The following is a 72,089-nucleotide window of genomic DNA, read 5'->3' as shown; positions in this document are numbered from 1 at the left end:
CTGTAAAGCATGAGATATAACTGATTTTAACTGAAACTGTATTTAAATGCAAAGAGAAAAAATGTGGTAAACACGTTGAACATTGCAGGGAGAACACTTTAATTAATTAGATGGGTACAGTCTGATACACTAACATTCAGGTGACTGCTTAAGACACAAAGCCACCAACTTAACTATAGAGTTCATCAGAGATCCCACAGTATATAAGAGGGTTATTATAAGGCAGAGGCAACCTGTCTGTGGGAGAAATACCTTAACCATTATGGCAATCCTGCCACTAAGATATGTGGAGAATGTAGAATTCTTTTCTATATGGATAAATCTCAGGCACTAAGAAAGCTGGTACTGATAATGGCTCATTAGGAGGACTCAAAAACTATGCATAATTGTAAAAAGGCAGAAGAAAGCCATTTGTGAAACAGAGTAAGGCCTTCTGAAATATTTAAAAAGGGAGCAGTACCCATGGTGCCTTAAGGTATGTAATCATTATGCTCCACAAGTTGAGACAACAAAAAGAAAAGTAACTTCATCAGATCTTTTCTACAGATAAAAACTACAAGAAGAAATGCTTTAGAAGAATTTTGGAGTTTGAGGAAGGTGTACAAACTGAGTAAGGTACACAGTGCAGGGAATCTAAAAGGAAGGATGAAAGAATGAAGGCAAGAGAAAAGGGGCAACAAGGTGTACTTTGAGATCAAGGAGATTTCAACTTGAGACAGCAATGCAAATGTATGACTTAGAGAGGAGGTAAGCTACAAAGTATGCATTGTGTGTGTAATCAAGGTTTTTTGCAAAGAAGTCTCCAGATTTGTAAAGACATTATGGAATATAAAAGGTAAATAACTAGGTAAACCCCATCAGTAATGGCCATGGCATAATCCATTATAAAGGGGTTGACATAGTGAATCATGCCCGGGTGGATTTTGAAGATATTTTTAACTGTTGTGTTGTAGCAGAGAATCCTTTGACCAGAACTGTTTTTTAATGAAAGATTCCATGAAGCTTGGCAACTACTGAGGTTCAGTCAGATTAACTGTGGGGATGACTAACTCCAAGAAATTATCAGATTTGGAGTGTAGTTTGATTAACTGGTCCCCAGATGCTGTATAATTTCAAATGTTTTGTTTATTGTAGTTTGATAACCAGGTAAGTTGGTTGGTCAGCAGATCCTTTTCAGCAATGACCCAAGCTTTATGGCAGGTATTTATACAGAAACATGGAGTATACATAGGGAAAAAAAATGGATGCATATAGAAAAACATGCAAATGCATGCTTGCATTCACCATAAGAGTAGATGCTCATATAACAGGACCATTGCTTCAGGAGAGTGTTTCCTCTTTTATCCTCTTGCCCTATAAATATCTTGGGTTAAGTAGCCTTTGTCTACAGTCAATCTTGAATCAGATTCATAGTTTATATATGTGGTCTGTTATATTATAGAAAGTTCTACTAAAGGATATGGCATGTTTCTTTCTCACTAATCTAAGCCAGTTAGCTAGAGTTATAGCATTTTGGTAAAATTGTCACTATATTATCTTTATGTATTTTTACATTGTTTGACTTAAGTTTTCAAGGCTTCTTAAGCCTTCTCTAGTACAATCTGTTGCTACAGTAGCTCTGATAGCCACTTTTTGGATGAAAAAGTAGTGGGTTTGGGACATTTTCTTGTATAGTCTTTCTAACTGTTGTACTATATTACTGTACCTACACAGCCCTCGGGACACCTGACTGCTGAAGAAGATTAGATCAGCTATAGACATGTCCCTTAGGCTAGTGTCCATTCATGTCATGAAGTTCATCAGCAGAAATTATGTTATTTTAACATTTAGTCTTACAATGAAAATACATTCAGAGCTTCACCTTCTGAAACACTGGAGAAGTACAGATGTGCTTACTTATCATAATGACAATGATACAGAAGGGAGTGAAAAACAGGCTATCAACTTCATCTGAACAGCACGTAAATGAATGAAGCACTGCTGAAATAAATAATTGCAATATAACTGGTAGCCTACTGGGTATATCTTTCTTAGACAATATCAATTCTGAACAACAAAGCTACTGAAAAGAAACATAATCAGTTCAATTAAATACTCTGCCATAACTAGATTTTTGTTACACTTATCTGAGATGCTACCATACAAATCTTGTCCATGAACTCAAAAACAGACATGCAGTTCACAAGGCAGCTGCCTAGGAGAGAAACTAGTGAAATGTTACATGATTTCATGATATAGATGGCCACAGTAAACAGAAAGTGAAAAAAAATACTCTTTTATGATAAAAATCACTTTAGAACTGAGTGTGCCTCCAGGGGTTTCTGCAGTTACCTCCTACTGATGCCTCTAGGTGTCAAATATTGCTTGTTCATATTTGTGTTAATAATTCCAAAACCATGCTACATATAAGGTATCAGAATATTTTATCTTGAAGCATACATGATGGCAAACACAGTTGTATTGATATTTGATCTCTGTCAGTAAGTATTTGTTAGATCTGTAAGGTGATACCTTCATTTTATTAAAGGCTCAAGCCATGCCCACTGGGAGTTAATGGTACACACTCAAAATAGCTGTACTGGAGGGAATGAGTTAAAGCATGTGTAAGTAACACTGACGTAGGTCTAGAAATAGTGACATGCATCTCCATGCCTGACAGTGTGATTTGTAACAGTAGGGACAGTCTAGAAGATTTGGGGAAAAAGAGGACTGACAACAATCATAAACAAAATAAATTATGATCTGCCAGTTATTTTTCAGCATGCATAGTGATTATCATGGTCTTGGAGACATTTACGAATGTGTACAGTTCATGATGGTGAGTAAGAAAAATACTAGACTGTATAATAGCTTATTACTTAAAAAAAGATAAATTATGTGCCAAGACTGGGGACAGATTATCTTAGTTATTGTGGTGACAATAAACAATTATATGAAAGAAAAAGAAAATGTCAGAAGTAAGATTGTTTATCCATTCCGGAGATCTTTTAACACTGAATATACACAATATAGAGAAACTAATTCTGGGCATATGCCAGACAATTGCAAAGCACAATCACACACACACACACACACACACACACACACACACACACACACACACACACACACACACATACACACACACACACACACACACACACACACACACACACACACACACACACACACACACACATAAACACACACACACACACACACACACACACACACACACACACACACACACACACACACACACACACACACATATACACAAATACACACACACACACACACACACACACATACATACACACACATACCCACACATACATAAACACACACACACACACACACATAAACACACACACACACACACACACACACACACACACACACACACACACACACACACACACACACACACACACACACACACACACACACACACACACACACACACACACACACACACACACACACACACACACACACACACACACACACACACACACATATACATAAACACACAGTCATACATGAAACACAGACCTACAGGCACTTTGGAGAATTGCTGTTTCATCCATGGTATGTTTATGGTATATGGGAGTGAAAAGAACATCCAGTGAAAACTCATATGAACATGGAAAACCCATATCAATATGCAAACGCCACACAGCAGACACCTCCACCAAGAACTGAAGAACAAAGCACTGAGACATCAGCGTCTGCACCTCTGTGATTAATTTGGAGAAATGTTTGCATTTCTTGAGGATTTACCCCTGCACAAATACAGACAGGTTTCTGTCAGTATGAAAAGTGTAGCACAGAGAGTAAATCTTCATTATGTTACATGAAGTAAGGCCATTGCCTTTCAAACTGCAGTTATACCCCAACATATTTATTTTATTTGACATTTGTTTATCAGGGATGTCTGACTGGGCCAGTGGCCCTTTTTCAGTGGAGGCCTGAAGAGAACAGCTCCATTACAAAAGCACATTAAAAACAATACATGAAAGTGATAACAATCAAGAATACATAGCTTTGATAAATATAGGCAATAGATATTTTATATATAAGCAATAAAAACTGAAACAGTAATATAAAGTGGGAAAAAAAGAAAGCTAACAAATAAACTAGCATGAAATAGCTTGTTCCATTATAGAGAAATAAATAATTTAGAAATAAATAAGAGAATGAAAGCATGCTGTATTTGGTATATTTAGAGCAATGTTCAGAAATTTTAGAAAGTGAGCCAGCACATTCAGTTTTCTTCATAACAAGTATGCTGAAGGCATAATGTAGATTTCCAGTAGAGACAAAAATGAAAATGCAAGTGTGCAAAAATTAAAAAAAAATGTTTGGGATAGACAAAGGTAAAGGCGGCAACAGAAGCAAAAAATTGAAAAGATAAATCAAAGTCTTTTGCCACAGGTATGGAAGACAGATGAATGGACAGATAATAGTATGTTCCTGTGAACACCTAACCCGGTACCCCTTTTGTTTTTTCCTCTCACATTTCAAGAACTAAGAAGGATAACTGGTACATTATACATACAGATTTTTGGATACATTCTGAAGTCATTTATTTACGTCTGTGAATTTTCAAACTATTCTTGTTAATTTGTGATTTATTTAAATAAATACTAAAGCATGCTTTCAAAATGCAGTTTTAAAATGTTGACATACATGCCTTGTTTTGCTTTGTCTTGGTTTTATAATTACTTGAAGTGTGCTGCAGTACTACAAAATTATATTGCCAAGCACCTGTGAAAAAATTAGAAACAGAATTCTTACCATGAAAATCAGATATGCAGAGCAACGTAAACATGTACTCATAGCGGAACTGAATACCCAAAGGGTTTAAAGATGTAAGCATACATTTAATTATCTTTTCAAAATAACACCACAATGAACAATGAGGATCCTCTTAGGGTTCTCATTCCAGAGACCTAGAAAATCTTTACCCCAGCTAATAGATACAGCCATTCTCATTTATAAGAGGTGGCCTCATGTCAATGCCTTGTTTTCCTCCATTGTGCTTTTAACAGCTCTGTTTTACACTAAACATGATATTGTACAGCCATGAAGTACTATCAGCTCTAGTTTTTTGGTTCATTTTATTTTGATCCCATCTGCCTGACTCCTAATAGTTTTGCAAGTAAAAAGCAAGACGAGAAACGCTAGAATACGCAGATGTGAAATACATGTAATGTAAAACCCTGCTTTAAACAATTATTGTGTCAAGACATGTCAATTTATAAGCAGTATCAAAGTGTCTAGAGGAAAACTGCATGAAAAGATTCAAGTCACATTTTAGATAGGCTTTCAAAATTTAAAATTGCCTGATCAGGAACTTTTATTAAGATGAATATTTTAAAAAATGTCAGTTACCTTAACACCAGGAAACAAAAATTACAAGCTCATTTTGTGACAGAAAAAAACGTTGATTTTCACTTTCATGGCTGTCACATGCTTTTCTTGATATGCATTATAAGAAATTATGTTACATCTGTTCCATTTGATTTATATTTATAATATTCCTTATAATATGACATTTTTCATCTTCTGTATTCACATTGTCATATGTTCTTTTCTAAATCAGAAGACTGTATATAGCTTCTGAATAGAAGCAGTTTTTCTGGACATAAATTTGTGGTACATAAATAGGCCAAAGCCAGTATGTAGATTTCATATCCAAAGCTTGAGATTCTGTATATAGAATCAGGCCAAGGATACCTCATCCATATCATAAAACTTCCAGAAACAGAAATAGGGCTATATTTTGGATCTATTTAAACAAATACAAAGAAGTGAATAAAATTAATTTAGAAATGTATTAAGCCTAATGAAGGATTATGGGTGACATTCTTAGTCCAGGAGTTCACTGCTATGTAGTCGTTATTCACAAGAAGCACTGCTTATATGCAAATAAGTTAAACACAGAGTATTCATGCTGAGCAAAGAAAAGCAAGGGTGTTTTGAAAAACACACTGACTTAGGGCGAAAGCATAAAGTACCTAAAGTAAAATGGTAGGTACATACACAGAACTAAAACAAAGCGTCAAGTAGTGTTGCTGGAGTCCACAATTGAAATACACTTGTAAACAATAAGAAATACAGCAACCCGCAAAGCAAAAGTTAAATAAACATGTTTATTTAGCTTCTGCTGTGTGAGTTGCTGTATTTCCTCTTTTGGTAGGTACATACTAAGTACAATGTGATGGCTGTAGCCTTTGTATTGCTATGTATTTAGATATTGTAAATGGACGCGGATATGTGCAGTCACACTTGAAGCACATAAGGCAAGTGGTGGTCTGTGCAGCTTTTATTATTAATATTTAAAAAAAAATAAAGGGGTTTAATATGTATTTGTGTATGATTATCCTTATTTGGACACTATGATGGTTCGTTAAAGATAGGAAAGGGGGATAGAGGAAAGACTGATAAAAGGGGAGAAAGAACAAAGAGGAACCAGAAGGAAAACAACAAGAGGTTTATGCTGGTGGTGGTGGGAGAGGAGGGATATTATGTTTTTGTAGGTGGATAGGCTTCCCACTTTTTCAATTTTTTTTATATAATAGGGTAATCTGGGTGGGAAATAGGTAACCGACACATCTCTCACTCTCGCTTGCAGTAATGTACTGAATACACACTAATGCTTCAGTCATTATTTCTTTATATACAGTAATAAAATGAGTTAAAGATAGAAATACTGCACTTATATACTGATGTATCCAACAGACTAGTGCATCAGTTACTGTGCTGCATAAAGTATTTCCCCATATATTAATGAAATCAGTTAACACACACAATACTATTTATTGCTTTATACAGGCTTACCAGGAGTTCAACCAGTCTGACTGTTCAACTATTCTGCTCTCTCCTGTTATAGGAAGTTTCTTCCTCAGCTATAAAGAGAAGACAATGTTTCCCCTTAACATTGCTTATTTTAAAGACATTCCATTAACTGCACTATTTCTTTAGTATGTGTCTTTTGAAATATGTATTACCATCTGAATTCCCATACCTTGCTAAACTTCCCTTTACTGTAAGTTTAAACACACACATACTTATGGTAGAAAGTTTACATTTATATATATATATATATATATATATATATATATATATATATATATATAAATAACTCCCACACTACTAACTCCACACCTAAATCATCATTTCTTTGCCTACTTTAACTTAATTCAGAGATCTTGCTCAAAACACCTTTTCATAAATCTTTTGCATGCATGCCTCTGGCCTACCTTACTCATGTTCTCAAACTTTCATTGTTTGTTTTTCTTATCCATTGTACCCATAATATTGTTTTCCTCTGTAATATTGTTAATTTGTCTCTATTCGTATGTATTTGTATGTCTGTTTCGGGCTTTTCCCCTCGGGTCTCCAATGAAAAAGGGTAATTCTTACCCAGCTGGATCAACCCGGTTAACAAATGCAAATAAATAAATAAATAAATAATATATATATATATATATATGCAACTTCGCTCTGGATCTAAGTAGCTACAAAATTAACCACAACGCCCACTTTAGCCCTTTCGTTCCACTTTATTCAATAGGAACTTCATCAGAAAAGCTTTACATCTAAACTCACAGTGTATAAATACCTTCAACTTAATAGACCATCCAACAGCATAACTAATTAAATTAACAAACTTAAATACAATAATTATTTGTTAAAAATGTCATTGATTCAGTCTCCTACAGTTAAAAAACTAATAGCATTGTACAAAAACTAATATTTACCATACACCAGAACTGATCTTATTACAGATTTTAAGCTATATGTCAGAAAGTTAAATTTAAAATACACTTTTAATCAAGTTAAAGACTGCAGTGTTGTAAGCTCATTAAGAAAGCAAAGTACATTCAATCCTGGCTTAAATTTAACTCTTAACACCTTTGCTAAGTCATGTGAATCAGATTTTGATAGCTTAAGTCGAAAAAGAGCTACAGTTAAGTTATATCATTTAAATAAGTCTCAGGTTGAAGATATTAAAAAGCTGAGGTCTTATAAACATCTTAGATATATGAAAGCAGATAAAGGATGCGGAATGGTGGTCATGGAGGAGATGATGTATCAGTCTGAAATGTTGAAATTATTATCTGATATTGTTTTTTATGAAAAAGTCAATAAAACAACAGTAATTAAAAGTTTAAGATGATTGATTATGAGGTATTTTATCTTTTCAATCAAAAATACATTGATTATGCTTTGTTTGAATTTCTAATGGTGGATGAGCCCAAGATGGGAAAAATATTTGGTACTCCAAAAATATATAAAAATAGGGTCTTGTCCAGCATTTAGACCTACTGTGTCTAGCTCTAGACATAAAACCACGACCATTACTTACTACAAATTTTGAATCCTGTCGTTCAACAAAATAAATGTATTGTTAGAGACTCATCGTATTTTCTTGATCAATTAAGATTATATCAGATTAAAGGAAATGAAAAGTTATTATGAACTGCTGACATTGTTTCTCTATACACCAGCATTGATGTTGATGATGGTATTAAATTCATAACATCTTATCTTACATAAGTTAGTAAAGTAAATAATATTACTAACAATTTATGTCATACCCTTATGAAATTAGTGTTAGAAGATAATAATTTCATGTTTGGAACTGATATTTACAGGCAAAAAGTAGCAGTGGCCATGGGTGCTCACGTAGCACCGTCATCGCTGTGTTATGCTGGTGGGAACGTGTTCATTTAGTTACTTATCCTTTATTCAAGTATGTTTGTTGGTATAGAAGGTTTATTAATTATCTGCTTTTCATTTGGGGGAGAGCAGAGTGAATTTGATGTGTTCTTACATGATATTAATTCAAGCTTATCATGGTTGAAATTAATCAAAGGAGGAGTAGAAGATACAGTTAAATTTTTAGATCTTTCAATCCAGATGGATCTCGTTAATTGGTGTTTTTATAGTTGTATATTTAGGAAGGATACCTTAAGAAATAATTACTTACACTTTCATAGTGTTCATCCTAAACACATGAAACTTAATTGATTTTAGCTAGCTGTGTAATTAGTAATGATGACTGCTATGATCATGAAGTTTAGTTTATTACTAATTTATTTTTAGACAGGTTATCCATTAAATAATTTGAGATGTATTGTAGATGAAGTTTAAAGACATTGTAGTGATAAATTTCCCCCTATTTTGAAAAATAGAATTGAGTTTAACAAAGCTAAGAAAAATGTTGATAACGCTGGTGAGAAGGTGTTTGTTTTACCTATAGCTATTTCTAGTGACAGTCTAGCAATTAAAAATATTGTGAGAACAAATTAGAAGATTATTATAGGCAACATTGACTTGGCCAGTGTTTTGGGTGATATTTAAAACACTAATTGTGTTTCATCCTCATAGTAATGCTAGATTATGTTTAAGAAGAGTAGACACTTCTGCCTGTGGATCTTTGTAAACAATGTAGGCATATGAGTAACACTAATATGGTGCATTTTCCCCATTTAAATCAGATTATTGAGATCAAAGGGCACTACAAATGTTTTTGCAAAAACATTATATATGTAAGTATTTGTAGTACCTGCCATTATTTTTATATTGGCAAAAGTATGAGGTGTCTCAAAATTAGGGTTAGGGAACATTTAAAAGGTATTAAGGATAGAAATACTTTAAATGCTTTGAGTAAACATAGTCTAGTATGTGAAGGTTATAGAAAGTGCCATTTCTCAGTTTTGGAACATATTAACGAGTTTCCATTGGCTGTAATAAGCTATTAGAATCTTGTGAGCTAAAATGGCAAATTTTATTAAGGGCTGACTGAAAACCAGGATTAAATTAACATATGAATATTAAAAGTTTGTTAAAATATAGGATTTTATGAAAACAATACAATGTAGTTATTGACTTAGGTATATAAAGTTCTGGTGTATGGTAAATATTCATTCTATTGTCATAGACTGCAAAGAAGATAGGATTGTTGAGACCCTGCTGTATAAAATGCATCTGTGGATAATGAAGAAAGGTGAGAAAATTCATTCTAATATGAATCACAAATAGACGAGAGAGTACTTTAGGATACATTGAGTTTCATCTTTCCTCATTCGCATCACATTATGACTTTATTTGCTTATGCTTATTCACAGCCATCGTGTGTTAGCATAAGTGTCCTCTACGAACTGTGACTTATCTGTGCTCATTCGTGAACAGTGCGGATATCCTTAGTGCGCCCACATATTGACTATGAATACCGACCACCTACATTATAAATGCTTACACTAAAATGACACTGCATGTAAATATTTGTTCTGGAAACCTAATTCAAATATATTACTCCTGCATTTACAGATTTAGGGGATGCCATGCACATCTGGTCTATGTTCCTCCTTCACATTTTTGCTTCTCTCCAGGTTTGTGTGTGAAAATTAACTATTCCCATTTAGGTTCCACTTGTATTTTTCTATGGTCTTGCTCTGGTCATTTGACTTAGTCCTCCAAAGGTATCCAGTTGTTCTAGTTGTTTACCTCTCAGCAGCTTATCTCTTATCATAACAACAGTCATCATTTAGAACCTGAAAAACTTGTACATTTGTATTCAGTGGTTAGACCTCCTTACTACAAGTATCTGCAAATAGTCATCACCTAAACATTTAATCTACTAGCTTTTGTTTTACCTGAACATTCTAAAGAAAATAAGTTGGCAAAAAAATAAAAAATAAAAAAATCAAAGCACTCCTTCTACAGAATGATCAAAATCATATTTCTTTTGATATGTTTAACTAAAGCACTGAGGTCATGCCAAATTCTTTTCATCCATTTTGTACATAAAATCTATTGGTATAATTTCTGTATGGCTCCATTATCATCAGTCAACAATTCAAAAATAACTTCCCTGATTTATGTGAAATACTGTGCTTTCATTTCTATCTGTCTATCTATCTATCTATCTATCTATCTATCTATCTATCTATCTATCTACCAGTCAATTATAACATAGAGGGAAAGCTGGCTACCTAGACAGACAGACAGAAATTATATCACTCTGATTTAACACACTGATCACTTTGCAATGTACAGTCTTCACTATATGTTTCCTCTTCTCTTGGCAGTTGCTTTCCTGTTCACCAAAATAATTTTCATGATTTACTGTCAACATAAACAATGATAAATATGATAATTAAAAATTAAACTCTGGTACTTATCGCTGCAAAGAATAAATAAAGTATTTGTTAAAAAGAAGAGTACATGGTGTGGCATATGTGACTTATGCCTTGCTATGCTCATTCTGGTCTATAACCCTTTTAAGCTATCACCAAAGACATAAGGACAAGGGTTAATACAATATATTAATATATGAACTGTTTTGCTAGGCAGTCAACCAACATGTTTTGGGAAGAAACCATAGTGTCCAGAGAAAAGTTATACAGGAGTATGCAGACTCCATACACACAGAGACCAGAAGAAAGGATTGAACCATAGACTGCAGTACTATAAGGAAAAAGGCTTTCTACTGTGTTAGCATGATGATAGCCTCTTCTTAGTCCAGTCTTGTAAGACTGGTGAATGTGACATCCTCATTTCTCACTCATTGTTTACCTGACTTTCTGAGCTTCATACTTATTTTTATACCCTTTGTTTTTGTATTCATCTTTTTTGCTGATGATAATAAAGTTGCCTTGCATCACTGTTAGAAAAAAACTGCAACGTATTTACTTTGGTTTACTTGCTTTTTGCAGGCATATCCTTTTTTGATTAATCCGCCTTTAGTGTTGCATTATTTACAACATTTTGATGATTCTGTTGCTCAGATTACTTATCCCTGTTTGCTATTTACTTGTTTTTTATTTTGTGCATATTTCCTGTAGGTAAATATTATAGTGACTATACCGCTAAGGTTATGCATAAAATTAAGATTTAACAATTTTTAGAAAATCTTAAATGTACTACTAAGTATGTGTTGAATATCTGTTTTATGTAGCATTTACATGTTATGCTGCAGTTGTTATTTTAATGTGGTCTCAAATTTTCCATTCATTATTGGTATAATGTTTATAATATGGCCAGCTTACATATGTTTCAGAAGAGGTTGGATACATATTAAAATGTCCCTGAGATTTATTTTATATTTATGAATCTAAAAGGCATTTTTGTGACAGACATAGTTCAGTACTAGGCTAACTGCCCTTGTGGGCCATTTTTAAGCCTAGCCAATTACCCCAAGTGAGAATCAAACCCTGCACCTTGTGTCTGTAAGGTAAACATCTTAGCCATTATGCCAACCTCATACTGAATATTTAAGAGACATCAGAATGACTAGGTCAGAAAATAATTAAGAACATTTTTCATTGAAATATGACAAAAATTCTAATTTATTACTGACCACAATATTATTGCAAGTTCATAGGTAGGTACTAGGCTATTGGCCCTAGGGCCTATATAAGCCTAGCCAAAAATGTACCCTGGCTTTCGCCACCCAAAAAAATTATTTTCCTGTGCCCCTGTCGAGCAGAGCCACAGAAGTGATCCCTGGGGTGAATTTCCTATTTCCCATCCAATCATCAAGATTTTTACAAGTTAAACCAGCAGAAAATCAGTTGATAAAACAATGAATTATTGTATAAGGGTGCTTTATGTATTTTAAAGTATAGAACATTAACTCTTGAAGGACTCAATATGGAGATGAATTGGAGATATTTGATTATGATTACTTATTTATTTTTATTTATTTATTTTACATTTGTTGACCGGGCTAGTCTAGCTGGAGACATGTCCATTTCAGTAGAGGCCCGGGGAGAAAAGCTCCAAGAATAATACAGATTTTCTTTACAAAGTTAAAAACAGGAGTTATACAGATAATAGAGATAGCAATATAACAAAAAAAGGTTTTTTTTTTTTGTTTTTTTTTATTCAATAGTACAAATTGGTGTTACAATGGTCATTTTGTAAGGTACAGAGTAGAATTAACATGGACATTTTGTAAGAGACTGAGGTATGATGTAGATATATACTTGTAAGATATATGCAATAATGTAGTTTATTGATACATAAAAGGGAGCTAGTAAGGGATGAGGTGGGATAAGTGAATATGAGAAGATTTAGTCAGGGTTAGTACAGGTACATAGCCAGTGATTGTTAAGGTAGAGTTTCAAATTCCTTTTGAAAAGTGAGAGAGAAGTTTGAGATGTGATTTCAGAGGGAAGTTTATTCCAATGTTTTCCTACAGAGTTAGAGAACAAAGACTCACCTGCTGTGTTGTTGGGTTTAGTAGTATTGATCAGTAGTTTGTTAGAGGAGCGTAGAGGTGTGAGGTTTTTATAAGGTGTAATGAGGCTAGAGAGTACTGGGATATTGTTAGGTAGATATAGAGTCTTATGGGCTATTATAAGCTGGTGATATTGAAGCTGATTAAGAAATTCAAGCCAGTTTAATTGTTTAAGATTTAAACAGTGATGGGTTCTGTAAGGAGAGCCTGTAGCAAATCTAGCAATATTATTATAGGAAGTAGTTAGTTTCCTTATGTTGTTCTTTGAGAGATTAGTATAAATGGGAGAGGCGTAAAGCAGGGTGGATATTAGGTGGGTTCTGGCTATAGCAGTCATAGCTGCTCGGCATTTATTTTTCCGAGGTACAGGCAAACATAGGAGGATTGTGGCTGACAAAGTTCACAGATGACTGCAAACTGGGCGCCATAATTGATACTCCAGCAGACACAAACATCCTTCAGAGAGGCCTCATAGAAATGGATAATTGGTGCCAGAGCCATGGCCTTAAGCTGAATGCCAAAAAATGTGTAGTCATGCCCTTTGGGAAAAACAAGGTACCGACAAATTACCACATAGGTGGTAATCCATTAAACGGAAGAGGTAATCAGGGACCTAGGGACCCAGGTTGACAGTAACCTCTCATTTGACACTCACATTGCCAAAGTGGTTAGGAAGACCTTCTATATTGCCCACCTTATCATGAAGGGTTTCACATCTAGATCAAGAGAGGTCATTGTGCCCCTGTACTCTTCTCTTATCAGGCCAATGATTGAGTACAATGCCCCATTTGGGATGTATCTCACCCGACACCTGCAGCAGTTGGAAAGACCTCAAAAGTTCCTCACCAAGAGGATAAAGGGTCTTAAACATATGTCATATGCTGCCCGACTGAAAAAACTCCAGCTCTATTCAGTCGCATACCGCCTACTCAGAGGTGATCTGTGCCTGACGTACAATGCCATGTCCAATCCGGAATTAATGGACATGCTACACCTCAGAAAATCCAAATCCATCAGAGCCACGAGAACAAGGGACTTAAACCTCAACACAGAAATAAATAGGACGTGCTGGAGGGACAGATTCATAACCCAGAGGCTGCCTACACTCTGGAACAGAATCCCAGTCCATGTTAGGCAGAGCCCCTCACTGACTCTGTTCAAGAGAAATCTCGACGAGTGGATGGGAGATCGTAGGTTTACCCCGGGGGTCATCTCTGTGTCACTACTAGACAGAGGCACAGTAAACTAAACCCTAAAAGGGCTTAGTATTCTCATCCTAAGGGGTGGTGAAAGCCACACACACTCTGGCTAGGCTTATAAATGCCCTAGGGCAGATAGCCTAGTACGAACCTATGAACCTATGAACCTACTGTGTTAGCATGATGATAGTCTCTTCTTAGTCCAGTCTTGTAAGACTGGTGAATGTGACATCCTTATTTCTCACTCATTGTTTACCTGACTTTCTGAGCTTCATACTTATTTTTATACCCTTTGTTTTTGTATTCATCTTTTTGCTGATGATAATAAAGTTGCCTTGCATCACTGTTAGAAAAAGACTGCAACGTATTTACTTTGGTTTACTTGCTTTTTGCAGGCATATCCTTTTTTGATTAATCCGCCTTTAGTGTTGCATTATTTACAACATTTTGATGATTCTGTTGCTCAGATTACTTATCCCTGTTTGCTATTTACTTGTTTTTTTATTTTGTGCATATTTCCTGTAGGTAAATATTATAGTGACTATACCGCTAAGGATATACATAAAATTAAGATTTAACAATTTTTAGAAAATCTTAAATGTACTACTAAGTATGTGTTGAATATCTGTTTTATGTAGCATTTACATGTTATGCTGCAGTTGTTATTTTAATGTGGTCTCAAATTTTCCATTCATTATTGGTATAATGTTTATAATGTGGCCAGCTTACATATGTTTCAGAAGAGGTTGGATACATATTAAAATGTCCCTGAGATTTATTTTATATTTATGAATCTAAAAGGCATTTTTGTGACAGACATAGTTCAGTACTAGGCGAACTGCCCTTGTGGGCCATTTTTAAGCCTAGCCAATTACCCCAAGTGAGAATCAAACCCTGCACCTTGTGTCTGTAAGGTAAACACCTTAGCCATTATGCCAACCTCATACTGAACATTTAAGAGACATCAGAATGACTAGGTCAGAAAATAATTAAGAACATTTTTCATTGAAATATGACAAAAATTCTAATTTATTCTTCTTCTTCTTCTTTCGGCTTTTTCCCGGTTAGGGGTCGCCACAGCGGATCACCTTGTCCGCACATTAACTGGCAGTGGAGTTTTACAGTGTCGAGTTGCCAGCCCGGCGCCCAACCTTCCACAGAAGGCGCACTCACACGCACACCTAGGGCCAATTTAGAGTGTCCAATCCACCTGCAGCATGTCTTTGGGATGTGGGAGGAAACCGGAGCACCCAGAGGAAACCCACGCGACCACAGGGAGGACATGCAGACTCCACACAGAAGGCACCCCAGCCGAGGATCGAACCGGAGTACCTCTTGCTGTGAGGCGACAATGCTAACCACTGCACCACCAAAAATTCTAATTTATTACTGACCACAATATTATTGCAAGTTCATAGGTTCATAGGTAGGTACTAGGCTACTGGCCCTAGGGCCTATATAAGCCTAGCCAAAAATGTACCCTGGCTTTCGCCACCCAAGAAAATTATTTTCCTGTGCCCCTGTCGAGCAGAGCCACAGAAGTGATCCCTGGGGTGAATTTCCTATTTCCCATCCAATCATCAAGATTTTTACAAGTTAAACCAGCAGAAAAATCAATTGATGAAACAATGAATTATTGTATAAGGGTGCTTTATGTATTTTAAAGTATAGAACATTAACTCTCGAAGGACTCAATATGGAGATGAATTGGAGATATTTGATTATGATTGCTTATTTATTTTTATTTATTTATTTTACATTTGTTGACCGGGCTAGTCTAGCTGGAGACATGTCCATTTTCAGTAGAGGCCCGAGGAGAAAAGCTCCAAGAATAATACAGATTTTCTTTACAAAGTTAAAAACAGGAGTTATACAGATAATAGAGATAGCAATATAACAAAAAAGTTTTTTATTCAATAGTACAAATTGGTATTACCATGGTCATTTTGTAAGGTACAGAGTAGTATTAACATGGTCATTTTGTAAGAGACTGAGGTATGATGTAGATATATACTTGTAAGATATATGCAATAATGTAGTTTATTGATACATAAAAGGGAGCTAGTAAGGGATGAGGTGGGATAAGTGAATATGAGAAGATTTAGTCAGGGTTAGTACAGGTACATAGCCAGTGATTGTTAAGGTAGAGTTTCAGGGTTAGTACAGGTACATAGCCAGTGATTGTTAAGGTAGAGTTTCAAATTCCTTTTGAAAAGTGAGAGAGAAGTTTGAGATGTGATTTCAGAGGGAAGTTTATTCCAGAGTTTTCCTACAGAGTTAGAGAACAAAGACTCACCTGCTGTGTTGTTGGGTTTAGTAGTATTGATCAGTAGTTTGTTAGAGGAGCATAGAGATGTGAGGTTTTTATAAGGTGTAATGAGGCTAGAGAGTACTGGGATATTGTTAGGTAGATATAGAATCTTATGGGCTATTATAAGCTGGTGATATTGAAGCTGATTAAGAAATTCAAGCCAGTTTAATTGTTTAAGATTTAGACAGTGATGGGTTCTGTAAGGAGAGCCTGTAGCAAATCTAGCAATATTATTATAGGAAGTAGTTAGTTTCCTGATGTTGTCCTTTGAGAGATTAGTATAAAAGGCGTAAAGCAGGGTGGATATTAGGTGGGTTCTGGCTATAGCAGTCTTAGCTGCTGGCGTAAGATAAGGTTTAATTCTGTAGAGGGATCCCAGTTTTTTGTTGACTGACTTTATTGTAGTGTTTATGTGAGTATCAAAGTTTAGATTGTTGTCTATTGTTATTCCTAGAAGTTTAGTGGTAGGGTCAGGAGAGATAAGAGCACCACTGCTAGAAGTGAGACTGAAAGGTAAAGATGTGGACTTTTGGGTTGGTGAGAAGAGTAGCAGTTTAGTTTTTTGGGGATTCAGAAGGAGGCAGCGTTGAGAAAACCATAGTTCAACAGTGTTGAATGCTTTTTGGGTAAGAGACTGTAGTTCAATTTGAGAAGAGGCTGAGCAGATTATGGTAGAATCATCTGCATATTGAATGCAGGTGGAGTAAGGATGGCTGTTTGCAGGTCATTAATGAAGATGGAAAATAAGAGTGGGCCTAATATAGATCCTTGAGGGACACCGAGAGAGATAGGAAGGTGATCGGATAGTTTATTTTTCCAGAGTACAGCCTGGTGACGATTATCAAGGTAAGATGCAAACCAGTTCAAGGCAAGAGGATCGAGTGAGAGAGTATTCAGTGTATGGAGTAGTAGTTTGTGGTTAACCATGTCAAAAGCTTTGGATAGGTCAATGAAGACTGCAGATGAAAGACAATTATTGTTACGATTATTGTTGATGCTGTTTGTGAATGGTAGCAGTGCAGTGGTGGTACTATGGAAAGGTCTGAAGCCATGTTGACAGTTAGCGAGTAGGTTGTGCTGGAGAAGGTGGTTGAGTAGTTGTTTATGGATGCATTTTTCCATAATTTTTGCGATAGGGGAAAGTAAAGCTATGGGGCGAAAGTTAGAAAAGTCATTGGTGCTCCCACCTTTGTGTAGTGGGATGATGTGTGAAATTTTCCATATTAAAGGGACAGTTCCTTCACTTATTGCTCTATTTATCAGAATAGAAATAGGGTAGGCAATGGCTTTAGCTCCTTTTTGCAAGAATTCTGCTGGGAGTTTGTCAGCTGAGGGGGTGGTAGGTTTTAACTTATGTAGAAGAGAGGAAATGTAGGAGGCAGATACTGGTTGGAGGTGAAATAGAGGAGGTGGATTTGTAGAGGAAGTGGACAGATTAGATGTGTCAGGAGATAGGTGGCTAGGTAGAGTTTGGATGGTATCAGTGAAGAAAGAGTTAAAGGCATTTGCTGTTTGTGTGGGATTCTCAGGGTTAGAACCTAGTGGGTTAGGTGTTATTAGTTGGCCTGGGTAAAGAAGATTATTAATAGAAGTCCAACATTTTTTGGGTTCTTTGAGAGAGGTTTGTTGTAGCTGAAGATGATAATTCTTTTTGTCTAGAAGTATGGCTTTTTTGAATTGTTTCTATGTTCTCTAAAGGTTTGGCGGTCTGTTGCATTCTTAGTTGTATGCCATTTTGCCCAGGATTTGTTTCTAAGTTGGATTTTTTGTTTAGTATTGTTAGTGAGCCAAGGGGCTGGTTTAGCTTTAATTCTAATAGAGCGAATTGGAGCATGGTGATCCAGGGTGGCTAAGAATGTGAAGTTAAAATATTCCACTGCTTCATTTAGAGGGAGATATTTTAATGGTATCCAATTACATTGTTTTAGTTCTGTTTGGAAAGGTTCTGGGTTAAATTCCTTTTTAGAGCGTATTGTTCTGAGAGTGTTAGGGAATATTATGTTGGTTTTATGTCTGATAATATATGTAAGTGAGTGGTCACTTATATCATCTGGAAGGGTTCCTGTTGTGTAGGAATGCTGAGGATTATTAGTAAGTATCCAATCCAAGGTACTTTCTTTGTTACTGATTCTATTAGTTCTGGTAGGGGAGTTTATAAGTTGTGAGAAGCCATACAGGTTAATGTGGGTAGAGGGATTAGTATTAGTACAGGAATTCCAATCTATATTAAAGTCACTGAGGACCATGGTTTCTTGCGGGAGATTAATAGAAAGCCAGTTGAGAATATGCTCTAGTATATTGCTGTTATTTCCTGGGGGAAGATAAACACAGATAATATTTATGGTTTTACTTGTGTTTACCTGAAGTTTACAGATTATTATTTCTGCAGAAGAGTCTATAGGTAAGTTAGGATGTAAGGTGCTGACTTGTAGCTCTGTTTTATAGAGGATTGCCACACCCCCTCCCTTTTGGAAGTACGGTCAAGTCTGAAGATATTGTAGCCAGGTGGGGTAATTTCATTATCTTTAATGGTGGGTTTTAGCCATGTTTCTGATAAACATAGGATATCAAATGGTTGAGATTGTAATAGGGCTTGTACCTGTGCAATTTTATTGCAAATACTACGTATGTTTAGATGTGCTATTGAGAGTGAGTTGGTAGGTTTGTTAGGTGTTTGGATTTTAGTTATGTTTTGTTTGTTGTTTGCATTAATAGGGGAATAGATTGGGCCAGGGTTGGGGCGAATGTCTCCATCTAATAGTGAGTGGGGGAGTGTTAAAAGGTTAGGCTGTTGCAGTTTACAATAGAAGTCAAATAGTTTTCTAGTTTTTAGGTTAGAGTATTTAATGTGTTGTAGTCTGTGATATTTGGCTAGTAGGTAGTTGGGTTTGAAAATGAGGTTTAGGAGGTTGTGAGAGAAAGGTATTGTTGATGTTGAGGTGTGTTTTGATGGGAAGGGAAAAGTATAGTGGAATGAATGTTCATAGGAGGTATAGAGATAGGTGATTGTTAGAGGAGGTATTAAAAAGACCCAAATAATTAAATATATTTTGTGGGGGCTAGTTGGTGTAGTCATTTTAGAGGGTGTAGAGGTTGAGAAAAGTGGGAGGTAGGTGTTAAAAGCCAAGAGGAGATATAGTATTATCTTTGTTGTTAGGAAAAGGAAGGATGAGAGTTAGTTGTAAATGGGTGCGGTGAGAAAAAGGAGGTAGCTAGTCTTAATTATGTGTTATGTGTGATAGGTGTAGAGATTGGAGGGTGTGGCCTCAGGAGGAATAAATGTAGGAGTACTGGGGGCGGGTGGGAATTGGGGGCAGGGTAGGGGAGGAGTGAGACCAAGAGCTTAACGGAGTGGGTAGAGACAAAAGAGAGGACTATCAAGGAAGGCAATCAGTGAAATATGACAAATTCAGCATGTAAGTTTGGAGGATCTGGAAGATGGAGTGGGAGAGTGTGGAAGAAAGTCAAGAGGCTAGTAGGAAGAGATCCAGGCTATGAAAGGAATAGATTAAAGCAGGGCTGAGGGAAGAAAAGTGATTTAGAAGGAAGTGTCTAAAGGGGGTTAGAAGTACTGGAATGGCTGGGAAGACTAGGGAAAGCAGAGATGAAGTGAATGTCAAGGAAGGCAATCAGTGAAATATGACAAATTCAGCATGTAAGTTTGGAGGATCTGGAAGATGGAGTGGGAGAGTGTGGAAGAAAGTCAAGAGGCTAGTAGGAAGAGATCCAGGCTATGAAAGGAATAGATTAAAGCAGGGCTGAGGGAAGAAAAGTGATTTAGAAGGAAGTGTCTAAAGGGGGTTAGAAGTACTGGAATGGCTGGGAAGACTAGGGAAAGCAGAGATTAAGTGAAAGAAAAACAAGCAGAGGGTGGGGGGTATGGCTGCTGGCTGATATGGCAGTTTAAATAGGACACCTAACAAGTATCACAATATTAACCTATACATCTAGTAGAAGATACAATATTATATGACATACTATTTTTGTTTTAGCTTGCCATTCAATCCAGGGGGTAGTTTTGTTACCCAGGTGAGGAGATACACAGGCAGGCTGAGGTAGGTGAGTAGAGCTGGTGTTAGGAGTCCAGGAGGGCACAACCCAAGGTAGAAAAATTAGGTAAAAAAAAGTATGCACAACTGGAAAGAATAAAAAAAAGAGAGGAGAAAGGTATAATGAATACTGGGTAGGGAACAGGGAAGAGTTAGTTAAACAGTAAAAATCAAACAGAAACATATGAGCTTGTACAGTAACATAGCAATATCAGCACCAGGTGAAGTAACAAATGAAATTAGCTATTAGCTCCAGAACATTCCACTTAAATGGTTGGTTTCATTCTATACAACTATATAACAACTATACAACTAGATACTAGCAGCTATATATAACATTGAAACTAGCAGATTAATAGAGAATATCAATCTAGTATAAGGTTTTTAACAAGACATACAGTAGTTAAAGGCTAGAGCATTCTAGCCAGAGTTCAATGGTAAGGTGAAGTCTTTGACTCTAATTAAGCAGTTAGCAACACTATAATATTTGCCAGAGACTCTATGAGCAGAAAATGTACATTTAGCTCAAATTAGCTTCAAGTACAAATTCAATAAGAAACTAGACTGAAACAGTGAATCACAAATACACATGCATGTGCTTTATTAGGTCGGCGCAACACAGGCAGACTTACAACCTGCTATCTAGGCGAAGCAAAATAGATGCTTGACTATTACATATTGAGTGTAAGAAAGTAAGCGGGAACTATGAGCTTATAGTATATAGTAGGGTTTGAAGCCAAGAACAATAGGTTATTTATCTCAATATGTTTTAGTTTGTTACTTGTCCTTTTTTCAGGGTAGCATATTCTGTGACTAACATTGATGTTGGATGCAATATAAAAATGCCAAACTTAATGCATTCATTTGATAGTGTTTACTTTAATTGGTTGTTTTCAATGTGATTATACATATATATGATTGCATAATCAATGGGCTGCATGCTAAATGATCAGCACAAAAAACATTGACAAAAACATGTTGACCAGTCATTATATCAACAACACTAAGCAGGGAAAGCAAATACATCAAAAGTGGAAGCAAATTCCCTATTTCAGTTGGCTACATATAACCCTACCCCAAATTCAACTCAAATCTGAACAGTGATAGGGTTATGAAAAGGTCCTTTTATTTTAAGGTAAGCTGCACTTTAGTTTAGGGGCAGGGACAAGGATAAGATTAGGAGTTAATAAGCATTATTAAGGTGGGTGGGGGGGGTTAAAAGACTAACAGGATAGGCCCTTCTTAGAAACATTGATTTAAGTTTTTCAGGTTCTTTAATTGTTTCTTCATGTATAACCATCATAGCTAGTCTCATCACTTCCCTTTTAATAAGGCTATTTTTTGGTGTGCTGCATGGCAACTATGATGGTGCAAAAAAGAGAATCGGTCAGATTACAATAAATGTTTGACTCAAAAAAACTCATCTTTTTAATAATTTTTCCATCCATAAAATGCATCTCTTTTCCATCAAAATAATGCATGCTTTTTAAGAACATGGTTGTGGAATCTATGCAATCTATAAAGCTATGAAGTTAATTAGTATTACCAATCCAGAAAATATATATGTCATTGAGAAACAAACAGTAAAATTCGATTACGAACTAAAAATTGGGGTTAATAACAAAATGTGTTTCCCTGTAGTATAAAAACTATGCTAGAAAAATAGGGGTGCAAGCAACACTTACAGTAACCCTTCTTTTCTGTTAAAAATATTTCCTTAAATATACAATTATTTTTTAAAACTATTTCCATAAATAAAGATAAAAGTCTAACATTATCAATGCCAAGAAAATCAAAGTCAAGTAGTGCTGTACAAACTCATTCCAAACCCTGGTCTTGAGGGATGGTAGTAAAAATATCCACCTCAACAATTGTTATGAATAACACTTCTTTAGAAAATATTTCCATAGTTCTGTAAAAATGCCATGAATCCCTTAATAAATATTCATCAGTATGCATAAAAGGATTTAACTTCCTATCTAAATAGAAAGCAGGTGGGTGGGTCTTAGACCTTGCTGCCTCAACAATTGGTCTGTGTGTGTGTGTGTGGGGGGGTTGCAATAATAGATTTGTGCAATTTCTGAATGATTGGTTTATCCACTCTCAAAAATTCATATAAAATGCTAGCAATTTCAAATTGCATCAAAAGATCATATAAAATAAAATCCGCACACCTACAAGCAATGTTAATCTCATTTAAGGAACACTCAAAATATACATCTGTATTACTTAAAATACAATACATGTAACTACAATAGTCTAAATAATCCATAATGACAAGGCCACTATATTTATCTGGTTTCATGAATCAGTACCTAATGTCTTTTAAATGTTCTTGCAGCAGAGTTCAGTTATGCTGGTCAAGATTAGACCAATGTGGCCAAGACTTTTTGGAGGATTCTTTTCTAATATTTGCCTTACAAATCTTTTCATAATGATTGGTTAAAGGAAGTAAAGGTAGATTAAACTGAGTTTTCTTTTTTTAATTATATAGTTGTTTTACACTGTCATCCAAAACAATCTCTTCAATTACAATTGCTAAATTCAGTTTTTGAACAAACAACCTTAAGCCAGTGAGAGTGTGAGACACTCGACTAGCATTTCATGGTATAAAAGTAAAACCTTGTTGAAAGAAGCTGCAGGTGATGTCTACAACTCTGTAACTGAAGACATTGAAATCATTAATAAAATTAACAGTGTTTTCAGTCTCAGGGCAGAAATCAAATGATCTGTCAGTTAACTCCTGTGACCTTGGCGATGTCCTAACTCGCTTCAGTAAAATGTAGTTTTGAAAGTTTCCTGAAAAGTAAGAAAATTCAGGTTTAGTTATTTTTGATATGATTACATAGCATGCTGATTGACAAAGCACTGAAAGAACTACAAATGAAGAAACTCCTGGTTGTGCTGATGTAAAAAAGCATCATTCTCAAGATCTTTGTGTTGTGTGTCAGGTGCTGCATATTCTGCACCAGTGTCAGTGGTTGTATTTAAATTAGTAGACTATTCTGAATTATAAATTGGAGATTATGGATAAGCATGCCCTGCCTCATAATCCACTCAATATCTTTCTTGTTTCTTTCTTGTTTCCTTTTTTTGTGTGTTTTTGTCTCTTAACTACACCACTGTTAAAAATTTCTGAATATTTATTAGTGTGAATTTCAAATAAAACATCATTTTTGAGTTTGGTGTCCATTGTGTTGATGTCTTTCGGTACAATTTTATTTCAGACTCGTTGTCTCTCACTAGAACACCCACTCATTTTACAACCATGTCTGTGAGACTGATCATCTCTACATGGGATGTAGAATTTTTTACAAGCCTGTTGGGATATGTACATAGGTTCATAGGTTCATAGGTAGGTACTAGGCTATCTGCCAGAAGGCATTTATAAGCCTAGCCAGAATGAGTTGGCTTTCACCACCCCCTTAGATTAGTTCCTTGTGCCTCTGTCCAGCAGATCCACTGAAGTGATCCCCAGGGTAAACTTTCTGTTTCCCATCCACTTGTCAAGGTTTCTCTTGAAGAGTGTTAGTGAGGAGCTCTGTCTAATGTAGATTGGAATCGTGTTCCAAAGCATGGGAAGTCTCTGGGACAAGAATCTATCCCTCCAGCACATCCTATTTATTGTTGTGGTGAGGTTTAGATCTCTAGATCGTGTGGCTCGAGGGGATATCAATTCTGGGTTGGACATGTATGTCAGGCAGAGATCACCTCTGAATAGGTGGTATGCAACCAAGTACAGCTGGAGTTTCTTTAGTCGAGCTGCACAGGGCATCTGTTTGAGGCCAGTGATCCTCTTGGTGAGGTACTTCTGTGGTCTTTCCACCTGTTGCAGGTGTCTTGTAAGGTACATCCCAAATGGGGCATGTACTCTATGACGGGTCTGATGAATGATGAGTAGAGGGGCACAATGACCTCTTTTGATCTGGATGCGAACCCTTTTGTGATTAGGTGGGCCACATAGAAGGATTTTCTAACCACTTTGGCAATGTGATTATCAAAGGAGAGATTACTATTTCCTTGGCTCCCCAGATCCCTTATTATGTCTTCCGTATTTAGATCACAATCCTTTTGGGACCCATTTAACATAGATACTATCTTGGAAATAAGCATGTTTTTCTAATTATACATGTCAAAATATATTCAGTCGGTTTTTTTTTCTCAGATTTATCTAAAGTAGCTGCAAATGTGTCATTTCTATTATTAGCAGTTTGTTTAATCCAATGTCCTTCCTAAGCCATGCTGGAATGGAAGGCAAGCCATTCTCTGCTGTAGATGTTAAATTATTAATTGAATTAACAACAGGTACAGGAGAATGCATAGTTGCAGAATGGGTGTTGACATTAAGGAACACTATTAATACTTAACCAAAACGGCAGGTATTGTCTGCTTCCTTCTGAATCCGAGCTATTTTAAAATCCTGTACCTTCATTAACAGTAGTTTGGTCCCAGGAATACCATGGTATTATGAACATTAAGCTCTTATGCCCATAAGAGTTATATAATGTTTTACAACAAAAACATGGCACTTATATTCCAGTCTAACAAAAGCTGTTTATCTTACTATGCATACTATAAAGAGTAGAGAAGCACATCACAAATACAATGATAAAAAAAATCAGTACTGAACTTGTAAACCATATTGAATCCGTAGGTTCAACTGACAAAATGGCCATATGCACTGACTGTAGCTGGGAATTATAAAGAACACTTTATCACCCTGTGTAAGTTTCAATGACCAGATGTCACAGCCAATCATCTCAGCTCCCAAGACCAGGTCAGCATTGTTCAAGCAGAGCACACACCTTCATTCTCACATGAACTCTTGTTGCCATGTTCCCAGAATACCAAAAAGGTCAACAAATGTCCTCTACTACTGCCTTTTCCACAGCTTCACACTATTGTTACACAAACAAAATATAAACTCACTCCCACCACTCCTGTCAGCCATCATGTCATCGCTATGCCACAGTATTTTTAAATATCTCTCCATCCTGTGTTATCACGTCTGGCCATACAGTGACGTAACAACATCTCTTCCATTTCTGTTATATAATACACACCCTACCTTCATACATTTGCATTTATGTTCCCATTGAAGCACAGCATAGCTATAAGAAGAGAATTATTTAAATTGACTTTTTACACCCAAATTAAATATTACCAGAGCAGTGCAGGGTATAAGATTGACCTCTCTAAAACAGGAATACCAACAGTTTCTATGACAGTTTCTGCTAACTCCATCAATAATCGAGGCCTGCTCACCAAACTATCTCCAAAATTTTATCTCTGCTGATACAGACCACAGATGTCAGATGCAAATGTGATGTAAGTATATTTAAAGTGCATCTAGTGCTTCTTGTCATATTATCGGGTCTATACCACATAATTGAACTTTTAAAAGTTCGACAACATGATAGGAACCTTATATTATCAATATCCCCTCTGTTTAGGAAATGTGTGTTCTACAGCAGATGCCAGTTGCATACCTACATACAGCAACTGGCTAGTAAAAGGAAGAGCTCGAACTTTGCAATTCACGAAGAGCCACTTTTGTTATACACATCATAACCTCTATTCTGCAAAACATAACACGGCCATAAGCCCTGGCCTATAAAAGCTACATTCTCAGATAGGTTCAGATGTTGTAAATATAGTGATTTAACAGTTGTAGTCTTACACTGACTTGTGCATAAACTGATTTCTTTATTTAATTCCATGACACAATACTTGTTCTATTAGTTAGGATAAAGGTCTTCTATTTAATTTACTATATAGAAAAATGTAAGGAAAAATGACTACCTATTAGATGCACACCACTTTTACTAAGATAGGATTAAATCCAAGGCAAGACTAATAGCATCTAAGAAGCCAACATGTATGATATTCTGATGTACGTAGATATATATATATATATATATATATATATATATATATATATATATATATATATATATATATCTGTATCAGAATAAAGTCAGATGCAAATTAAACAGACAGACACATTGAGCATGCTCCAGTGGCATAGAGGGATGACAACCTGACTATGGCCCAGGTAACACGGCTTTCATTAATAGCCTGATGTAGCTGTTAGGGGGAACATGGGCATGCACATCCTGATATGGAAGGTACTGTAGGCCCTTTGAGGGGGGGAGTGATGCAAATGTGCAGCTTGATTGTGGACATTAGGCACTCTAACCCAATGGCTGGATGTAGCCTTCAACACTGGTGTGTAGAAATGTACATTTATATGGGGAAGCATTGTGGGTCTCATGCAGTGATGTGTATTACACATCCCCCCTGCCCAGTGGTGGGATTAGCTCATTATAAATACTCTCATTGCTAAAATGCCGGTGAGAGCATAACGCACTCTTTGACTGCCAGACTGCTAGTCCCTTTAGACACCTGTTTTCCCTGAACTCTGGTGAAATTCTTTGGTAAGGGAACAAACAGGTCATGTCTGGCAGAGGAAGCTTGAAGACTGCATAACAATAAATAAGATATATTAAAAGAACAAACATTTTCAGCAAAATATGTGATAAATTCAAATGTTCATACAATGCAAACACAACCAAGTAAAGAAAATTATATGCTTGGAATCACAGCCAGTAGTTTATATTATTAAATAACACAGGTAAAAATATACAAGTTTCATGCATTTCCATGTACTTTAAACTGAACAAACCCCTACTTTAAATAGCTATCTATGGCATTTAATTAGCTTACATTATCAAAGAATTATCTCCTTAAATCTAACACTGCCTTAATAATGGTTTAATAGTAACATTTTCTTTCAAACCAGATAGATTTATACTATTTAAAAGCATAGTCCATTTATAATCTTTACATTCCATAAAATTAATTAAATAACTAACTCTAGGTGACTTATCCACCAATTCCATTACCTTAAGAATGAGGTTATGATCTTCAGCTGCTAAAACAGCATGTTTGGATAAAGCGTTATCGTTGTCCTTTTTTTTAAATACAAGAAATATGCTGTATTCTTATTTCTTTAAATTTCTGGTTAGTCTTGCTGGCAAAGAATGTTGGGCATTCATTACAACTTGGTAAATAACCAAGTTCTCAGTATTACAATTTGCATATACAAAGTAGATTGGTGATGCCTTCCTGCAATATCATATACTTATCAATTTTGGTATCTACGTTTTTATATGCTACATACCACCTACATAGAAACCTACCTTTCCTCGTATTCATATTGTCACAGATCCTCTTATTTCCATTATAACACAGGGCTGCATTCTGTAAAGTTTGCAGAATGTGACACATTACGCCTATATCAGTGCTAAAGTTGTGGATAACAATGTAATATGTAAGTGGACTCTAAATATTTTGGAGCACAAAGGACCATATCAATAGTAATGGCACACTGAACAATACCTGCAAGTAATCTGTAGGTAATGAAAAATTGCTGTCAAAGTATGTTGTACATAAACAAAGCTATGGAAAGAATCTCAGAACTCAGGCATCCTGTCAGTCTTAAATACATATCTTTAACAAAATCTCTCCAGTAAGATAAAGGGCAACTATGGAATATCACCTTAACTCCTTAGTATAAAAATATGCTAATTCTCAGCTATGGGTTCCAATGTAATCTGTTAATATTGCACGGAAACCCAGGTAACGCACACACAAGCAAAATGAGAGGCAGAAAAGAAGATGTGGGATGTAAGTAAAGAAGAGGCCACACAAGAGGAATGATGGAATAGGAAACTCAGATTAGAGGGAAAGTCAAAGGTGCATGGGCATTTTTTTTTTTTTTTTTTTTTTTATGTGGAACTAGACATCATTTGTTACTTTTTTAAGACAGATGGAAAGGTAAAACTAGAGAAAGAGGAGGGGAAGGCCATTACAGCAGGTTTGCCAATAGAACAGACATAACAACAAATGACAACATTTGGAAAAAATAGTTAAGAACAGGTAAGTTACACAGATGGCACACTACACAACACAGGCAATGGAAAGTTAGAAAACAGCCATGGTGAAATACAAAAAACATATCTATCCTTGCAGTATACTATCAAGTTATGACATGCTGGAAACTGTGTGGCAGTTATACCTGGATGTATGACCAATTGTAGATGTGTGTGTTGTAAGGTAATAAGTAAGGATCACAGTACACACTGGATTAATGAACACATATCCAAGTAGTCTGCAGTGCAGTTATAACCCCACCAACATCATAGATGAACACATGTAGCTCTAGGAATACTATATAACTTCAGCAGAGGACAGAACCAAACCTCCAGCCATGCATGTGAAAAGCAAACAACCAAGTACAGTGCTAAACAGCAGTACTGCAGCAAAACAGCAAAATGACTGCTAAATACACAAAATGACATACACAACCCAAACAAATGTGCAATGGAATGCATATATGTGACACACATACACCATGTCAAAGGCAACACACAGGTGTAGGCATATTTGTATGACTGTCAGTGGGCTAAATTGAATGTACTTGAAAGCAATGTCAATGCACATACACACACCAAAGACATGCAAGAATATTCACAAAAATCTACAGGCCATGCTAACAGGCAGCACACATTTCTTCTTAACAACAGATACTGCTTATGTTAATCCATATTCCTGCAATTAATGGATGAATATGGAAACTTTCAACACTTATTGGTCATTATAATCTAAAGGAATAACAGCTAGCAATACATAAATGAAAACATATGTGTAAGCAGTTAGAAAAGAATTGGTACTGACTTAAACAAATAGAACTGTAGTAAGAATGTTCACTTTATTAAGAAGAAGGAAGTAAATAAGTTATGATTTATGATTCAGACATATACAGCTACTGTAGGCAATACTGTCATACTATAATGCATAACTACAAAATATTCATCAGTGGCCTAGGTGCTATAGGTGTCAGTGATATGTGAGTACAGTGGATGTGTGGAATGATGTCCTTATATGTTGGAAAACAGATGTACATCCATAATAGTTTTGAATTATGTATATCATAAACATTATTAAATAAATTAACAGCATGGTAATAAAATTCATTCTTATAAGTAGAGCAGTCACCACATCTTAATTATCCAGATGAGCTCATCAGAACAGCTACTCAATGGTTATAAAATCCATGTATCTGATAGATATAGGACACCGCTATATCTCTAAATTCTGTAGGAATGCTCAGGTATATGCAGGATTATGACACTTAATGTAGGGATCCGCAGGTGTCTCCGCACCTCAGCAACACTCCAAAAAAGCTCCTCTGTATCACTCTGATGAAGGTTATCACAGCTGTGGTGAACCTGCACTACAACCCAGGAGATCCCCATGCATTGTCTATGCTCTCTTGCAATCCAGTTCCAGAATGCATTGAAATGGAAAAATAGGAATATGATCAATAAAGTCCACCTCAGTTCGCAGGTAGCAATGGTCTGATATGCAAATATATCAGAATCAATATTTAAAAGTGTCACTTATGTCATGCTATCAGACCATTGGAAGATAATGGGCATGTGCCACACATGGTACTGTTTATTCATACCTATTGGGTACTTGCATGGAACACCTGCCCATTACACTGAACTATTGGTTAATGTGACAAGTTTCACAGAGGTGTGCAAATGGCATTCCAAAACTTGGAATTTTAATGAGCCTCATTAATTATGTATGAAATAAATGGTACTTAAAGATGGGTGCAGATTATATGATCTAACTTTCAGTGATACCTGAGTCATAGATATCTGATAAAGTAAATGTGGGTAATATTACCTCTGTTAACATTACTCATTCTGAAATGTACCTGCTTAGAGTTATTTTTATTGAAAATGTGTGCTTTAAGACAAATGCTTGTAGCCTAATTGGAGTTTTGTCTGATTTACTTTTATGCATACAGGTACTTTCATCTCCATTAAGGACATGCATTAATTTCCTATATACAGCTGTATAGACAAATCTACATCAGAAAAGTGAATAGTACAGAAAGACAGATTTATGGATCATTTATATATCTTACGAGTGACTCCATACACTCTGTGATGTACATATTGAAATATATGGATTCCAACAATATCTGTATGTATAATGCCCTTTTTCTGTTACAGATATTTATTTACTGATAGTTCTTAACACAAATCTTACAACTACTGACTCAGTATAAAAAAGGATTCATACTCTCAGTAGCCTCTTTATGAATACTAAAGTTTTCCAATACTTTCTGTAAGTTGTTCAATTGACAATTTGTATAGTAGATGAAATGTAGGCAGACTCCTGTGGCATGATGCTGTGGCCTTTAAAAATCTCTTTATCAGATACGTAGTGTTGTTGTTGTTGTTGTGTCTTTCGGCTTTTCCCGGTTAGGGGTCACCACAGCGGAACTCCAGTCTGCTAATGATTGGCAGTAGATTTTTACGTGCCGAGTTGCCAACTCTGACGCATAACCTTCAACGAAGGTACGCCCATTCACGCATGTCTCCACACAGAAGACGCTTTAGCTGAGAATCGAACAGGACAACGTCTTACTGTGAGACAACAATGCTACCGCAGCACCACCACCGCAGTTTCCTCATCAGATACGTAGTGTATGGGGCTCAAATCCTACAGATGTCAAAAGTTATACTGATTTTACAACTTTTATGTATGTAAACATTGGCATTACTTTTTATATGTCACATTAGTATTTGCCACAGTCAGTGTTTCATAGACTTTTGTATTGCACAGGAATACATACTGTTTATGGTGACATATTCTGTTCACATAATCATCTGCATAACTTGGATCCCACAAAAATATGATCATGTGCATATCACTGTCTTTCAGATGGCAGACAGACCTAGGGGGTGACAATTCCTCTCCACGGGAAAATTACATCATACTAGGTCCTCTGCAGCAACATGGATGGAGAATCCTTGGATGTGTTGGGAACACAGTATGGAGGAATGGAGTGTGGGCTGACACCACCAACATGAGTAATGGGGTTGAAGGTCACAATAGATCCTATAAGGCATGTCAATGATGCTGTTCTAACATGATCCAACATGCAGCCAGCAGGTTACAGATCAAAGGATGCCACCAGTGGTGGACCACCATTGACCCTCCCCCTGAGGAGATTATAATATTTCTTGCCTCCCTGCACACATTGAGTGGGGAGCGACACATACCCAGAGGTGAGATAGAAGCAGGAGTTCCAGGCCAAACATGTATGTCTTACTTTACATGACACTGATGCCTGTAGAGTAAATCATCACACATTCCTGTTGCATGCATATTCGTGTATTGTCATTTTGGATTTGCAGCAGCAGAACTGAACAGTGCACACATATCTACACAGGGTGCTGGTGATGAGTGTAAGTGTAATGACATGTACTCATGCACAGGCAATACAGACAGGAAAGTGCAAGCAACATGGGAACAGTGCACACATATCCACACAGGGTGGGATGTGAGTGTAAGTAAAATGCATACATGCACACAGCAACACAGGAGCAACACAGGACAAAAGGTGCAACAACATGCACACATATCCACACAGGGTGATGGTGATGAGTGTAAGTGTAATGACATGTACTCATGCACAGGCAATACAGACAGGAAAGTGCAAGCAACATGGGAACAGTGCACACATATCCACACAGGGTGATGGTGATGAGTGTAAGTGTAATGACATGTACTCATGCACAGGCAATACAGACAGGAAAGTGCAAGCAACATGGGAACAGTGCACACATATCCACACAGGGTGCTGGTGATGAATGTAAGTGTAATGACATGCACACATATCCACACAGGGTGATGGTGATGAGTGTAAGTGTAATGACATGTACTCATGCACAGGCAATACAGACAGGAAAGTGCAAGCAACATGGGAACAGTGCACACATATCCACACAGGAATGACATGTACTCATGCACAGGCAATACAGACAGGAAAGTGCAAGCAACATGGGAAACAGTGCACACATATCCACACAGTGATGTGGTGAATGTGTAGTGTAATGACATGCTCATGCAGGCACACAGGCAGACAGGAAAGTGCAAGCAACATGGGAACAGTGCACACATATCCACACAGGGTGATGGCGATGAACATGAGTGTAATGACATGTACTCATACAACTGCAAGTACAGACAGACTAGGTATGTTACCACAACATGTTCACAGGTTGCAGCAATGTGTAGCAGACCTCTGATACATGACATTAATGTCAATGTTTTTTGACACAGGGACATCTGGCCAACAGGTGTAACATCCAACACCTGAGAATCTACACCCCTGTTACTGTGTTGTATGTGTCATGCTGTCAGTATTCTGTTGCCAGCATACATGACTATGTTGTCTTTCTCTTTACTTTCCCATTGCAGGAAACATGGCACAGCACACAAACTCACAACAGTGGGAGTCTGCCAGTGGTATGCTATTACCTGTCTTACATATATTTAGTAAAAACTACAATAAAAACCCATCCAAGCTAGATAGAGTCTTCACTTGGTTTATTGGCCTGAATGCATCCATAAAGACTTAAAAAGAAAAAGTAAACAGCCATACACATCAAGAAGCCATACAGCTGAAACACCTGATGTCCTTGAGGGGTCATTTGCATATAACCCATAGGACTCTATTACATGAGGTTAAAGGTATCACACAGAGAAAACTCTAGCTTGGCTGGGTTTTTCCTGTAGTTTTTACTAATTGGTTTGTCTGTGTGACCTTTTTAATTTTTGGTTTTGTATATCTTTCAAATGTCATTGCTGTTACTCCTGTTGTTGTCCTCCATTAATACTGTGTCCTTCTACCCATTCCTAGGACAGTTAGCCATCATAATCTCAGCCACAAACACCTGGTATGTGTATGTATTCTCTCCTGCATGCCTTAACACTGCTCACGTGGCTCATGCTGGCAATGATCTGATTAATAATGCTGACATTTGTCCCTGCAATAGTTGAAGTTCATCCCTCTTCTGCCACACTGTCTTCCCAGGAGGACTTGTCAAGTGTGTTTTATATTTGTCTTCCCCAAATATGTCATGTACATTGGCTGTGTAAAAACTCCCTGTTATGTAGATTCCATGATCCATACACAGACAAGACCTAAGAGTAAGTCAGTGTTATCTGCAGCATTGCAGTGAGGTATATGTGTCACATCTCTTTAATGATATCCAGCATGTGATGTAAGAATGTTGTCCTGATCTGTGTCATCTGTCTCTTTTTTTATATAGTCATGTGGATGTGGCTGCTGCTTCAGATTTTGAGGGAAACTTGTATAGCCATTGTGACAAAGAGGAGACATCAGATGGTAGGCAAGATGAGGCCAGTGAACAACAGACCCATGCTGAGACTGATGCTGATGCTGACAGTTCCCCACAACACATTGATATTGGCCATTGCAGTAGATGTAGGAGTGCAAATGGGGTGCATGGGCATGTGTCAGAGGGTGTCTGCCTACTCTTATAGGCAAATGAACATTCCTAGCAACATCATGGATCTGAAATCCATGCACGTGTCCATGCCACAGTTTGTGGTGCACTCCCGCTGGATGTACTGCATGAACAACTGGCGTGCACACACAGTGAGGTATTGGCTTTACTGGCTGCTCAAAATGAAAGTATGTTATCTGTAGCATGGTCAGTAGAATCCCTGGCCTCTACAGTACTACAGCAGTGCCATAGTACAAGCAGGATTCTGCATACCCTGACTATGCTTAGCTGATTGCCACATGGGAGTGGCAGGCTCCTTCTCTGCAGAACCAACCATGCCCATCAGACATCTGTGACTATTCTCCAGCGTGCACACACTTCCACTCACTAGTCCATCTGCTGTGGGCCTGGCAGTCACATCCAGACAGTCAAGATGCAGTCATGCTCCTTCACCTCCACATGGTGAGCCAAGTGTTTTGTATGTGTTAGGGGAAGAGCAGACAATGGTGTTAGCCATCAGTGTGGCCACTCTAGACTGTGTCAGAGTAACACAGACAGTTAATCCACTCTGTCTTGTAATGTCATTCTCACCCCATGGCAATGATGATTGCTGTGCAGGACACTGACCATGTCTTCTATCTGTGTTCATTGACATATCTGGAGCCACTTGAGGCCAACATTTTTACTAATCATAGCTGACTGCATTTATTACATTACATTATCCTTACCATATAATGATTTATTTTGCTTGTGATTTTAACAGTTCTGCATTATTTCCTGCATTCTTTACCTGTTTGGAGCTTATTATATCAGAGAAATAGGAATGTGTTGTACTGATGTGTGTCCCTTATTGTGTGCCATACACTGTTTCAGCAATCTGAGTCTGCATGCATACTTGAGTCAGTTGTGCCCAGAGTTGATGATCATTGTTGTGGCAGATTTGTATAATGTTCATAATGATATATGTTACGATTATGGTGTTATGTCTGATGGTCAATGTATACTTCTAGTGGGTAACTGCTATCAGATGCATTCTGTACTGCTGTGGTGGGCCAACACCTGAAAATCAATGTTTAATCTATGTAGTCATGTATATGTGGCTTGTCATGACTCAAAGTTGTGGGTCAGATACTGCTATGTTGCCTGGGTCTGCATTTCTGGATGCACCCTATATTGTCTGCTCCTCTGTCTTCTTCCCAGTGTGTTCTTCTGCCCCCACCCCCCCCCCGATACCTGTGAGATGTCATTTCAGACATCTAGGGTTCTTGGAGAAGTTCACCCACACCTTCAGCTGTCAGACAGCCATATGTTCTAGTCAGCATGTTGTGCAGCATAGTGAATACTGTTATCATCTGTGCTGCCTTCTCAGGTATGTTTTGCAGTGCACCCCCAGATGTGTCCAGGCATCAGATCCTAGCCTTCAGTACAATGAACACATGCTCTATGTTTTTTCTGGTTGTTGAATGTGCTCTATTGTTGACTTCATATGCAGGGTTGGATGGTTCATGGTACAGCATCATTAGCCACAGCTCAGATGGATAACCACAGTCACCTGTTGTGGGGAGTAAACACACATTTGTTCAGTATGGATATTGTCGGGAGGGGTATCCTTAGCTTACATTCCAGCTGTGTTCCTGTACTTACTCAGTAGCAATCCCTCAGGTATTCACCTTGCTGGAATGCAGCCCTTAGTCCACTTTCTCTCCAAATGGCCGCATCACAGACACTTTCAGGGTGTGTTGCCATGATGTTTGTTATGCTGCCATCTGCTGCACACACAACCTGGAAGTTCAGAGATGGCCAACCCATTCTGTTTATGTACTGGTCTGCTTCAGGATGTACTAGTGCCTTGATCAGTATGTGTGTGCAATCTTTTGCACCGATAACATGGGGGATAGTTTGCATTGCTGTAAATCTAATACATGGGAGTGGATGGAAAGTGGATGTACCTATCCAAATTGCTGAAATTTGCTACCAGGAATTTTTCCAGGATATAGCTGGCAGCTGTCCATGGCACTTCTAGAGCATCCCCCACGTGTCTCTGGAATGTCACAGATGTAGGTACACCCAGGCTGAGACACACTTTGGTTTCAAGGGAATGGGGTTTCCTTGCAGGGTACACACAGACATGTGTTGGGCATGTATGTTGCAAACAGCCTGCACCAGTTGTCTGTCTATGTGATATCTGTCAATTATTGGATGGTCTGACAACTGGTTTAGTTGCAGTCTTGCTCTGAATCTTGCTGGCTGCTTTCTAGGGTGCACAGCATCAGCTTCATTTCTGTCTTGTATCACTGCCGCCTGTTGCAGTTCATTAACTGCTGGTTGCCTTTTGTTTTCTTTTTTTCAGTATTGTTATGGAATACAGCAGAATCCATAGATGTAGCTTCTGTTCCTTGTGGGCCGTATAGTATAAGCTGAGGATTTCTAAAATAGATTTGGTGTTACTGTTTGTCACACTTAAGTTGTGTTGGGTGCGCTGATGTGCTTTGGGATCAGATGGGTGTGTGCAGAATCAGTAATTATCCTACACTGAATAGCTAAGTACTCTGAGTGTTTTCAGAGTGTTTTCCAAAGCCGTGTATATAGCTAGTGTGCTGAAGTTTTCCTTCGGCATGCTGCTCTGTCTGTAAATAGCTTATGTGAACTTTATGCATTCTGGCCCAATGGTTTATTTTTAAATGCAGAACTAGGGCTTCTTTGTTTTTAAAATAAGGGCTACAAGTTAAGATGTCCAAGTTCTGTTTTTGATGTTACATACTGCATTAATAGCCCTCCTATACATAAATGTAATGCATATCCCATCTGAGGACATATTCTTCTTCAAGTCAAATAAAAGTTTAGTTTTAGTTTTCCTCAACTCTACCGCTACATTTTTGTTACATTAACATCTTCAGGTTTATAACCTCTCTAAATGAATTCACTTGCTGTCTTATTTAGGCCATCTTACATACAACAGTATTTAATCTACTATGGAAATTAAATGGCCATGTGAAACATTTATACATATGGACTTAGGATGCATAGTATGTTGTAAATAATTAGTCAATTTTACTTTCTTTCTAAACAAATTAGTTTGTCCTATCTTTAAATATTGTTTAATCTAAAAAACTGCAACTCATATGTGAAAATTCCACGATAAATCTCAACAGTTCAGTTGTCCCGTTTAAACAATCGTCTAATAGACTGGAATTATTATCTGATCATATTAAAACTGTTGTGCACAAATCTGAAATGAAACTACAATGTCTCAGGTTTATTACTTAAAACATAACTATGTATTCACTCTGACAACACCATATGGGTGCAGCTGTTGATGCAGGAAGTGCTCATAACTACATCTGCAATTTGATAGTTAAGATAAAAAAAATAAATAACCACATTGTTCTATAAACCATCCCCAGCAAAATACTTCAAAGACTGATTTTGCTATTAGAAAATAAACTATTCCTTCTTCAGATCAGACAAGATCCACTGCTTCCTCAGCTAGCATTGAAGTAAACTAAGAATGGACATCTAATGTTGCCACTACATAATTAAACCCTTCAAAATTGATGTACCATGCTGGCAGACTGTTGATAAATCAGCATGGGAGAAGACTGAAAAGGGAATGAAAGGTAACCATGGATGATGGGAGTAAGGAAATATACTGTGGGGGTGGGGGGCATGGAATTGTTTTAGGAAGTTTAGGCTGGAGAGGTTACCTGAAGGAGTTGGAAGAGAGAGTCTTCACAGACTCAAGATTTCATAAGAAATGTCCAGTGATGTAGTTAACAAATTGTTTTGAGTTATTTATTAGAGTGTTCCAAATGGTATGGATGAAACTGGCTTTGCATCTCATGCTGGCTTTTTTGGCTGTATTTCACAGGGTGACAAATGTGTCCCTGGTTTTTAGAGGAAGGAAGATTTTTACTACTCTTTCCAGGCTTTGTTCCTTATTTTGTAGATAGCTTTTAGCTCTTTTGTGATCCATTGTTTATGACAGAGTTGGAAAATTTGATAACTACTAGAAAATTATGTCTTGCATATAAGGACTGTAGCTGTGAGAGAGTCTGTTAGGTTTTCAGGTTTACTGATTTGATGAAAGGGGAAAGACAGTGTAAATCTAGAAAGTTCCCCTTTTAAGGCAGAATTTGTTTTTGTTTGTTTGTAGGCATATGTGTATGTAATTAAGTGTGTGTGTGTGTATATGTGTTTTTGTGCGTGCATATGTTTGCATGTATGTGTTCTTGAATATGCCAGGTGTATAGCTTTAGACAGGGGTCAGAGGTCTTGTCTGCCACCATTGGCCAGATGGCTTCAAGAAACCCAATCTCTGATCAGGTATGCCTTGCCAGCTTAAACAAATGAGTATATAACATCAAACTGTAGCCTCATAATATGAGGTAATATTATAGCATTATAATACAAAAGCATGCAAAAAAATAACACCTGGAAGATGCATCCTACTGATCCTGGGGTCAACCATACATACAAGCATTTGTCAAAAAGCAAACGATCTTAGCTGTGTAGCAAAATATGCCATCTCTGCAACTTTAGACAAGGTCAGAATTATTGTGCTTGTATGAACATTAGCCAACTAACTTGAAGAGACAAAATGTTTGACCCGGTCAGTCTTAACAGTTAAAACGAATGCATATACTGTCCCTTAATATGAAGTAATGCTTAAGCTATAGAATTATATTCCAAAGAAAGCATGCAGAAAAGCAACAGCTGGAAAGTGTATGTTTTTTCTTAGCCCACTGTTGCTATCAGCTGCCACCAGATCATTTCCTTTTTTACTGTGTTTTCTGGGCTGATCTTGACCTCACCCCGCCTCTGCCTAACCCACATCCAAGTCAAAAGAAGAGATCAAAGATGTTGCCAGGTAGCATGCCCTAGCCCACTGTCGCATGGCAGCCTTGTAAACTCTACTATGATTGCCTTCAGGAGATACTTGCATGCATGCTTTTGAGAACGTGCAACCTCCTGACCAAGAGGCACACTGCTTGCAGCATAGACCAAGCCAGGATGTTCTTCGTGTTTCACTGCTGCAGTCATTACATTTGGGTAATCTGCTGGCAGGTTGCCCTCAGTCGGCCTGATTAACAAAGTCTTGGGTCCTGCGTCGGTTGCTGTCCCTTCTTCCATGATGTCAGGTCGTCAGGGATATAAAACATGCAGCCGATGCCATTACATCAATCTTTCTTGTGGTGCAGTGCCCGAAGCAGAAGCAGTTTGCAAGTGCTGGTCAGCCGACTGCTGAAATTTTCATTTTCGAGTTTCAGAACCGAAGTCTTCAACTAAAAGCTAAGTACCCCGTTGGGGAAACTTTTTCTTGCTCCTTACCGATGTCAGTAAAAGTTAATAATTGTATTACTTGTGGGAAGCAAATACCTCATAAGGATTTTAATTTGTACTGTATTCCTTGCCTAGGCCCTGACCACGATGTACCTTGCTGTCAGTTTTGTGCTTTATTTAATCAGCGCACTATCCGTCGTCGGCATATTTTTGCTTCTCAATATTTCGGTTCTCGGTTTAATTATCCAGAAATTAAGTTGGTTAGCCATCCGACTACCAGAATACCAAAAAAAATGCAAAGAAAAAGACAGAGACAGGACATTGAGGTCAAAAACTGCCAACGACACTTCTCCTAAGTCAGTTGTCAGTTCGCCGGTACTCAGTAAGGCGCTTTCGCAGTCCCTGATACCTGCTACTTCTGATTCGCAGGCCTCTACTGAGACCCATTCGGAGTCCGGTGTGCTGCAAGATGCTTCACCTATGGAACTCGTGGATGTCTCTACCTTGGATGAGTCTGGAGCTGCTGTGCAGGCACCGGCTTCTGGGGGTGTATTCAGGCCTACAGACTTGCATATTAAACCGACACCACCTTCAGTATTAAGGCCAAAGTCTCGATCTATGTCTAAAAAACCGATGCCCAGGCCACATGTTCAGGCCCCTATGCCTAAAAAACAAATGATCAAAATGACTGAAGATTTAATTACTCTAATCAAAGGTAGTCACCCCCCCCCCCCCATCTAAGAGGCCTAGGGCTGAACTTGGCTATGAATCTTCTGAACAGGACTCAGTTTCTTCTGACTCTTCTAATGACCTGGATTTGTGCATACCTACTTATGAGGACTCTGATGCAGAGGATTCCATTCCTTCTGCTTCTCCCCCTGAGGATTTTTCCTTTGGGGAAACTTTACATACCTTAAGGGAGCATTTCCACTGGGAAAGTCAGGATTTTTCTGAATCCAAAAAGAGGCTTAGGGATTTCCTTCTTCTTCCTCAGCATAGGCTTTTGGCTATACCTCCTGTACTAGACATTGTTGATGATGTGTTTTCAGAATCCAGTATGGCCCCTGATTCCCTGCCTTTGGCTCCTTGTAAACCAGACAGATACTACAGGGTTCCTGACTCCCACAAATTCCTTTTCAAAAATCCTGTTGCGGACCCTGAAACCATTTCTCAGGAGCCCAAGGGCATTAAGGCTTCTACTGCTAAAAATCCTACCCCTTCTGATAGAGACTCCAAAGTGCTGGATAGATGGGGTAAAAATGTTTATTCTTCTGCAACCTTGGCAATCAGGGATTTAAACTGTCAATTCCATATGCTAAAATATCAACAGCATATCATGGGACTGCTTAAACAGAAAATTATGTTGATTTCTGACTGTGTGGAAAATAAGGATTTACAGGATTTATTGCATTCAACTGAACAAGTTGGAAAATATACTTTGCAATGTGGTTTTGATTCTTTGGAGGCCTCTTGCAGGGCTGCTCTTACTGGGTCTGTGCTTAGAAGGCATGCTTGGGTTAAGGAGCAATCTCTGCCTGATCATGTTAAAGCAAAATTGTTGGATGCTCCTTTGCAGCAGGACCGTCTGTTTGGCAATAAGGCTAAAGAAGTTCTAAAAAAGATGGAAGATAAAGCTAAATCTATGCAAACTGTGAAAGATTTCTTACAAGTACAACCTCCAAGATTCAGTAGGCACTGGACTGCAAAGAGATGGTCCTTTCCAGTTTCTTCCAGAGCCACTCAAGCTAAACCCAGACATTCCAAAAGCACCAGGTTTCAGTCCCAAGGGACTTTCAGAACTAAGCAATGGGGTGCCACCGCTTCCAAATCTGGAAATAATAAGACATCACCCTATGGTAAACAGTCTCAATGACTTCCCTTTAAAATTACCAAGCACTTGTCTCTTAGCTGCCCCTTTGGGGGGAAAACTGTCTCTTCATGCACAAAACTGGCAACTTATAACCCAGGACAAATGGGTTTTAAATATAGGGTCCCAGGGATACAGATTTAATTTCCACACATTGCCAACTCCAAACGGGTGGACAGACCTGCCCCCAAATCAGTGGGCAGAGGCTCAGAAACAAGTACTTTCCCTCCTAAACATGGGGGCAATTAAACTAGTACCAGAAGAGGAAAAGGGACAAGGTTTCTATTCCAGACTTTTTCTGGTACCCAGAAAAGACAAATCATGGCATCCAGTTCTGGACCTGTCTACTCTAAACACCTTTCTGGACATTCCAAAATTCAAGATGCTGAGTCTTCACCAGTTACTTCCTATGCTAGGCAAAGATGCCTGGTTGGCAACTCTAGATTTAAAAGAGGCTTACCTGCATATCCCAATCAGGGAATCTTGCAGAAAATACCTACGCTTCAAAGCAGGCTACTTGCATTATCAGTTCTCTGCACTACCCTTTGGCTTATCTACTGCACCCAGGGTATTTACAAAGTGCCTGGCTCCAGTAATTGCATTCTGCAGACAAAGAAATATTGAAATATATCTATACCTGGACAATTGTCTAATTCAGGCAGAAAACCAGGCCATTCTTCTAAAACATCTGGTGTTTGTAAAAAGGGTTCTAACTTGTCTAGGGTACACCATAAATGAAAAGAAATCACAACTGGTACGCTCTCAAAAACTTACATTCCTGGGTGCAAGCTTGAATACAACTGCGCAGATGGCTTTCCTTACGCCAGAAAAGCAAATTCATTTGGTAACTTACTTCAAACAGGTGGCCACAAAAACCCTGTTATCTGCAAGACAAATACTGCAAGCCTTGGGTTCATGACCTCCTGCATTCTTGTAATTCCATATGCAAGACTGCATATGAGGAAACTTCAGTGGTACTTAAAATGTTTATGGAGTCAACATTGTCACAGCCTGGAAACAATGATTCCTATCATACCTTGCCTGCAACTAGAGTTCCTATGGTGGGCAGAGACCTGCCACCAAAACAAGGGACTGCCATTCACACCACCCCCTGACACCCAAACCATAACTACAGATGCATCAGACTACACATGGGGGGCTCATCTGGCAGGGAAGTGCATTCAGGGCAATTGGAGCCCAAATCAAATGCACCTTCATATCAATCAAAAAGAAATGCTAGCTGTACAGAATGCACTGACAGACTTCAAGGACTACCTTCATCCAGGACAACTAATGGTAAAGACGGACAACACCACGGTTATGTGGTACATAAACAAGCAGGGGGGGGTACACATTCCTTCCCCCTCTGCAGACTAGCCATGGCATTGTGGAACACGGCTTTGAGCTACCAAGTACAATTACAAGCTCAATTCCTGCCAGGAAAGTTGAATATTCTGGCAGACGAACTAAGCAGAAATCTCATGGACCCACACAAATGGAAACTGGAACCATGGATTTTCAACATATTGACACACAAATGAATGAGGGAGCCCAGACATAGATCTTTTTGCCTCACCCCAGAACTACCAGTTAGACAAATTTTGCACAAGAACTCCTCACAAAAAAGCCTGGAAAGTGGATGGTCTGTCCTTCAGCTGGAAAAACCTTTCAGTCTATGCCTTTCCCTCTCTGCCTCTGCTCTCCAAAGTTCTACTAAAAGTCAAACAGGACAAACCAAAAATGATTTTGATTGCTCCAGACTGGCCTCACCAACACTGGTACCCACTCCTACGCAGTCTGTCACAAATTTCTCCATGGCACCTTCCTCAGACACCTTCCTTACTGTCTCAGCAGGAGAACCAAATTCTGCACCCTCAGCTCCAAACATTGAATCTTGCAGCTTGGCTAATCATTTAAATTTCCCCTTAGCATCCCTCAGCAAATCTGTGATGGATGTCATTTTGGAGGTGAGAAGACCTAGTACTAGAAAATCTTATGCTGACAAATGGAAAAGATTCTGTGCCTGGAATCAATCTCAAGGGATGAGCACAGCAGCGCCCAATTTACCTAAGATTTTGCAATACTTAACTGAGATGCTTCACAAGGGCCTGTCTTTTTCTTCCATAAAAATCCATGCCTCAGCCATTTCAGCTCATTACAACATATAACTCCCCCTCTTCTCTCATCCTCTGCTAAAGCAGTTTCTCAGAGGAGCCAAAAACTTGAGACCTCCCAGGAGAGCTCTAACCCCTGCCTGGGACCTTAATTTTGTATTGGAGAAACTCACTCTACGTCCTTTCGAGCCAGCTGCTACTGCAGACTTAAAATTCCTTTCCTGGAAAACAGCCTTCCTTTTAGCAATCACTTCAGCTAGAAGGATCTCTGAATTACAGGCCCTTATGGCAGTGGAGCCTTTCATCATCTTTCATGCGGACAGGGTGTCACTCAGGACCAATCCATCCTTCATGGTATCCAGTATGGCTCTTACTCAGTCCATTCATTTGCCAACTTTATTTCCCAATCCACAGAACAAGGGGGAGAGGATTCTGCATTCATTGGATGTACACAGACAGCTTAGATTTTACTTGGACAGGACTAAATCTCAAAGAAAATCTGAACAACTGCTGGTAGCATTTGCTGCAGGGGCAGAGGGAAAGGCTATTTAAAAACAAACCATTTCTAAATGGATAAGCTATTTTATTCATTTCTGCTTTAAGCACCATGGAAAACCTATCCCCCAAGGGATCAGATCCCATTCCACCAGGGCTGCATCTACTTCAACAGCCTTTCTATCAGGGATATTCTAGAAGCTGCTACGTGGAGTTCAGTTCATACTTTCACCAAGCATTAATCACTTACCAAGGGCCTTATAGCTGGTCCTAATGCTGTATAAATCCAACCTCCCAGCCATAGCTTTGGGAATCTACCCAAATGTAATGACTGCAACAGTGAAACATGAAGAACATAGTACAGTTGTGTACACTTACCATAAATGTAGATGTTTGAGTGTATTCACTGTTGCAGTCCTGATTACCCTCCCTCCAGCCCCCTGTTTTTCTCCTACTATGCCTCTATTTTCTTTTACTATACTTAAAAGCCTTTTTGGTGTATTTGCTTTTGTTTGGAGGCATATATATTTTTGTATTTTTAATTATTTATATATTTTGCTCCCCATTTGGGGGGCACCTGACATCTGGGGCAAGAAAAAGTGATGTAATGGTGTCAGCTGCATGTTTTATACCCCAACGACTTGACGTCATGGAAGAAGGGACAGCAACCGACGCAGGACCCAAGACTTTGTTAATCAGGCTGACTGAGGGCAACCTGCCAGCAGATTACCCAAATGTAATGACTGCAACAGCGAATACACTCGAACATCTACATTTATGGTAAGTGTACACAACTGTACTTTCTTCATGTTGCTATTTCAGTGAGCCAAGCTGCATCTAACCCTCCACGATGAGAGAGCTGTCATTGGTTGCTCACTTCCATCCTCACTTCCTTCTTCCAGCACCCATAATGTTAACTGAACACTAGTTATCTGGGAAAAGGGCAAGGATTGAATCCTCTGCACCATAGGAACAGGTAAAGGTATAGATTATTGACCTGGACATCCACTCTGAGTCCCTAGTGTGTAATCACAAGGCAGACAGTCTTAACTCTGAAATAAAATATGACATGTACAGCTTCATACAAGCTCAGTTTAACCCATATATTTAAACTGATAATAAACAGCCCCCATAAATGAGGTTTAAATATCTAGTTGTTGAATTAGATGAGACATCTTATTGTCAACATCATAGGGTGATCAGAAAAAAATAAGATGCAACTTATGCAATACTATTTTATATATACAGTTATCAGTTTAGTGTGTGTGTGTGTGTGTGTGTGTGTGTGTGTGTGTGTGTGTGTGTGTGTGTGTGTGTGTGTGTGTGTGTGTGTGTGTGTCTGTGTGTGTCTGTGTGTGTGTGCATGTGTGTGTGTCTGTGCATGTGTGTGTGTGTGTGTGTGTGTGTGTGTGTGTGTGTGTGTGTGTGTGTGTGTGTGTGTGTGTGTGTGTGTGTGTGTGTGTGTGTGTGTGTGTGTGTGTGTGTGTGTGTGTGTGTGTCTGAGACACAGAGACAGATTCTGCTAAAGACAGTGATTAAGGAAATCAGACTGTTAATGACAACTACCTCCCCCAATCTGATCTAACAGAAAATGAGAGCTAATATAAAAGAAATCACGAGAGGCCAGTCAGTCTGTATTAGATAGTTTACAGATCGAGTATACTTTTGGCAAAATGAGATTGGCAAATTGTCTCATCATCAGAAGCCTAAACTGTTTAAGAAATGGCTGATTATCTTGACAGACAAGCATCAAAGATGGCTTTAAGAAATAAGCTATGACATCCAGATGGCAAGAGACACTAGGCATATAATATTTCCTTTTGAATTAGAGTTTTCTTTTAAGTAATAACAAATCTAAAAACTATAATGTGGACTGGCATGCATCCCATATACAGAAACGGAGTTTGGGTACACAATATAAACTATTCGAATTGCATTTAGAGATATGAAAAAGCAGGACCCAAATTGAAATTCAAAAAATCACAGCAAAGCAAACTGTAACCAACCGAAAAGCCACCACACGTTCCACTAAAAAGTTCTTTATTGACCTAGGTTTCGTTCATTCGAACTTCTTCAGAATACATACTACTGTTTCAACACCAGGTTTAAATATGATTTGGTATATTAGTTAATTATTTAATTAATGTCATCAATTATCTTTGATGATTTCTTAAAAGGGAAACGTCCCATTTTTAAACAATTCATGTATATGAAAACCTAATGCAACTATACTAATATAAAATACACATAAAAAAAAATATATATATATATATATATATATATATATATCCTATTCTATGACCACAAAAATATAACTGTACTAGAATGCACTAATAAAAACTAATACAGCATTATAAAATATTTTGAAATATTTACATATAATCAAACATCATTTGTACAAGATGTCATAAAAACATACCTTACAATCCAATATCACTGTATTACTGACATAAATGATGTCCTACTGGAATTATATAAGAACTTGCATCAAATTCAAATAACAAACGCCATACCTATAACAATGATAGTATATAATAATACTCTAACTCAAATTACTAATTTATCTAAGTCTGGAGCATTTCTCCCCGGGCCTCCGCTGAAAACAGGCTCTGTGGAACCTAGTAGGACTTTCCCGGTCAACAAATGATAAATAAATAAATAAAAATAATAATACATATGTATTTTAATATATAAAAATTGTCCTATCATAAAAAAATATTGTATGCAAAATATACATATGTTTCATGTGCGACTAACTAGTAACTTACCTAAAGATATAAATATAAGTGTATGTATGTTCAATGTATGTAACCCACTATTGTATCCAAAAAACACTAATATGAAATTTGATGTTTCCATAAATCAAATATAATTATATATAATTAATTTATGTGTGTAATGTTTAATTTAACCACACATCTTCTATTTCCCATTAATTCTATTCAATCTCAATAATGGCATGATGGTTAAATATTCATTCATACCAGGTGGAATGTATGAATTCAAACGTATTTGCCATTTTAATTCTTCCATATCTAAATGGTATATAACTATTTTCCCTTGTAAATCATATTTGATTTGATTAATAATTAAAAATTTAAATTTATGGTCTGTATTCTCAATAACATGCCTAGCTAAGGCATTAGTGCTCTTGTGATGTTGTATATCTGAGAGATGTTCCTTAATACGTTCTCTAAATTGTCTTTTTGTTTTTCCTACATAGAAGGCTTTACATTGTTGGCACAAAGCCGTATATACTACATTTGATGTTAAACAATTATAATGTCCGTATATCTTAATTTTACAACCATTGATCATTATTACAGTACCAGAACAATGTATATAACTACATATAGTACATGTTCCACATTTAAAATTTCCTTTAGTCCTGTTACTATATTTATTAATGGCTCCCTTATTCTCAAATATATTTTTAAATGATGGACTTTTCCTATACACAAATTTTATTGGACCCTGAAAAAGTTGCCTCCAATTTTTTTCATTCATGAAGAAATTCAAATTTTTTCTGATTATTACTTCAATATCCTTGAAAGAATCATTATAAGTAGTAATATATAATGGAACATTGTTACAAAAGTTTTTTTCAACCTTTCCTGTATTATTCAATTTAGTTTGATGTAAAAAAACAGATTTTAATATTGCAGTATATATTCCATTTTTTCTCTTATTTTTTACTTCATTGTATACATTTACACAAAATTGTTCTGGATATCCTCTATTCATAAACAATTGCATAATATATTCAAGCTCATCTATAAAATCTTGCTCTTCACTTACCATTCTGGCCGCCCTGACCATCTGCCCTTTAATAATTGCTTTTTTCTGATGGTCAGGGTGCCAACTATTAAAATGCAAGTACGCGTTTGAGAAAGTTGACTTTCTATGAATTTGTGTTTTTAAAGTATTTATTTCTCTATTGTATACAATGTCTACATCCAAATAAGTAATTTTCTCATTATGAACGTGATAAGTAAATTTTAAAAATTTTTCACTGTGGTATTTATATACTCCAAAAAAGTTTTTAATATATCTTTTTCATGATCCCAAATGATGAAAATATCGTCTAAATATCTGGTATACATCTTAATATGTTTGAAAAATTCCAATTGAAACAAGTAATTGTGTTCCCAATAGCTCATAATGAGGTTTGCATACATGGGGGCACATGGTTCCCCCATGGCTACCCCATTAATTTGCTGATAATAACTTCCTTCAAAATATATGAAATTATTATTTAAGACAATCTCCATCAAATTTATTAATGTATTAATTTGTTCTTGCTCGTATAAATGTGTCTCAAACAGTTGTTCTTCAAGCCATATAAGACCAATGTCATGAGGAATGGTTGTAAAAAGATTAACGACATCAACTGTTACAAAGGTATATTCCTTTTCCATTTCAATTTCTTTTAGTTTACATAAAAAATCCCATGAATCTTTTGTAATATAAGTGAAACATTTCATACTTTGATTGAAGAAATAATCTAAGTACTGACTTATATAACATGTTTTACTTCTATTTCCATCTACTATAGGTCGAAATTGTAGATTATTGAGGCCTTTATGTATCTTTGGTATACCAAAGATACCACTTATAACTGGATGTTCATTATTTAAATATTCATGTTCACTCTCAGTAATTTCCCCTTGGTATAACATATCATCTAGTAGCATTTCTATTCTCTTAAAGGCTATATTCACTTGATTCTTACTTATTTCAACATATGTATCACTTAATAGCATATTAGTCATGTAAGAGCTATAGTCACTATTGTCTAATATGACTATACCATTACCCTTATCTGGCCTCATGATTCTTACATTCAAATTGTCACTAATTTCTTTAAGTAGTGTTTGTTCTTCTTGTGTCATATTGAAATGTATTTTGTTCTTATATTTCTTATGAAACATTCTGACATCATCATATTCACTTCTTTTTTCAAAATTAGCTATTTCATCATTCATGGGTGGATTAAATAAACTAGGTTTTATGAAAGGCTTACATTGTTGACTTTGAACATCTATTCTATTATGAAAAAATGCTTTTAAATTTAATTTTTGTGAAAACAACTTTAAGTCCAATATAGATTCTACTAAATTGCCCTTTCTACAAGGAACAAAATTGAACCCTTTAGAGAATAAATTAGCATGTTCCACATTAATATTAAATAAGGAATAATTGTATACCTTGAAGTCGTGCTTCTCATTTGTCACTATAGTAGGGTTACTTAAAAAAACATGATCATTAATTTCAGTCACTATATCTTCATTGGAATATATATTTGTTTCTATAATTTGCAATTCCATACACTTATGATTGTTAACAAAGCAGTGATCTGGATTACAATCTATATAAAAATTAACTTCATTGCATTGTTCATGATGACATTTTCCATTATCATGTGTTTGCTTATCAGTATCTTGAAAATGCGCATTTTCTATTTTATTGTTGACCTCAGTATCATTGTATTGATATATGCTCAAATTCAAAAGTACATCGTCAACCACATTGTCACAAACATCTTGTTTCCCTTCAGAAACACAAGGGCAATTACCATAGCACATGTCACATGTATTAATATCATAGTCAATAAATGAATCAACTACATAAGATAAGTTGTTATAATCAGATGTTAAACTTGTGCAATATTTTTCATGTATAGAAAAAGCTGAGGCAGAATAAAGGCACGGCGTACTCACGTTCAAAACTGAATTATCAACTTCTCGCAACTGATGAAAGTGAGAGAGTTCAAAAAAATCACTGTTTGTTCCATTACTAATCACCTGTACCGCTGCCCCTGAATGTACTTTTTTTTTTTATTTCGCCTGTTTGTTTTGTGTCCCAAAAAAAAAAGGGTTTTAGCTTTTTTTGTTGATTCCTGCTGGTGTTGTGTACTCGCTTTGGTTTTCTAAACCGGTAGAATCTGATACCTTTCTTCATTAAAATCTCGCCACCATGCACCATATCTGTCTCTGCTATCACCCTCATACGGCGGGATTGACGCCATCTGTAATCTGTAACCGCCTCTGTAACTCTCTGTATATTTTGGCCTGTTTGCCCTTCAAGTTTGGATTCGGATTTTGATATACTTGGTTCTGAGCATATCTCTGTGTGTCGTGAGCATATCTCTGTGTGTCTCGTTGAATTTTCATGTTTTTCTTTTGAAACAAGATATCACAACTGTGCGTGACATCCGATATGATGTGTGTATATTGATGGTATATATGGTCAAAAAGAAGATCTTTAGAAATATTTTGATTCAGTTCCTCTAATTGATTTAATAACTCTTCTATTTTTAATTTATTATATTTGACCATTATTTCCATCAACCGGATGCCACAATTATCAAAAAACGCATGTAGTTCATTTAGCATGCTGACATGTTGTTCACAGCCATTTGGATACCTCCAAAGCCGTAAACCTTTGGGAATAATTCCCAATTCTATATTGCGTGTTAAATAACAGTTCTCTAATTGAGTCCGTTTAAGTTTGAACAGTTTAGTTTCAAAAGTTCTAAGCATTTCTTGCATAGATTTTGATTCAGACACCACTTCAACTTATAAACGTTGTGGAGAGCGTACATTATGAAAACTAAAATCAATAGTTTTCCAGCAGTTAATGTCTCTAATAGTTTTTTCTTGACAGTGTATATCAGATTTACCTTGCGTGGAAGCAGTAGGTGGCGTGGGTTGTGTAAGGGGTAGACCCAAGCTATCCCCTGAGTTTGGAAATTCCACCACTTCTTTAGTTAATATTTTTTGTATAAGAACTGAATGTTCTTTGAGAGTCTCACAAATCTGCTGTAACATACTCCCGACATCCACGAAACCCACTCTCTACATGATGAAAACTAGTAGGGGTATACAACTTAACTCGTTTGAAAGAAAGCATGAAGATGTAGTAATTGCAAGATGAAAAAAGGAAACCAAAATTGAAATTCAAATCACACAAAAAAAAACTGTAACAAACACAAACCAGCCAGCCACCACAAGCCACCAAAGTTCTTTCTTTATTGACCTAGGTTTCTTTCATGAACTTCAGAATACATACATACTACTGTTTCAACACCAGGTTTAAATATGATTTGTATATTTTGGTGGTATTTAATTAATGTCACCAATTATCTTTGATGATTTCTTAAAAGGGAAACGTCCCATTTTTAAACAATTCATGTATATGAAAACCTAATGCAACTATACTAATATAAAATACACATAAAAAAAAAAAAATATATATATATATATATCCTATTCTATGACCACAAAAATATAACTGTACTAGAATGTACTAATAAAAACTAATACAACATTATAAAATTTTTCAAACATATTAAGATGTATACCAGATATTTAGACGATATTTTCATCATTTGGGATCATGAAAAAGATATATTAAAAACTTTTTTGGAGTATATAAACCACACAGTGAAATTTTTTTAAAATTTACTTATCACGTCCATAAATGAGAAAATTACTTATTTGGATGTAGACATTGTATACAATAATAGAGAAATAAAAAAACAAAACACAAATTCATCAACTTTCAAATCCTCAAGTAAACGCATTTTTTACAGTTGGCACCCTGACCATCAGAAAAAAGCAATTATTAAAGGGCAGATGGTCAGGGCGGCCAGAATGGTAAGTGAAGAGTGAGAGCGCCCAGAATGGTAAGTGAAGAGAAGATTTTATAGATGAGCTTGAATATATTATGCAATTGTTTATGAATAGAGGATATCCAGAACAATTTTGTGTAAATGTATACAATGAAGTAAAAAATAAGAGAAAAAATGGAATATATACTGCAATATTAAAATCTGGTTTTTTACATCAAACTAAATTGAATAATACAGGAAAGGTTGAAAAAAACTTTTGTAACAATGTTCCATTATATATTACTACTTATAATGATTCTTTCAAGGATATTGAAGTAATAATCAGAAAAAATTGGAATTTCTTCATGAATGAAAAAATTTGGAGGCAACTTTTTCAGGGTCCAATAAAATTTGTGTATAGGAAAAGTCCATCATTTAAAAATATATTTGAGAACAAGGGAGCCATTAATAAATATAGTAACAGGACTAAAGGAAATTTTAAATGTGGAACATGTACTATATGTAGTTATATACATTGTTCTGGTACTGAAATAATGATCAATGGTTGTAAAATTAAGATATACGGACATTATAATTGTTTAACATCGAATGTAGTATATACGGCTTTGTGCCAACAATGTAAAGCCTTCTATGTAGGAAAAACGAAAAGACAATTTAGAGAACGTATTAAGGAACATCTCTCAGATATACAACATCACAAGAGCACTAATGCCTTAGCTAGGCATGTTATTGAGAATACAGACCATAAATTTAATTTTTTAATTATTAATCAAATCAAATATGATTTACAAGGGAAAATAGTTATATACCATTTAGATATGGAAGAATTAAAATGGCAAAATACGTTGAATTCATACATTCCACCTGGTATGAATGAATATTTAACCATCATGCCATTATTGAGATTGAATAGAATTAATGGGAAATAGAAGATGTGTGTAAATTAAACATTACACACATAAAATTAATTATAATAAATTATATTTGATTTATGGAAACAATTTCATATTATTAGTTTTTTTTTGGATACAATAGTGGGTTTACATACATTGAACATACATATATATTTATATATTTCTTTAGGTAAGTTACTAGTTATATGCATTATGAAACATATGTATAGTTTTTTTATTTACATTTTATTGTTAATTCATATATTATATTATATTATATATTATATATTATTATAATAGATAAGAAATTATAGTAATTTGATATATATATATTATTAATTTCTTGTATGGTTGTTTTATTTGAATTTTTGTGAATTTCTATATAACAGCAGTATATTGAGTTTTATTTCAGTCATACAGTGATATACAGTGATATTGATGATATTTATATGTTTTTAATGATGTTGTGTAAAAAATGATGTGATTATATGTAAATATTTCAAAATATTTTATAATGCTGTATTAGTTTTTATTAGTACATTCTAGTACAGTTATATTTTTGTGGTCATAGAATAGGATATGTATATATATATTTTTTATGTGTATTTTATATTAGTATAGTTGCATTAGGTTTTCATATACATGAATTGTTTAAAAATGGAGCGTTTCTTTTTAAAATCATCAAAAGAGAATTGATGACATTAATTAAATAATTAACTAATATACCAAATCGTATTTAAACCTGGTGTTTATAAAACAGTAGTATGTATTCGAAGTTGGTCTGAATGAAAAGGCTTTTTAATAGAGCGATTTACTCTTTTTTAGTGGATTTAGGGTAGGTTGTTGGTTACATTTCATTGCTTTTTTTTTTTTTTGAATTTTAATATTTGGTTTTTTGCTTTCCCAGCGAGGTTAGATTTATTTACATCTTGTAACTCTGTTCGTTGTTTGTTGTTGTTACCTGCATTTAGAGATATGTTTGGGTTGAGATATTATAGATAAGATGCTCTACTCACAGTGTGTGAATTTTGTAAATGAAAGATAAAATTATATAGCAATAACTGATGATGTGGGTGTGGTATATTGAAGATTTACACATGCTTAGTGTGATTTAATCATGAGGGTGAAGCCCGAGTGATTAAACAAAGCCAGCCATGGGTAAATATTCACTATACCACACCACAAAGTCAGTTATTGGTTTTATACAACAACATTACTTAAGAAAAAACGTACTTGCTTTTCTTAAATAATGTCTTTGTACGGTAGCTCTGTGGTATTCTTCTGCTCTATTTCAATATCCTGCTGCATTTTTTGATGCACTGCACATGAATATGGGACTTACGTTCCCATGCTTATGCAGTACATCAGTGCTTTGGAAAGGAAGCAATGGAGAAAGGAAGATCTACGTTGCTCTTTTTTTTTTAAATAAGGTTGAAATCCAGACACTTTGGAGGTACGAGAGAGACATGATGGAAAAAAATATAAGGTAAATCAGGTATGTTTCTTTAGTTTTGAATAAATTACATGATTTTCCTAATATTTTCTCCATGCTGTCTCTCTCGTACCTCCGGACTGTCCGTATTTCTAATTTTATTATTATTTTTTTTTTATGATGAAGAAAACTTAAAAAGTTATGGCATATAGCAATGGAAAGTCTGGGTGACCAGACTTTTTTTCATCAATATATGCTCGATTTATAATGGGCATGCTGGTTGGACTGACTGATCAGTGTGCTTGTTTTGAATGTTAATGGCCAGTCATTGTATGAAAAGGGATTTAGCATGAAGACTGCAGAAAATGTTTCCACAAAGAAAGCTGTCATTGAAGAAGGGCTGTTGTTTGTTAAATAAAACATACAAACTATTATGGATTAAGTACATTAACCAGATGAAAACCTGTCTGGTTATAACTCTGTGGAAAACAATCATTGCAACCTCAATTGCTTTCTCTTGTTATCACTTGAAGAGCACAGATTCTGCACAGACTGGGGTCATGCATACCAGATACATAAAACTGATATTTTAGCTTGTGTTGATATAGGTTGTATTTCTAAAACTGATGTTATAACAATAGTAGAGAGAATAACTGTAGATCAATATGTGTGCATATATACCTTTAAAAACCTATCCAAGGACTTGCACAAGTATATAAATACTGAGCGCGTGCGAGCATGACTGCCATTTTTTAGTAAGCAGTTGAGATGTAAGCATGGATGAAAGTAAGGTCTGTTTCTTAACTAGTCCGTTCGTATTTAATGATGTTGCTATCCATCCTGATGTGTTTCTATGTATTAAAGCATCCAAACGAAACCCCATGTCTTCTTGTTATATGTGTTAGAGACGAACAAGTGACATGGTGTCAGAAGTGACATATCTAAAAGGACGTGGTGTAAGAAACAGCATCTCTAAAGGACAAGGTGTTAGAACCAGCATATCCAAGGGGCATGAAGTCAGAAGCAGCTTGGGTAAAATGATTTAAGTTACTTGCTAGGAGCTGGTGGAATATACAGGAGTGGATCATTCCTAAATGTGCAAAACTTCACAAAAAAAGTTAGAAATGAACTTCAGGCATTGAAACTTGCTCAGCATGATTTCTTTTCAGATAATATGAAACAAGTCATGCAGAATGTTCTAAATGATATTTGCATAAACAGATATATACAATGTTAACTATTCGAATATTATGGAAAATGTTTGAAATAAAGTCCAAATTGCATAAAATTAATAAAATATGGGGAAACTATTGCATTTTTGCAAAGCATACGTATTTCGCATTAAGCAAAGATAACTGAGTTATCAGAAGTGTATAAAAGTGTTTGCATGCTTGTGCAGTGTTACATTAAAGCTATTTTGCAAAGTACAACCAGCCATTACAGGGCATATTTCACAGAGTACAGCCATTCCAGCGCATATTTCACTAAGTGCAGTATTCTGAAGAGTTTATTGTGCATTCAAATGATGTTACAAGTTCCCAGAACAGTTTATTTGTACATAATTGCAAGGGCCATATTTTCAGTGTGTTTGCACATACTTTGTGGGCATGGTAGATGGATTTTGCAAACACAGTGCACTTGTGTTTGACAGTAATATTGTTGAGAACTGGAGAGTGTTTGAGCAAGAGTATGACATGTTCATACAGGCTGCATTTTCTGATAAAGATAACCATACAAAGACATTTAGTCTGCTTAATTTAGGTGGGTCAGAAGCCATAGAAAGGTAATTCTCATTTGTGTATGCACCTGCTATCTATACAGAAGAGGGGGGGGGAACTGTCATATTCTTGTACAGGCTGAGTCAAGGGAGGACCCAGAGTGCTTAAAATCTAAGTTTAGAGAAATGCGTAACCCCCAGACAAATTTTTTAATGTAAAGCCACTTATTTTACACAAGGGATCAAAAGCCTAGTGAAACTTTTGCAGCATATATAACTGATTTGAGAAACAAAGCTAAAACATGCAGATTTGGTGATTTAAGGGATGAGTTGATAAAGGACAGACTTGTGTGTGGCATAAAAGATGATGCTGTGAGAAAGCTTTTGCTTTATGACAGTGATTTAAATTTGAATAAGGCCATTGATATTTGTCAGATATACACCCTCACAGAAAAGCACACAAATATGCTTACAAATGAGACTAGCTTTAGAAGGCACAGTGATAAAGCTCATGTTGATAGTATGCAGCAAATAGTTAAAAGAAACAGGCACAAACACATGGCAGCAACGATAACTCCTGCAGAACTCATTGGAAAACCCCAGAGCTTTCTAGCAAATTCCAGAGTTCGGCTCGGTGAAGCATAACAGTAACCCAGCAAAGTCAAAGCATGGGCCCTCACCTAGTTTCATTGCCAACTGTTGTAATTGTGGTGGAAATCATGAATCTGAAAGGGAAAAATGTTTAGATTTTGGTCAACAATCCCACAAATGCAATAAATGGAATAATTTCAAAAGGTTTTATAAATCAAAGGCCCACATTCTTGTATTAAAAGGGAACATTTTTAAGAAATGAGTTGATCAGTTAAACAGTGACTAGCCTACTCTTTATGTTGATGGTGTGTCAGTGCTTCATGAAATGGTCAATGCAGTAGATTTAAGGGCAAAGAATGAAGTATTTTGTACTGTTTGAATAAATGGCCAACCCATAGAGATAAAAGTTTATACAGGTTCCAAGTGAAATGTATTGTCAGAAGAAACATTTGCAAGAGTATGTAAAGGGGAAAGGCTTGATTTGGCAAGGAGTGCAAAGCTTGTTGCTTATGGAGGTGAAGAAATTCAAACCAAAGACTCAGTAATGCTTTCATGTTACTCTGCTGGAAGAAGCTATGACTTGTTATTTTATGTGGTCAAGAGGCACATCCAGTCATAGAACTCAGAGACACTTTGAAAAATGGACTACTTTCATTGAATAAGGAAGTCCGTCATGTTAGCTTAAAATACACTATTTTAAATTTCACCCAGTACATTTTTTCTACCTATGCTGATCTTTCCAAAGATAAACTAGGCAAACTTCCATTTGTGTACTCTATGAAGTTGGACCCAGAGGTCAGGCCAGTTATCAGACCAGCACTTAAAGTTCCAATAGCCATGCAGGACAGAGTCAAGGCTGAGTTAGATAAAATGGTGCAACAAGATGTGATTTGTTCAGTTGAAACTCCAACTGAATGGGTATCTTCCATGGTGGTAGCTAATAAGAAAAGCTTAGATGACATCAGAATATGTAATGAGCTGTGAGATTTGAACAAAGCATTGAAAAGACCCCATCATCCAATGTGCACAGTTAAAGAAGTCACAGCCTTTATGCCAAATGCCACTATTTTTTTCTGTCTTAGATGCAAAGAGCTCATTTTGACAAATTCAGCTTGACAAGAAATCCTCATTGCTCACTACATTCAGTACTCCATTTGGCAGGTACAGACTTTTGAGAATGCCATTTGGGATAAATTCTGCAAGTGAAGTCTTTCAATGAGCAATGGAGCAATTTTTTTCAGGGTATCTTTGTGGTATTATAGTAGACATACTAGTAGGAGGCAATGGTGAAACCAAACATGACAGAAACCTAAGAAAAGTTCTAAAGAGGGCACATCAAGTGAATCCTAAGCTCAATGCACAGAAATGCAAGTTCAGGCTACAAGAAGTTACTTATGTTGGTCATTTATTCACTAGTACAGGCCTACAACCAGACCCTTCAAAACAAACAGCCATTCTTGAGATATCAGCACCAGACAATGATCAAGCCCTGCAATGCTTTCTTGGCATGGTTAACTACTTAGGCAAGTTCATTCCAGACTTGAGCCAACTATCAGCACCGCTCCGAGAGCTGACTTGTAAAGATGTATCCTGGTCTTGGTTAGAGCAACACCAAAAAGTATTTGAAGTCCTGAAACAGAGAATTGCTAATCCACCAATGCTCAGATATTATGATGTTCACAAGCCAGTAACACTTTCCTGTGATGCTTTGAAATTTGGTTTAGGAACAGTCATTCTACAGGAAAATCAACCTATTGCCTATGCATTGAAAACTCTTACCCAAACTGAGATGCAGTATGCCCAGATAGAGAAAGAGCTCTTGGCAATTGTGTTTGAATGTTCAAAGTTCCATGATTGTTTATGGTAGATCTATCCAAATCAAAATAGACCACCAACCTCTAGTCACTATCTTGAGAAAGCCTATGCATTCAGCTCCAGCCAGACTGCAATGTATGATGCTGTTTGCAAAAGTAAAATTTCAATCTTGTCTACAAGAAAGGCAAACTTGTTTATCTTGCTGATACATTGCCCAGATCACCCAGAAACACAACAGAACAGCATGAGAAAGAGAACCTTGAATTTGAAATCATGGAAGTGAGAAATTGTTCTTTTACATGTCTTGATAAGCAGGCAGATCAGACAATCACAGATCCATTTTTACAGAGGCTCAAATACTTTACCAATCAAGGATGGCCATCAAATCAATCGTGTTTACCTCAAGAACTGCAAACTTATTTTTTTATGCAGAGATGAGATTTTGGATGACAAATGTATCATAATGAAGGTCTGAAAGTAATTATTCCAAAGTTCTTGCAACCAGAGTACATTACTATCTTGCATTGTGGTCACCCAGAAACTGAATCTACCAAAAGAAGGGTGATAGACCTAGTATTTTGGCCTTCTATGTCACAAGGTATTGCGAGAGAACTTTTATCTTGTTCAGTGTATAATAGTACAAAGCCACATCAACAGAAGGAACCATTTCAGCTTAACCATATTCCCAGTCTACCATGTACGAGTCCGCACAAAGTTATTTTTGACAATGGCACACACTTTACAAGCCAACAGTTCAAAGGATTTGCTGAAGAATGGGACTTTACTCATATCATAAGTAGTCCAGAATACCTGCAGTCAAATGGTTTGGCAGAACGTGCAGTTCAAAGGGCAAAACAGTTACTAGAGACGTCAAGATGAGATAGATAATAGTGATGTTTTCCTAAATCTCTTCAATCTCAGAAATATTCCTTGTGATAAACATATTGGTTCACTTGCTCAGAGACTTCTGTGGAGACAACTCTTAACCACATTACCAATCAGTAATCAACTGTTGGTTCCGTGTATCAAGAACAACAGGTTAGTGAAAACCAATCTGTTGAAGAAGCGTTTAACCCAGACGTCTTACTATGATAAAACCAGGAAACTGTTCAATCAGTTATGAGAAGTGGTAATGCTGCAGATGTCCAAAGGTTATGATCGGATAGGTGTCATGAAGAATATTGGTCCAGAGCTAAAAACGTACATTGTGAAATCAGAAGGAGCAATTATTAGGTGGAATCCAAAGCATTTGAGACTGGTATCTAAACTTATAATATAGCATATATCCTGTGAGAGTGACTATTTATCTCAGAATGAGTTGTCCGGTGCTCCAATTCCAGAGGAAATTCCAGAGGACATTCCTCTATGACAAATTCAGAAGTTCTTGATATAAGTTGTGCACTGCAGACTGTCCCTGTTGCTAAGTTTGGTCCAGATTGTTATGTTACGAGATATGGTTGAATCTCAAAACCTTGTAACAGATACAAAGCAACTTGGACATGAACATTGTGTTTTGTTTCCAATGTATATACTAATGTATGTCTATCTCTGATATTGTTTTGTATCAAGGGCAATCTTTTTAAGAGGGAGGATGTAGATCAATATGTGTGTATATAGGTTCATAGGTAGGTACTAGGCTATTGGCCCTAGGGCCTATACAGGCCTAGCCAAAAAGATACCCTGACTTTCGCCACCCAAGAAAATTATTTTCCTGTGCCTCTGTCGAGCAGAGTCACAGAGGTGATCCCTGGGGTGAATTTCCTATTTCCCATCCAATCATCAAGAGTGCTAATGAGGAGCTTTGTTTGATATAGATAGATAGTTTGTTCCAGAGTATGGGAAGTCTCTGGGACAGGAATCTATCCCTCCAGCATGTTCTGTTTATTGTAGTGACAATGTTTAGGTCCCTAGAGCATGTAGCTTGGAGGGATTGGGATTTCTTTAAGTGGAGCATGTCCAACAGCTCTGGGTTTGACATAGCTTTGTATGTTAGAAAGAGGAGTTTTTTTGAGGCAGTCTGCATAGGGCATCTGTTTGAGGCTGGTAATCCTCTTTGTGAGGTATTTCTGCGGCCTTTCCAGTTGTTGTAGATGTCTTGTGAGGTACATACCAAAAGGGGCATTGTACTCTATAATGGGTCTAATGAGTGATGAGTAGAGGGGAACAATGACCTCTTTTTTCCTGGATGAGAAACTTTTTGTGATGAGGTGTGCCATGTAGAAGGATTTCCTGACTACTGTGGTGATGTGATTATCAAAGGAGAGACTACTGTCCACCTATGTCCCAAGGTCTCTTATCACACCTTCGGTGTTAAGTAGACTACCACCTATGCGGTAGCTCATGGGTACAAAGTTTTTACCAAAGGGGATGACAATGCACTTTTTGTCATTGAGCTTGAGGCCATGGCTTTGACACCAGGCATCCATCTCTGTGAGGCCCTTTTGTAGGATGTCCACATTGTTAGGAGTTTCGATTATGGCTCCTAGTTTGCAGTCATCTGCTTACTTCATTAGCCAAAGACCTTCTGTGTTAGCTTGTACTTTAGAAAAGTAGATAGCAAGCAGGAGAGGACCCAGGATGGAACCCTTATCACTGGTCTGAAGTCAGATTTGGAGTCTGCTACTTTCACAGTGTGGGTTCTGTCAGTGAGCCAGTTGGCAACCCATCTTGTGACATAGGGATTTATACTTAGTTTGGTGAGTTTATCTATAATTCCAGAGTGGGGGATGGTGTCAAAAGCCTGGACAAGATCTAGATAGGCTGTGTGAACCACTTTACCCTCATCTACGGCTTTGGAGGTGACTGCTTCAAAGAAGCCTGTCAGGTTTAGGAGACATGATCTGCCTTTTACAAAGCCGAACTGGGTGGGGTCCAGAGTTTGGAGATTACCAATGTCTTTGTGTTTAATATCGATGATACGTTCCATGGCCTTGCAGACCAGGCCCATTAGGCTAATGGGGCGGTAGATCCCAGGGTCCGTGGAGGCTCCCCCTTTGTGGAGTGGGATAATCATCACTGTGCACCATTCAGTGGGCACAAAGCCTGAGGTGAGGCTATAATTGAACATGGTACTTAGGTAGGGTGCCAGTTCATTCTGCAGTTCATGTAGAATGCAGCCTGGGATGTTGTCAGGTCCCATGGATGCAGTGTTCTTGGCTTTAGAGAGTGTGTTTTTTACCTGTGGAGATGTGATTACAGGAACTTTGCATTCTTCCAGTATAGAGATGGGCCCTTTAGGGGGTGAGAGGGGGGTAAAGTTAGCACTTAACCTATCTGTCAGGTTGTTGGCAGTATCAGTCGGTTCTGTATATTTAGTACCATTGTGCTGTAACTCAGAGCAGATTTGAGTGTTGCCATTGAGATTCTTGACATAGCTATAGAATGATTTGTGGTTGTCTTTAGAATCAGTGGCAATTTTGTTTTCATAACTAGCTTTGGAGGATTTTATAAGGGATCTCAGCTTCTTACTGAGGCTGACCAGGGAGTTACTCCAACCATGGAATTTTACTCCTTTTTGCAACAGTTTCTTTCTTCTGTTGTAGAGTTTGTTTATGGCAGGGGACCACCAGACTGGCTTCCTTTTTTTGGAGGACAGCATCTTGGTTCTGTTAGGGATCCATGCACTCGTGTAAGTGCTTATAAAGTGCATTTGTGTAGGATTCAGCAGTCATACCTCTATTGCAGGAGCGGCCTTAGGTCAAGTGGTGCCCTAGGCAAAAGGATTCCATGGTGCCCCCCACAACATCACCCGCTGCCCCCATCCTGGTCTACCTACACCAAATAAATACTGGAAAAGTGCCCCTAGTAGAGCGGCGCCCTAGGCGGCCGCCTAGTTGGCCTATGCCTAAGCCCGGCTATGCTCTATTGTCTGTCTGCATGGGTGTCATGAAGTTTGCTACTTCTGTCTTAAGAAGCATGAAGTTGAATTTGGAGAAATTTTTAATGGTGGTTTCCCTAATGGGGGATGGAAGCAGGATGTGGATGTCTAGGGTGATTAGCTTGTGGTTGGATCTGACCAATGAGGAATTGATCCTTGGTGTGGAACACCGGTCGCCCATTGTGGTAATGACCAGGTCTAGGATATTGCTGCCCCTCATGGGGGTGTGGATAAGTTGATCCAAGGCATTGGAATTCAGCTGGTAATCAGCACCCTGGGCAAATATCACATACATACCTTTAAGAAGCTACCCAAGGGCTTGCACAAGTCTATAACTACTGAGCACGTGCGAGCCTGACTGCCATTTTGTAGTAAGCAGTTGAGATATAAGCATGCATGTATGTAAGGTCTGTCCGTTAACTAGTTCGTTCGTATTTAATGATGCTGCTATCCATCCTGATGTGTTTCTATGTATTAAGGTATCTGAACGAAACCACAAGTCCTCTTGTTATATGTGTTAGAGACAAATGAGCGACAATAACTAAGTATAGGTACTTGCTATTTGAAATAAAAATTAATAAATTGTATGTATATACTGTTATTGAAGAAGAAAAACATTTATTAAGTAAAATAAAAAAAGGTGTCAGGATAATAAATATATATTAGCCAATCCATCTGCACATGTCTAAACTAGATCATACAGTTTTGACATTTCCACTGAAAACAAATGCATACTTCTTTCAATGAATGAAAACTGCCTTTGTGATCTATCAAAGTTACCAGGGAAAAGTTTCCACAATTTATCTATAAAATAAAATAAACTATATATGCTGTACTCTTGCACAATAAAGTACCATATAAAATTATGCCTAAGTGGCAGTTCCTGAAAATGCCCATTGCAGTAGAGCTACACAATACACAAGACAATGGGTTAAATAGGCTAAAACACATTATATGTAAAATTAAAAATGTATTGTAAGAATGAACAAAATCACAGTGTGGAAGACCCTACAAGTTCCTGTGTAGCAACCAGCTCTAACACCATCAGGAATGTGCACACACCTTCTTTTCCTTGTTATAACATCTCAACATTCTTGTCTCAGAAACAACAGGAATGTGCAGCCCCACCACCTCACCAACATGCCTTTTGCACTTCACAGGGGCAGCAGGACTGTGTACACAGCCTCTATAAATATTCCACTATTTCAATTAATTCTCATCCTTTTATCAAGGCTGTCACAGCTCATTCTCCTTGCAGAAGCAGCAGATAATATGTGTACTGTCTCACTGCCATTCCCCCATTTCATCCCATTTTCATCCATCTGACTACCATGTTTGTGTCTGTCTCTGGCCAACTTGCTGGAAGTGCAGGAATGTGTTCACAGTGTCTCTGACTATCCCCATCCCAGAGGCATAGCTGGTAATCAGCACACTGGGCAAATATCGCAAGCCAGTTCCACACCCATTTGGATCTTCAATTGATGAGCAAAAGAAAGGCACCCCATCTAGCTTTTCCATTGAAGAGCAAAAAACAAAAAAGATAACTGTAGTAACCCAATGGCTACACTGGTTATTACATTTATACCCCCCCCCAGCTAGCTCTTCCAATGAAGAGCCAAAAAAAGGCACTTCCTGTAATAATAACCCAATCACTGCATTGTAGCACTTAAATTATTACAGTTGCATCTATGCCCCCCCAGCTAGCTCTACCACTGAAGTTCACTTGTAATAACCTGATGGCTACATTGTAGCCATTGGATGATTACATTTATATCCATGCTCACCCAGTTAACCCTTGCACTAAAGAGCAAAAAAAAAAAAAACTTCACTCTAGTGATTGTGGTATTACAGTTACATCTACCCCCCCCCCCCGCAATAACTCTTCAGCTGAAGAGGAAAAAAAAACAGGATGATAGGTGGCCCTTCATACCCTACCAACACTTTCTGCAAGGGACAACTGCCCCTCTCATCCTGCCATAGCTACACTTCTGCCCTATCCCATCGCATGCCCCTCACATGTCATAATGATTAAGGTGTTTCCCTCCCAGACACAAGGTGCAGGGTTTAATTCTCACCTCTGGGCATTGTCTGGGTTTAGCTAGGTAGGAGACAGTCTGCAGACTGATTGCCTAATATTTATCTATGAACTTTGATTACTTTCCTTTTCTAAAGAGAAAGAAAACAATTTATTGGATTGGGAGTTGACATAATGGTTAAGGTGTTTATCTCATGATGCAAGGTGTAGCATTTGATTCTCACCTTTCATGGTTATCTGGTTACTGGCTAGGTATATAATTGTCTTCAGAAGGTCCCTAAGCTTATCATATGCTTTTGGGATGCATAGCTAGGCTTACAAACACCCCTTTGGTTGCTAACCTTGTATGAACCTATGTACATACTGTTTGTGACTGCCGAGGAATTCAACCCTTTCTCAGTTTTTATCAAGGTTGTGACTGAACATTCACATCACATAAGCAGCAAGAATGTGTTTGGTCTTTGTGTCTGTCCCTCCATTTTGTCCTTTGTCATTTTTTTTTTTTTTCAAAGAAGGTTGTTAACTATAAAGAATGTAGTCTTTCAGTATGGTCTGATTCTAGTGAGTCTCTCTTCAACACTCTGAAACTGGTGAAGATGACCCTGATGGGAACTTATAAGTCTCTGAAGTTGACATAAATAATGACGAACTTCCCCAGCTGCCTGAAACTGACCAAAACAATCCTATTTACCTAGACTTAACAAAAAAGAATCCAGTCCTTAGGGATAGTTTTATTGGGGTTTGAATACCACCAGAAATTCTAGTTTATAACTCTTGATCATTTACTTTCAATAGCCCATTGTCATTCGTTCAACCACAAGGATGTACTGTAGCTGTTGGTCTGACCTATGTTTAATCAGAGAGGTGATGACTTTGTACAACGGTAACTAGTGTTCTCACCTCATTTCCACCTACATAGATTAAATGGTGAGTAATTTTAGAATATGTCCACAAATTATTTAATAATAAAGTGGTGCATCAAATAAGAAGCTCACAGTAATGTGATTTTAAAATCTAGGCCTTTGACAATGTAATAACAAGCAGCTCACGATGCTTTGCAAGTAGCCTAACAGAAATGCTAAATGCAAAACTTGTATAGTCACACAAAGTAAACCGAGCAAGAGAGCAACAGTAAAATGTAGGGTCGGCTAATGATGTAATAGCTGATGTAAGCTGTGATCAGTAGTTTGAGATTTGCCTACATGTGACAGTCTTTGTTTATTTATCAAATAATCCCAGCATCTGGTTGCAGTTTACAACAGGGCTCTAATAAGTGCACCAGAATACTCATTCTGCTCTAGCACATTGTTCAGCACCATGCTTACCTCTCAACATTTCAGCAGTAAAATCAGGGACAATCCAAAAGCACTAGACCAGAGACACTATTTAAACACTGGTATTTCTGATTCAGAAAGTTGACAAAATAAGAGTACATGCATTAAAAGGCATTTTCTTAAGAAAAGAAGTCTGTAACGGTAATGAATGCCATTATTTGTTGATCATAGTCCACCACATTTTTCAAACTGTTTCATGAAGGACCGTGCAAAATTAAGAGCAAAAGTCAGGGACACTTTTGTTGTATGCAACATGGTATTAAAAAACCTCAAAATGTTATTTCGGTGCCTGAAATGTTTGTCAGCATTGTTCTGCAGTACACACAAATGTTGGTGCACGTTTAGCATACGGTATGTATATAATGCATTTGCCTTTAGTGATGCATTGCCCTGATTGTGGTGTGCCTTGCAGTTTAACTTTTGTTAAACATCAAGCTTGTGCAAATTGTGTGGTAGATTGCAAGGTGTTCAACATTATTGTCTTAAAATGAAAAATTGCAACTGGTGGGATGATGTAAATAAACAAAGGCCCTGGGTTTTGGAACAAATCCTTTAAGTTCACATAAATGGCTACCATTGCAAAGTGCAGTTTACGAGGCTGAGTAAAATGTGACTCAGAGTCATGTTTAGCGGCAATGATGAAGTCCTCTTTATCAACTAATTTGCATGTTTGAATCACACATAATTACCACCAGTACTCCAAAGTACTTGTCAGTAGTGATAACCACTGCTAGTCCATGCATCACATTGGCCTAAGAAACCCATCCTTAGTCACTATCTCACACATGCTGACAATCATACAAGCACATACACACATGCACTCAGACATTCAACAACATGAAACACTCCCTACACTATGCACATACCCATGCACACAACCACAAACACCCACCCATGCACACACTCACACACACACACACACACACACACACACACACACACACACACACACACGCATGCACGCACACACACACACACACACACACACACACACACACACTCACTCACACGCACATTCACTCACACGCATACCCCTACACTATCAAATCCCTTCCTAACCCCCCCCTAATGTGACCATTCAGGCAGGAACGTGCACACACACACACACACACACACACACACACACACACCCATATACGTGAATCAGAGTCCTTCCGATATGCATACATAGTGCCATGCACATACACACACTCACGCAGCCCTTCATGATTACATCTCCACTGATGTTTGACATTACCAAAAACAGTCTCGCTTATTAAAAATAATAAGAGAATGCAGTACTTTGTTGTGTTATTTCCATTGAAGGCTATGCTGCTTTACACAGTAAATTCTCTCATTCAGCTATTTCGGGGTAGAGCACATTGTTAATTACCATTAACCACTCCCCCTGAATGTCTCTTACCATTTAGCAAGACCATTGGGGTGGCTCACCACTAAGATTCTACTGATCATAAAACCTCACTGTGGTGGGTCTGTCTGAATCAGAAAGACATTCCTGAGTGGGTGGCTACTAATGTTAGAGCTTACTGTCATTGGTAGCACTTCCTGAATCCCTGCCAGTGCATTTAAGTTTAAAAAGAAGAGCATAACTTTTGAAAGTCTGACATGGGGATTTTAAAGTAGTCACATGACATCTTTTAAGAGGCTGTGATGGAAATGTTCTAAAATGATGATGATGACGTGGAGGAATGCGATGTTAACACATTTCAACAATTCACAGTTGTATCCGTTAGCATGCCCATATTCTGGTTTAAAATTGTACAGCCAGGCACAGTGGGTTTTGATCCAATTCTCAGCTATCATCATTTGTTTAATGGTACTCCACACTGACCATGGTGATTGTTGTACCTTAGTAAACATGAAAATATAATATACAGCATGACTTAAATGGTGTAGAAGTACATGCTACTGTCTTCATGGCTCGGCTGAAATAAAGGGGGCTTTCACAGCATTTAAATTTTTAGGGTGGTTTTACCATAGGTGTCCTGATCTGTACTTTGAGAACTAACCGACATTTAACAGCTCTTATGGCCATTTACATCATCTAACTAAACAAAGACTGAACTGTCTTATGAATTAACTCATTAACACCTTTGAGGTGTGCGATGTCACACCTCTTAACAGCCTACACACATCTTGCATTCCAGAGCATTTTCTCAAAAATCAATTTAAAAAGAATAAGAAATTTAAATATTCTGCAACCAACAAAAACTATTAAGTCTTTACAAATGGCAATGTGATCAGTAAGAAGTGTTATATACAGCGATAACTGTCAGTGCATTCTTAGTATTTCCAGAAATATTATAATATTTTATAATGCACACAAACCCCAAATTATAATTTTTCTAAACTTTTACAAACACGTTTTCATATATTCGAAACTGTACAACCTAAACATATATTATGAGAACATTTTTGTTAACCAAACATAAGTTTTCATGAGATAACAAGAAATTCCTCTATGAGTGCACATTTATTGAGATATTTACAGAGATATAAAACCTTACACTTAACTGTATTATTAGCAATAAAAATAACACTGAATTTCTCTGAAAATGTACAACTTACAGTGTAAATATCAAAGACAGTTTTCTTCAACAACATTTAATGTTTTATCTGATGACATCTAACAGTTTGTAAGCTGTTTGTTTTTTGAAGTATTAAGGGCATATGGAAATTGTGTTTATTTTCATACTTGCTAACAAATAACTAGTGGTATCTCAGGTGTAATGTGACATAAATTAGCGAGGACAATGACATTTCCTTTCTTCCACTATGGCATATAACAACCTTAACCCTCAATAACATCTAGAGCTGTCATTCATGGCAATATAAAAATAAATATGAAAATATGAATAATAAATCAAAAACAGGGATTAAGTTCTCTACAGCTGGGCATCCTAGATTAACAATCTTGGCGTCACTGGGTGAATAACTCCTTGCTCATTCTTACACTGTCTATTATTAACCAGTTGGTCACTTATTTAAAGAAGACAGACCCCCCAATAAAAGGTTTAGATGCCATAAAGAGTTACAGGTGTGAACTGGAAGTATAAAAAAGTTGTTATAGGCTTGAGTGAGTTAAAATAGTATTAATGTGAGAAGTTTGCAGGAGCTTTAGTGGAAACAGATTGTGAGAAATAACCACTTGGTGCAGATGTTTTAAGAAACATCTAGATTTACAGACTCTTTAGATCCACTGGACTCACTGAATAAAGGGTGCACAAATATACTCCATCTATATTATCACTTACAATTTGGTGAGAAAATCTATTACTGCAAACCCTAAAGGACAGTCACAGGTTATATATGCCAATTCTGCAAATTTCAGACAGCATTTTGGCCTTACTAAAACCAGGGTTATATCGCCCAATGTCTCATTTTTACCTGTTTTAATTTGTAAGACAGGTGACAAATTAATATTTCTTTTATGTGGCACTAGTGCTTGTGACAATTCAACAGACAGACCTATTTAGTCATTTAGACGATTGATGTGCCCTAGAGAGACTATAGCCCTCAGTGAAACAACAGGCAGAGTTAGAGAGGGAGTGTAATTTGGCAGCAGTATGAAGTCTGCTACTGTCTACTATTATTTCTCATAATAATAATAATAATAATCATAATAATAGTAATAATAACAATAATAATAATATTTCAGAGTAGGAAGGCTTCAGCATATATGGCTTGATGCACAAATGACACAATTTTTCATAATAATGTTAAGAAGGGTATTGTTTTAGATGTTGCAAACATAAAATGTAACCCTACTAAAAGACTTTTCAAAAGTAGTTTTGAATTTGCCGTAAGATGATAAATTTGGGCAACATTTGAATGTGTTAAATACACCCCTTGTCAATGAAGAGATATATTGTTACCTTTACACAGACGTTTATAGTACATCACATGCATATTTTATAAACAATGACATTGTTTCACTGCAATGAGGTATGCTGGTAACCACCATGACAATGGAGGTATGCTGGTAACCACCAGGACAATGGAGGTATGCTGATAACCAGCAAGCCAGCATGAACTGCATCAATATCGGAATAAGCAGCTTTATGGTTAGTCATGCAAGACTTCAGTTCTTGTATTTTGTTGAGCAACTTCAAGAACGCTGTTTCTACAATGACCAAGACCCTGTTATGTTGGTCAGTAAGACTGATAACTGGACATACCCACTGTGTGATTAATTTGGGTGAGCTGACCAGTAGCCTTCTGCCAAGTGAATACATTGCTGAGTTTGTATCAGGGGTACCAAAAACATATGGGTACGTATGCTTGATATGTTAGAAGATTACAATGAATTTTGCAAACATTGAAAAGGTTAATCAAAAGCTATTTAAAGTCCCTAGCTGAGCATTGGTCCAGGACAGGGGGTCAAGTAAATGTCATGGCACACACAGTCACAGCATACCTTAAAAACATTGAATGTAACAATAAAAACATCACAATTGAGATGACTTCAGGAAAGTACTTATAGGAGTGTTAAGGAGAGACTTTAGGATGCTGCCTTATGACTTCTGATTCTCTCATGGATATACTAATGACACATCCTTTTCTTGCATTTCAGCAAGACCTTTGAACTGCAGGACAACATATTCTTAGAGAAACTGCTAGAGGCAGAGCTCACTTCTTTAACAAGAATATAAAAATATATGTTATAGGTGGTGGCAGACACAGGATATGAAGCTACAAGCACAATTCCCCATAAAAAATATCTGGGGAATCAAAAATCCTCTAAGTTGGCACATTATTTTATTTTATTTATTTATTGATTTATTTCATTTATGTATTTTACATTTGTCTACTGGGGAGGTCTGACTGGGCTGTTGGCCCATTTTCAGCAGAGGTCCAGGGAGAACAGCTTCACAAAGATTATTAACAAAGCCATGTTTTAAGCAGTTTTGACAAATACAAAAATATTTTTAGACAATGATAATGTCTTATAAGTTTATTTACACAGATAATTACATGGAGCTGTAACCAGTGATGCATAGGAAGTACATTATAGGTTGTTCTGGTTATAGAAAAGAAAAGTAGTTAAGATATGACTTGAAAAGAAAAAAGTGGGAAAAGAAAAGTAACATCTTTGGACAGGTATTAAAAAGCAGAGATGTATAAACTGTGCATCACTGGACAGGTATTAAAAAGCAGAGATGTATAAACTGTGCATCACTGGACAGGTAATAAAGAGCAGAGATGTATAAACAGTCCATCACTGGACAGGTAATAAAGAGCAGAGATGTATAAACTGTGCATCACTGGACAGGTATTAAAAAGCAGAGATTTATAAACTGTGTATCACTGGACAGGTATTAAAGATCAGAGATGTAAAACCTGTGCATCACTGGACAGGTATTAAAGAGCAGAGATGTATAAACTGTGTATCACTGGACAGGTATTAAAGAGCAGAGATGTATAAACTGTGCATCACTGGACAGGTATTAAAGAGCAGAGATGTATAAACTGTGCATCACTGGATGGGTATTAAAGAGCAGAGATGTATAAACTGTGCATCACTGGACAGGTATTAAAGAGCAGAGATGTATAAACTGTGCATCACTGGACAGGTATTAAAAAGCAGAGATGTATAAATTGTGCATGACTGGACATGTATTAAAGAGCAGAGATATATAAACTGTGCATCACTGGACAGGTATTAAAGAGCAGAGATGTATAAACTGTGCATGACTGGACAGGTATTAAAGAGGAGAGATGTATAAACTGTGCATGACTGGGCAGGTATTAAAGAGCAGAGATGTATAAACTGTGCATCACTGGACATGTATTAAAGAGCAGAAATGTATAAACTGTGCATCACTGGACAGGTATTAAAGACCAGAGATATATAAACTGTGCATCACTGGACAGGTATTAAAGAGCAGAGATGTATAAACTGTGCATCACTGGACAGGAATTAAAGAGCAGAGATATATAAACTGTTTATCACTGGACAGGTATTAAAGAGCAGAGATGTATAAACTGTCCATCACTGGACAGGTATTAAAGAGCAAAGATGTATAAACTGTGCATCACTGGACAGGTATTAAAGAGCAGAGATATATAAACTGTGCATCACTGGACAGGTATTAAAGAGCAGAGATGTATAAACTGTGCATCACTGGACAGGTATTAAAGAGCAGAGATATATAAACTGTGCATCACTGGACAGGTATTAAAGAGCAGAGATGTATAAACTGTGCATGACTGGACATGTATTAAAGAGCAGAGATGTATAAACTGTGCATGACTGGACAGGTATTAAAGAGGAGAGATGTATAAACTGTGCATGACTGGGCAGGTATTAAAGAGCAGAGATATAATAAAAACACTGGCACACTGGACATGTATTAAAGAGCAGAAATGCATGTGCATCACTGGACGTGTATTAAAGATCAGAGATGTATAAACTGTGCATCACTGGACATGTATTAAAGACCAGAGATATATAAACTGTGCATCACTGGACAGGTATTAAAGAGCAGAGATGTATACACTGTGCATGACTGGGCAGGTATTAAAGAGCAGAGATGTATAAACTGTGCATCACTGGACATGTATTAAATAGCAGAAATGTATAAACTGTGCATCACTGGACATGTATTAAAGACCAGAGATATATAAACTGTGCATCACTGCACAGGTATTAAAGAGCAGAGATGTATAAACTGTGCATGACTGGACATGTATTAAAGAGCAGAGATGTATAAACTGTCCATCACTGGACAGGTATTAAAGAGCAGAGATGTATAAACTGTGCATCATTGGACAGGTATTAAAGAGCAGAGATGTATAAACTGTGCATCA

The sequence above is a fragment of the Protopterus annectens genome, chromosome 12.part0, assembly GCF_019279795.1.
Source record: "Protopterus annectens isolate FY-2018-M chromosome 12.part0, PAN1.0, whole genome shotgun sequence".
Lineage (NCBI taxonomy): Eukaryota > Metazoa > Chordata > Ceratodontiformes > Protopteridae > Protopterus > Protopterus annectens.
Note: the sequence above shows the minus strand (reverse complement) of the source record.